Source organism: Suricata suricatta, chromosome 7 (genome assembly GCF_006229205.1).
Source record: "Suricata suricatta isolate VVHF042 chromosome 7, meerkat_22Aug2017_6uvM2_HiC, whole genome shotgun sequence".
Classification (NCBI taxonomy): Eukaryota; Metazoa; Chordata; class Mammalia; order Carnivora; family Herpestidae; genus Suricata; species Suricata suricatta.
The window spans coordinates 41,229,539-41,301,369 of NC_043706.1; the positions used below are offsets into that span (position 1 = coordinate 41,229,539).

The 71,831-nt window shown below is 46.8% G+C and overlaps 2 long non-coding RNA genes across 3 annotated transcripts; one reads left to right on the forward strand and one right to left on the reverse strand.

The window, feature by feature from the left end:
• Positions 1–4,049: 4,049 nt before the first annotated feature.
• Positions 4,050–32,708, reverse strand: LOC115296645. 2 transcript variants are annotated; one of them, XR_003910978.1, is made up of 5 exons: positions 32,611–32,708; positions 23,492–23,554; positions 23,055–23,226; positions 5,201–5,312; positions 4,050–4,417 (listed from the first exon to the last, which is right to left on the reverse strand). It is a non-coding gene; the product is annotated as an uncharacterized LOC115296645 (long non-coding RNA). The 2 variants fall into 2 exon arrangements; XR_003910977.1 differs by having other exon boundaries at positions 32,522–32,708.
• LOC115296646 lies at positions 5,312–5,750 on the forward strand. Its single transcript, XR_003910979.1, has 2 exons — positions 5,312–5,379; positions 5,509–5,750. It is a non-coding gene; the product is annotated as an uncharacterized LOC115296646 (long non-coding RNA).
• Positions 32,709–71,831: the final 39,123 nt, after the last annotated feature.

Genomic DNA, 71,831 nt, shown 5'->3' on the forward strand with positions numbered 1-71,831 from the left:
AGGCACTTTGAATTCTTGGATGTGAATTAAGTAGTTTCTCTTCCTCTCCCTACTTCCAGTTGCATGGTTTGCACCTGACCCGGGGTGGCCGCCTCTCCTCCTCCCTCCCTAACCTTCCTTTTCTGTCTCTCTCCCTTCCTCTTTCCTTATTTTTCTCTCTTAAAGTTTACTGGGAGTTTTTCATTTTTAAAGGACTAGACACTCATTACAGGAAATTTTAAAAAGGAAAAAGCAACAAAAAATTAGAGAAAAATGGGGACACCTGGGTGGCTCAAGTGGTTAAGAGCCCACTCTTGATTTCGGCTCAGGTCATGATCTCATGGCTTGTGAGTTTGAGCCTTGCATTGGGCTTCATGCCGACATTGTGGAGTCTTCTTGGGATTCTCTCTTCCTCTGTCTCTCTCTCTGCCTCTCTTTCTTGCTCTCTTTCTCTCTCAAAATAAATAAACTTTCTTTAAAAAAGAGAAAAATGTCTCCGGGCATCAGAGAAAACTGCATTTTGGTATCTCTCTATTTTATCTCTTTTTTTCCTCATAATTTTGAGCTCTGTTTGCTTGTTTTACATGGGGAAGTCATACTGTACACATAATTTAGCATCTTGCTTATTTTTAGTTATAAGCAGATCCCTATGTTAATTTTAAATTTATGACAAACATCATCTATATTGGGGGCTGTAATACGGCTGCGTTTTCATGCACCAGATTCTTTTTACCTCCTTGTAGGGCTGATATTCACTTCTTTCTAATTTGTTATTCCTAATACACTGTGGCTGGGTAACCACCCAGCAAGCCTGTCAGAACTGTGTATAAAGTAAGAGTGACTCCGTCTTGTGATCGTATGGGAAGGCCTGAGGGGCTTTCCTCAGGAGCCTTTGGATTTGAATTTTGTAACATATTCTTTAGTCTCTCAAAAACCTCCTTTACTTACCTTTTCAGTTCTTGATGGGGGCCTGAAAGGTTGAGATGATCAAATAATTGACCTTTAGATACATGAATGAGTATTGCAGTAGAAAAAATGAGAAAATCTACTCTTCCTCCATTAGAGAAATTTCATATTAAAGAGATCAAATAATGCATCTGTTAAGAGCTGTCTGTCCCCAAACCCCAGCCTCCTACACCCTGGTGGGGTGACGTCAGGCAGCCCCTCTGTGTTTCAATCCCCCACATAATAAGATGATGACAGTATTCACCTCCCAGTGTTGCTGTGGACAGTAAATTAACCCACGTAAGGTGCTTAGGATGGAACCTGGTATTTGGTAAGCTCTAGTGAGCGTTTGCTCTTATTATGTCTCTGTATGTACAGAGCATTTAAAAATGTCTCTTAAACACGTTGACTACTCTTTAGGCTTTTGTTCAACTGGAGTATAACATAATGTGTTATATTAGTTTCAGGTTTATAACATACTGATGGGACAGATCACTCAATGCTCATCATGATGTGGTCGCCACACAACGTATTACAATTATTATGGACTATATTCCCTATGCTGCACTTTCCATCTCTGTGACTTCTTTATTTTATAACTGGGAGTTTGTGTATCTTAATCTCCTTCACCTATTTCATCCATCCCCCTCCCCCCATCCACCCTCTGGCAACCACCAGTTTGTTCTCTGTATTTAGGAGTCTGTTTTGGTTGGTTTATTTGTTGTGATGAATGGATAAAGAAGCATGTGCAATGAAATATTAGGCAGCCACGAAAAAGAATGAGATCTTGCCGTTTGTGACAACATGGATGTACTGAGAAGGTATTTTGAGAAATGAAATAAGTTAGACAAAGACAAATACCATATGATTTCACTTATAGAAGGAGGCTTTTAAAAAATTCTTTAATTTATTTTTGAATTAGAAAGAGAGAAACAGAGTGCAAGCAGGGGAGGGTCAGAGAGAGGTAGACTGAGGATCCGAAGTAGGTTCCAGGCTCTGAGCTGTCAGGCACAGAGCCCAACTTGGGGCTCAAACCCATGAACTGCAAGATATGACCTGAGCCAAAGTTGGACGCCCAACCTACTGAGCCACCTAGGTGCCCTGAAGCTTTTAGTTTTTTAAAGAGGTTCGGGAGTGGAAGATGGAGACAGATCAGAGGGCAAGGCCTGGAGAGAGAAAGAGCAAGGAGAAGGGGACCCGGGATTCACGGAAAAGAGGCTCGGCACCTGGGTGGCTCTGCCCTTAAGGCTGGGGAGTGGGGTCTGATCTCAGGGCCCCCTGGGCATCACCCAAACTGGGCCAGGAAGTGAGAGTTAGGGCCCAGCAAGGGAGGGGGACAGGAGCTGAAAAGTAGAACCTGAAGGAGGAAGGGACGGGCCAGCCACCCCGCTGTCACAGCTTAGGAGGGACAGCAGTGCAGAGTCTCGGGTGGGGGAGCAGGGGGAGAGTCTAACTATAGAATTTGCAGGTTTCCATACAGGGGGAACACAACAGTTGCATTCTGGTAACGGAAGTGAAATTAAAAATGTAAGCAGGAAACAAAATTAGTTTAAAAAATATCTGAAAACATGCATTCTGTGGCTCGTCCAACCGGCTGAGCTCGGCTGGCTTGTTTTTCCTCAGACTGACTGACTAATAGGATAGAAATGAGGAGGTGTGAATTTATTTTGGACCCAGGTGGGGGGCCAGGGGGCTTGGCATCGACCCACTTCGGCTAAATCTGCATTTTCAAGTTCAGGAGAGATGCCCACACTTTGGATATCCTGGGGGGTGGGGGAGCTGGATAGAAGCATTTCAGACTGAGCTCCTTCTCACTAAGCTTCTAGAAGCCGTTTGCTTTCTTTCGTCTTTTGAAAATACAGTAACGCAGGCCCAGATGCAGCCCTGCGGCGGCCATGGGACTCGGGGGCCTGTCCCTGGCTGGGCTGAGGACACAGAGCTGGCCCAGGAAGGGACAGTGCAGTGCAGACATCCAGCCCCCAAATGCTCTCTGGGAGGAGGGGGGAGGACCAGTCAGCACTCGGGGACATAAAACAAAATCCCGCTGGGCTGTTTTCCTCACTGAGCATGGAGAATCATTTAACAGCATGAAAGGTGGTCGAGAAGCAATAAATAATCTTCAAATGAGGAAAAGACTGCCGCCTGGGAGGTAGACAGGAGGAGAAAAGCTGATTTTGCTGTAGCCCAAGACACACATAATTAAAAACAAAGACATCTTTAAGGTAGATCTAAGTCAGCCTCCCTAGCCTGCTCCTTCACCCTGCAAATCCCCCAAGTCCACCCACTCCGTCTCCTTTTCCCAGAAAAGCCTGGGAACACCCTCAGAGGAAAAACTTATCCTAAAGAGAGAGAGCATATTCTTAAAGAAATTTTGACTTCTAGTTCACGGCTTTGTAAGCATTTCAGTAGAAAGATGTCCCACACTCAGGCGCTAAGTCAAGGGCACACAGCTCCAAGGCTAGCCTGCGCTTTGGTGTGATTATTTTTCCAACCTTTGCAAATTACATGTAGATTTTCTGCTGCCTGAATCTGCCCAGACTAGGGGCTCTGGGGCTTCTGGATATCCCCGTGCACATGTGTAGACACACAGAGCTGCGTGAGGGCATGTGCAGCGTGGCCCTCTACCCATGGTAGTGCAAATGATAATCACCCAGAAACACACCTGCCCCTGGAAGAGCCGCCTTTCTCCAAAGTGTCTTCATCAGAAACAGATCTGCTCTGTTACTTGATGTTGATCCTTGAAATTTTCCCCAACCAGAAGTGTAGGGATAATGACTTCTATTTATTTTTTTATTAAAATAATTTTTTTTGTTTTTTAAAAATTAATTTTTGAGAGAGAGAGAGAGAGAGACAGCATGAGCAGGGGAGGGTGAGAGAGAGAGAGAGAGAGAGAGAGAGAGAGAGAGAGAGAGAGAGAGAAGGAGACACAGAATTTGAAGACAGGATCCAGGCTCTAAGCTAGCTGTCAGCACAGAGCCTGATGTGGGATTCGAACCCACCAACCGTGAGATCATGACCTGAGCTGAAGCCGGACGCTCAACCGACTGAGCCCCCAGGTGTCCCTGACCTCTATTTTTTTAAAAACATTCTAGAAATCCAGAAGATAATATGATTACATAAGCTCATGTATTTTGGTCTCAAGAGAAATTGTTTGTTGTGTGTATGTGCATGTGTGTGTGTGTGTCTCTGTGTATGTATGTGTGTGCATGCATGCGTCTCTGTGTGTGCGCATGTGTGTGTGTGTGTGTCTGTCTGTCTGTCTGTCTGTCTTGGGAGCGTGGGGTCCAGGGAAGAAGAGCGCAAGAAGGAGAAACATCGTAGGTATGGCAGAAGTCCTGGGTTCCACCACAGCCGTGACGGGAGAGGAAGGTGAAAATCTGGCATGTCCTAACCAGCAATCCCCTGTGAACTGACCACTTGTGGACTTCTGGAAAGTTCCATGTGGCCCTTTCTCCTAGGATGGCCAGTGCTGCCCAGCATGGATCCGGAACAACTTGCAGAAAGAGAAAAGATTGGTTTTTAGTCCCGCAGCTACTAGCCCCTGCCCAAGCCTGCACAGGATGGCCTCCAACTAAGGCAGTGGTTTTGTGCTTTCCCAGGTCAGATTAAGAGGCAGGAAGGCAGGTCAGAGCCCACCTCTCCAAAGCAGCCGAGCAGGGTAGGTAGGCCTTGAGGGTCTTGAAGGGCAAAAGACCTAGGTTTGAATCCCAGTGGCCACTTTATAACCAGTGTGATCCCAGGAAGGTTCCTCGACCTCTCTCAACCTCAGTTTTCTCATCTGTTAACTGGGGCCAGGGATGTCCGTGATGTGCAATTCTTGTGAGAGGCTCTGAGAAGATCACATGAGCACAGTGGCTGGTCCGAGGTGGGTGCCTAAGGGGTTAGAGGCCCCAGGCCACCTTCTCCCACAGAGTCCTCCTGTCTGCCTTTGTCATGGGCCTGGGGGAAGGACGGCTTTATTTCCTCTTGGGAGGCTGCCTCCCTGGCCGTCCCCTCAGCACTTGGTGCTGGAGCCTGTCACTTGGGTCCAGGAAGGAGCTGGAGAAGGTTTTCAGAAAGGAGAAGAGGGAAGAATTATAGCTCCACCCAGGCGGGGCACTGAGGCAGGAGTGGTGGGGCCTGGCACAGGAGACCTACTCCCACCTGCTCCCAGTCTCCAAAACAGCTGGCCCAGATTCTTCACTTTCTTCTAGAAAGCGTCCTCTGGTTTAGTCCGACACTATTTTGATGGCCTCGAGCAGCCCCCCACGGGAATAGTTGTGATGCTACTCCTTACCGGTTGAATTTTTTAGATGCAGTCATTCTATATTGCTGGGGTCTCTTCGCATCTTGCCTGATTTCTCCTGAAGCCCCGGGGTTATCCACACCCATACATGGTGGTGCCAGCCCTGGGAGAAAGCAGCCAGGAGTAAGAGCCACCACCTAGTCACAAGGCGTGGAAAATCACACATTCAGGTATTCAGATATTCAGGTGGGGCCCGTGGGGCAGGCATCACTGACTCAAAAGTCGAAAACTGAACCTTTGAACATCGAAACTTAGTCTGTTGGCAATTTTTATAAATTCATCTTTTTTTCTCTCTACAGGAACATAATTGAATGTAAAACATGCCTCCCACCCTTCACCCAGACTTCTCTGAAGTTGGGCTTTTGACATCGATTTTCCCAGCTCAGGATCAAGTATAGCATCGCTGAAGATCGCCAAACTGCTGTTTAGACATTTTAAAGATGCAATTTGAGTTCCAGTCAGGGGAAAGGGGTGGATAAAAGAGATTATATGATAATGATATGGCTGTGGAAGTCTGTCGAATAAAGTGCATTTTCTCTGGTGGGCAGGCTATTTCTGGAGCTGTGCACGAGTTGCTACACGGAGGGATGTGTTTATCCTAATGGGAAGCAGGACTGAGCTAAGCCACAGCTCTCTGCACAGTTTTTAGAGTCGTCAGACACCACAGAGACATTTGTGGTGTCCAGAAGATGCATTTAGTCTGTTCTGGCCCTTTCAACGTGTGCTGACTTGGCTGTGACAGGGATCAGAGAAAGGCAAGGAATCTAACTGCTAAAGTGAAGGAATGCGTATCTGTCCAGACATGCCCATTTAGGATGCTTTTGGATATAAGAGAAAAGTCAATGCAAGCTGATTTAAACAATAAGGAGTTTACTATACAAGCTAATAAGTAGCCCAGTGTCTGGGGCTTCAGGTAGGGTATGATCAAGGTGTTAACTCTGTTTTCCTGTAATCCCACCTGCTCTGCCTTCTACTAAGTCTCTTCCTTAGACTTCCCCATGGGTAAAAGATGGCTACCAGCATCAGCTTTCGCACTTGCTTCTTTGGTCACATCCAGGGAGAAAGAGAGATCTTTCCCTTTCAGTCTGAACTGGTCAATTTAAGCCACCACCTGGATTAATAGCCATCAATAGTCCGACATCCTGGGCTGATTGGCCTAATGCAGAGTTCTGGGTTCAACACAAGCAAGGAGATTTGAGTCACCTTAACTGGAGGAATCAGGTCCCCCCTGAGACACCGATATTACAGAGTGGGGGGCACATTTTGTAAGGAAGGCAGGGGCAGAATGAGTTAGAAATGAAAGCAGGTCAGCAACCAACAGTGTTCCCAGCCAGGAATGCAAAAACCCTGTTTTAACAGAGCTCTATGGGCTGACCGACTGTCAGTCTGGCCTTTCTGCCTCACAGAGCTTTCCAGGATCAAGAAAGATATATGGAAAGTAAAAATGTGAAATGGACATAAATAGTGTATCGATGTATAAAATATATGTATATGAGTGCTAGTACTACTAGAGCCACAAACTTCGCAGATGAATAACTTTATACCTCAGGGTTCTCTCCTGTAAAATGGGCACAGTAATACTACCTGACCATCCTTGGCAATGGATGCAGAAGCTTCAAGTACAAATTCCAGTGCTCCTAGAGACCTGCTTGGTGGTCCAAATTGGGGCTTGATATCCCCCATGGTGGAATGGTAACCACCCAGCCCCTTGGTACTCTCTGTCACCTGGTCCCACCCCAACCTTGGCTGGTCTTGGCAACATTCCCTCCGAAATGATGACAAGCAAACTTCTCCAGAGCTGTCACTCCCTGCCCACTTAACACACTGGGGGCTGGGCCTTCTGGATAGAAAGCATGGCGGGATTGGATCACAAGTGAGAACCCATCTCTCTCCAACAGCCTGGGCATGGCTGATCAGGGCCAGTCCCAGGGAGAAGCTTGGCTGTGAGCCTGAGGGTGTGGGCGGGGACAGGTGTGGAGCCTGCTGACTGCATTCAGGGACACAGCCCCACTGGTGACAGGGCATGAAGGGTGTTCCAGGGAGGGAGGGAGGAGCAGGGTCTGCTGTGGGGCCCAGGGAGCGCAGGTGGTCTTCGCCCTGCAGTAGGACACTGTCATAGGTGGCACAGGTGGTTTAAGTCTCACCCAGAGCTGAAGTCACGGTCGAGAAGGCTGTGGCTTCCAGTCCAGGGGACCAGGAGCTCCTCTGTACTCCATCTTCCTCCAGGTCTTGTCCCTTCTCACATGGGGACAGACACTTGGACAGGCATACACAGGCATACAGAGACACGCAGGCGCACACACATACATATGCATTTGGCACGCAGACGTGCACGCATGCGCACAGTCCCTCTGTGCCCTGTCTCGGTCTTGTCTGCTCCGTCCCTCTGGCCACCACACTTGGAGAGGTTGTGTTCCATTTCTGGGCATGGAAGGCAAGCACTGGACAGACCTCTTCCTCTTCCTTCCTTACTGAGGGGCACTGCCTGTGGGAACTGCTCAGAGCTGCAGGGCTCTGACTTTGAGGGGAGGAGCCGCTCCTGTAGCTTTCTGGGTCTCCCACCATGCCTGGCATGAACAGTGACTGCGTTAAACAGTGTGACGGGGGCTTGTGATCCAGGACAATCTGAAGTTTTGCAGAGGGTTGTGCCAGCCCCAGTGATGGGGTGATGACCAGCACTCTCTGAGGACTGGACCTCACATCCTTAGCCCTGATGATCCGACTTTTCCTTCAATATCTTCAGGTTAGGCTGGAAGTTCATTTAATTTGGGCCTGTGTTTATCTCTCATTCCTGTGTTGCTGTCTTGATCTCCATTCTGACTGGCATCTATTGGTTTGATCTGGCCCTCTGTCACTTTGGGTTCTTCCATAAGCTCTGTGGGAGTGTGGGTGACAGGAGGACACAATTCTACTTACAAGACCCTAAGAAGTTAAATGGGAAGACTAATAAAAGATTGGAAACCCATTAGCCCATAGGCAAAAATGCATAGTTTAGTGCCATATGTGGTGTTGAATCCTTTTGACCAGAGAATGGCCCCCAAGTCTATCTTTTGGGCAGCACGCAGAGGATCTCTAACCATGCCCCTGATGGGCAGAGATGCTTTTCATATTAGAAGTAGGGTTTCAAGTGGCTCTTCTACCTAGAAAGTTTGAACCATGCACCCTCTTGCCAACAGCCTCCCAGGCTCCCTTTCTCCTCTGTGCTCTTTAACACTCCTTCCACTGGGCTGTGTCTGGTCACAGTGGGCCCACTGGGGCGGCAGCTGTGGGAGGAGGTTGGGAGGCTGGAGCGGGAGAGTGGGGAGCTCACAACACCCCCATCCAGGATTCTGTTCACACTCCCTTCACTGCCAGGGGACTCTCATGAGGAGGCTAATCATGATGACTGTGGAGGAGTCCATTCCTGGCATGTTGATCAAACAGTGTTATCACCCAACTTGGCCCTGGAAGGCTGGGATGCCAAGGGAGGAAAGAACAGAACAGGAACAAGAAGCTATGCTTTTCAGCTCCATAAAACTTTATGGAGTGAATGCTAGGAGAGCATGACTGTGTCGACTGCATGCTTGAATGGGGTGAGTAAATGAATGAGGTGAATAAATGAGTGGAAGGTGAAAGGAAGTCAAGGTGAGGAGAGGCAGACTCTTCATCACATGCCTCTTGTTGACTTGACTGTATGTTGCCAGTATCTGAGCATCAAAGATGGCCTTGCTGTCCCCACGGAGCTGTTCATGGATATCTAAGGAGTCAATCCTTCCACAATAGGAAACAGTTTTGAGGTCTTCACTTATTCTCTGCTTTGTGCTGCCTCTGCCCTGCTGGGGTCCTGGCGAAAGCTCCACTTACTTATGTAAAAATCAGCATCTCTACCCATCAAGGGCATGGTTAGAGACTCTCTGCATGCTGCCAAAAGATAGACTTGGGGGCCACTTTCTGGTCAAGAGCAAACACCAAACATTATTTCTCATTAAGCACAAAAGCAATGCATTTGAGTATATATATTTGATCGTCATTACTCACCGATTCCATATTTGTGCATTTGCCTACTCACTAACATTTATTTGAAATCCACAAATTGATACACCTGCTGCTCCTGCAGCCACTCGTGGACATGGGCAGAGGGGCAAAAATTTGGAATCAACCAGTGGGCACATTCCTTGTTTGAGGTCAAACGAGGTGATGCTCATTTCAGCTCTCGTACTCTAAAACAAGTATCCTTGTCCTGATCTAGTTAGTGCCATGACTTTGGCATTTTTTTGTTTTGTTGTTGGTGATTTTGTTGTTTAAGAATGGCCCCCAAGTGCAGTGCTGCAAAACTATGTAGTGTTCCCAATCTGAGGAAGGTCGTGTTGTGTCTTGCAGAAAAAATACATGTGTTAGATGAGCTTCATTCGTATACGAGTTACAGGGCTGTTGGCTGTGAGGTCAATGTTATGAATCAACGATACGTATTAAATGAGGTGTCTTTAAATAGAAACCCACATAAAACAAGGTTAGGTATTGATTGGTTGATGAAAATATGATTAAAGTCTCACAGAAACCTAACCTTTATTTCCCCTAGAAATAATGGTATGGTGCTCTTTTTTTCAGCATGCATGGTGACTTTATAGAACGTAACGGCTGCAAATAACAAGAATATACCTTATGTGGATATATACATATATATGGTATAAAAATTAAAGGAATATAAGATGAGTAATAAAACATGTAATCTGTCTTTATCCATTCTTCTTTTTCCAGTCTTGTTTCTCTTGCCTAGGGAAATATTATTGCTAGTTTAGGGCATACCTTCTATTAATTTACATACTTAAGTACATGTGTAATTTTGATATAATATAGATAATTTATAACTGTTTTTGTAAATATAAAATATCTTATGCATAAGAGTTTTAATAATTGTATATCATTTGTATGAAAGTATTCTATGAAAGGAGTAGTTGCATATACTATTATTTATATACTGTATGATATAGTATATATGATATATATATTATATTTTTGGATTGCCTTTTATCACTTAGGGTCTTTAACTTTGTCTGTTAAAAGTCAGATAATAGTTTTGGCTTTGTAAACCTTATGACCTCTGTGATGACTGAATCAAGACATATGCCATGACAATATGTAAATGAATGGGCATGGCTGTGTTCCAATAAAACTTTATTTATGAACATTGAAATTTGAATTTCACATAATTTTCATGCATCACAAAATATTACTCTTCTTTTGATTTTATTTCAACCATTTAAAAATGTAAAAACCATCCTTAGCTTGCATGGAGGGAGGCAGTACAAGCACAGGCAGGAAGTTGATTTTGGCTTATGGGACTTAGTTAGCCAAACTCTGATATAAATTATATGTGGGAAATCTCTTCCTGTTAATACATGTAGATCTACTTCATTGTTTTAATGGCTTCCCAGTATTCTATTGCATGAATTTACCTCACTTTATGTAGCTATTTCTTTACTGATGGACTTGTAGATTATTCCCAGCATAATAAAATTATATATAACAGAATATCCTTGTATATACATCTTGAGGCATATGCATGAGTATTTCTTTTTTAAACAATATTTAAAAATTTTTTAATTTATTTTGAGAGAGAGAGAGAGAGAGAGAGAGACAGAGCAAGCATGAGTAGGGGAGGGGCAGAGAGAGAGAGGCAGAGAGAAAGAGCATGGAACCTGATGCAGGACTCAAACTCACGAACTGTGAGATCATGACCTGAACCAAAATCAAGGGTCAGACGTTTAACCAACTGAGCCCCCGGGTGCCCCATATATGCAGTAGAATTCTAGAATTGCACTTGCTGGGTGAAAGGGCTCAAGGGTAAGCACACTTTGAATGTTGATGCACTCTGAGAAGGCAAATGAATAATGAGAGAGGATTTCTGGGGCGGGGTTGAGCCTTTATCCTAAGTTTAGTTTCTGTCCATAGAGATGGGCTGCCTTGTGAGAAGGAAGTGGGCCTTGCTCTGTCCCAGAGCATGACATCACCACCAAATAAAATAAATAAAACTCAAAGACGTCCCTTTTCACGGACAGCTGCACGGTTGCCCTTCTCACAGAGCCAGGCCAGGAGAGAGGCCCGCAGCATCTAGGCCTGTGGAGATGAGTCAGAAGCATCCTGGAAGTAGGATCTGGGGAGCCCTTGGCGAGAGAAGCCGTGAGGCCTGCTCTCAGGGTTGGGCTGCACCAAACATCAGCCTTGGGAGAGGTAGCTAAAGATTGAGGAAGACTGAGCTGTGGTCAGGGGTAAAGTGAAAGACCTGCATCAGGAATTCTCACCCAGGCTCAAGGGTAAGGTAGAGCCATAACTGGCAAGATGGCTCAGCCAGAGAGGCAGAAGCAGGTGGGAAGTAACCTAGGAGGTCAGGCCAGGAGCCAAGGGAGCACAGCGTAAGCCAGGCCCAGCTGGGCTGCAGATGAAGACAAGCCAAAGGGTAGAGTAGAGAAGGCACGCAAGCTAAAGGGGCATCCCTGTGAGAAGTTCACTTGTGTGAAGACCAGGAAACATGGCAATCACTACATAGGACTTCAGAGTTAGGGAAGATTTCTTTTAACTTCTATATAGGCTGGAGGCCACAAAGCACCAGAGATGGAGGACATAGACATTCAGGAGGGAGATAATCAATAACATGGACTCATCTGACAATTATATGAAATTACCAGGGGCCCAGAAGGGCTCTGGGCTCTGGGAACGTAGGAACGAATACGATGTGGTCCGGGCTGCTGGTGGAGTGGGAACAAACAGGTGTGGAAACTAGAGGTTTGATACATTGCTAGAGAGGCTCATCAGATGAGACTGGGGGGAGGGGGACGGGAAGCAGACAAGGCCAAGGCCAAGTCTGTGGGAGGGAGTGGGACAGATGTGTGAAGAAAGGTGCTGTTGTTCTTTTAAAAAAATAGACTTGCGGCACCTGGGTGGCTCAGTCGGTTAAGCATCCAACTTTGCCTCTGGTCAGGATCTCACAGTTCGTGGGTTTGAGCCCTGCATCTGCTCTGTGCTGACCGCTCAGAGCCCGGAGCCTGCTTCAGATTCTGTGTCTCCCTCTCTCTCTGCCCCTTCTTTGCTCATGGTCTGTCTCTCTCTGTCTCTCAAAAATGAATAAATGTTAAAAAATTTAAAAATGTATACTTTATTTTCTAGAGCACTTTTCTGTTCCCAACAAAATTGAGGGGAAGAGACAGATATTTTCCGTGTATCACTTGCCTGTATACATGCACAGCCTCTTCTATTACCAACTTCCGGTATCAGAGGGGCACATCGGTTACAATGGATGATTCTCCGGCGACACAGCAGTATCACCCACCCCAAGTCCATAGTTTACAGGACCTCGTTCTTGGTGTTGTATATTCTATGAATTTTGATGAATGTATCATGGCACATGACCACTACTATAGAGTACTATTCACGATAGTTTCACTGTCCTAAAAATCCTCTGTGCTCCATCAATTCATCCCTCTCCTCCCTCCAACCCCTGACAACCACTGATCTTTTTACTGTCTTCGTAGCTTTGCCTTTTCCAGAATGTTCTATGGTTGGAATCATACAGTCTATAGCCTTTTTCAGATTGGTTTCTTTCACTTAGTAACATGCATTTAAGTTTCCTCCACACCTTTTCACGGCTTGCTGGCTCATTTTTAAGTGCTCAGTGATATCCCACTGCCTGGATATATCCTTATTCACTTGCTCATTCACCTACTGAAAGACATCTTGGTTGCTTCCAAGTTTTGATGCGTATGAATAAAGCTGCTGTAAAAACCTGTGTGCAGACATAAGCTGTAAAATCCCTTGGGTAGAGAAAGGTTTTATCAGGGGCTGCACCCGAAGCAGGAGCACTGCGTGTGGACCAGGGGGATGTGGGGGATGAGAAAGCCCTCTCAGCTAAGAAGACAGTGTGAGCCAAGGCATAGGTGGGGAGGAAGCTGGGCTCCTGGGAGAGTGAGCCCAGCAGAATCTAGGGTGGTGGGTGGGGTGCAGGATCACAGTGAGTTCTGTGGTTAGAGGCACAGGTCGAGTGCAGGCCATGGAAAGCCTAGTTTAGCCAGCCTACCGGATTTGGACTTTGTCTTTACCTGATGAGGAACCATTAGAGGGTTTAAAGTGACCAACAGTCCTGGTTTGCCTGGAGTCTGTCTTGCAACAGTGAAATCCTGTATCTTAGAATTTGAACCCAGCCTGGGCAGACAGGGACAGCTGGTCACCCTAGTTCTAAGCAGGAGAGGGACACGGTCAGATTTGCTTTTAAAAATATCTTTTTATGGTAAGAAAAATCTTGAGATTCAGAGAAAAGCTGTCAAGATAGTAGAGTGAGTTCAGGATACCCTTCACCCAGTTTCCCCTACTGTTAACATCTTATATACATACAGTAGTATTTGTTGATGCTATGGGATTAACACTGATACCTTATTACTCACTAGATTTCAAACTCTTTGGATTTTTGCAGGTTTTTTTTTTTTTTTTTTTTTTTTTTTTACCAGAGTCCCTTTTCTGTTCCAGGGTCTTTCTGGGATCCCACATTTAGCAGGGTTGTTTTTAGAAAGCTAGACTGTGGCTATGTTATACATAAGTAGACTGGAGAGGCCGTATCTGGAGACCAGGGGATCGAGAGAGTCTGGTGGGAAATGCTGAAGTCAGGAATTCCAGCTGCGGCCGGCGGGGGCAGGGGGAGGGCTGGTCATGGTCCTGGAAGGCTAAGGGGGTAGACTTGGTGGTTCTCAGGACTGACACCTGCTGATAAAACCGTCTGGAAGAGTGAAGCAGAATGTTACCGCGTATTGCTTGCTCCTGAATTTTATCCAGTCGTCTCTGCAACAGAGACTCACTGAGCACCTACCAGGCGCTGGTCACTGATGTTCTCTGGACACACGGCTGTGGGGTTCCACCTGCCACCCTCACACATCTCCAGCTCCAGCCTGGTTTTCCCATTTCACAGTGCCCACCGACCTCCGCCGTCTGTGAGTATGCTAAACTCACAGTATGAACAACTTCTTAACAGAAGCCCAACTGAAAGAATTTTCACAGCCTGTCCTTAATGCTGCCAAGAATATATATTACCAATTTCCAGTGGAAGCTCAAGTGTCCCTTTGCAATAATCTGGCCCCCGTGTACTAAGTTTGAGGGGTTACCGCAAGTCGGGACTACACCTTAGGGACCCACTGCCAGTGAGAGGTGTGTGGTGGGTGGGGAGGGAGGCATGAGGTGGTGATGGGGCTTGAGCCCCAGAGGGTCTGGGTACATACTCCCTTGGGTCACAGCCCAGGGGTAGAAAAAAAATCCGGAGAAATCCTGGTTGGCATGTTTCTAGCCCAGATGGAAGAGAAATAGGACAAACTGCTCCAGGTGCCAAAACCAACACATGAGAAGAGCCTGCTGCCAGCAAATTCGAGGTATGTTGGCACATGCAGCCGAAAAGAAATGTATTCACCCTGTTGGAAAGGGGAAGACGAGAAGACGGACAGCCGTTGAGAGAAAGCAGGTGCTCCTTGCCAACTGCGCAACGCCAGCTCTGGGAAGAACGGCCGCTTCCAAAGGACCGAGCTGGACTGGAGCAAGCCAGGGGGGAAGGGGTGCAGACAGCCAGGCGACAGGCATCTGGAGACACAGGGCTCTCGGCTCCTGGGCCTGGCTCCCCTGACAGTGCCCTTGGCCACTCAGCCTGCCTTTCTGCACCAACAGGGAGGTGGCGGGAGCCCACATGCCTTCCTGCCTCGGCCCCTCCCTCGTGTGGCTCCCCCACTCCATCCTCTGATTATTCACACTCTTCCCATCTTCGGGGGGGGGGGCATTTGTCACCTCGGGGCACATCTCCGCATATCCTCCTGACATTCAGGATAACTCCCGAACCACAAATCCCGCATCATGAAGGGAGAAGCTAGGATACTTGCGTCTCTAGACGCCTGTGCCGTGTTCTACATGTAACGTGTCTACATGAAACTTGGTTTGAGGCAGCACCCCCATCAGGGAGGCAGTAGGGAAGAGCAGAGACTTAATTCCTGAGGGTAGAGGAGGGACTGGGCTTCTGCTTTCCGGTGCTGAGGGTCCTATATGCTGAGTGGCTGTTGGGTCCTCTCTACAAAACCCTTTCCTGTGGTTGGGCACTTTATGGTTAAAGGCTTCAGAGTCCAGCTCTCCTGGACTCTCTAATGGTCTTGACTAAACTCCCCGCTTTTTCCTTTTAAACAAGCAAGAATGGATTCTCTTGTTTGCGGCTAAGAATTGCCACTGTCACACTATCTGTCTTAGTCATCTAGGGCTGCCCTAACAAGGTACCACAGATGGGGTAAATAGGCACTTATTTCTCATAGTTCTGGAGACTGGGAAGTCCAAGATCAGGGTGCTGGCAGATCTAGTCTCTGGAGGGCCCTCTTCCCAGTTTGCAGATGGCCATGTTCTCCTTACATCCTCACATGGTGGAGAGAGAGATCATCTCTCTTCTTATAAGGGCACCAACCCCATTCATGATGGTGCCACCCTCATGATGTAATCATCTGCCAAAGGCCTCACCTCCTACCACCGTCACATTGGGGATTAGGCTTCAACATATGAATTTGGGGAGGAACACAAGCATTCAGTCCTCAGTGCCATCCTACATGAGCAGCTAAAGACATGACCTCTCTCCAATCTCTCTGGGCCCTTAGATTCTGTGGAGGTGCCCATCTTTAAATGCATCACCCCATTTTTTAATTACTTAAAAATTAAATTAAAAAAATTTAAATGTTTACTTTTGAGAGAGAGAGACAGAGAGACAGAGTGTGAGTGAGGGAGGGGCAGACAGAAAGGGAGACACAGAATCTGAAGGAGGCTCTAGGCCCTAAACTGTCAACACAGAGCCCAAAGCAGGGCTTGAACTTGTGAACTGTGAGATCATGACCTGAGCTCAACTGAGCTTAACCATTTGGACGCTTAGCTGACTGAGCCACCCAGGCGCCCCTAATGCACCACCCCGTTTAACATTAATAGCCTATTGTCCATTAGTGTTTGAACTAAGGGTCTGCTATCTCACTGAAGGCAGTGAACCTAACTTTTCTTCTTTTTGTCTTGCTTGTAGCATCCCACAGCTAGAAAGGATCAAGAACATGTTGGCCAATCCGCCCATTTTATACACAAGGTGATACTCAGAGCAGCGACTAGTCAGGTGACCCGCCAAGCACTGGAAGGGGCAGGAGCAGGATCGCCACAGCCAGGTCTTTCCTTCCATGTCACCTCCCACCACTCAGGCCATTTATGTGGAAAATGCATCATGACACCACGTGAATTGAAACAGGGTCTTCTGAGGGGTTCAAAATTCTTCACCAACCTCCAGGTTGTATAATTTGTACTCCTGAAAAATTCATAGATTGGAGAAATCCTCTTCTAACGACAGTAGGTAAAACCTAGGTCCAAAGGATCTGACATGATTTGCTTGCCCACAATTGGTCGCAACGTTACGAGTCTCCCGCTTTTTGGATTCTGAAGTTTCAGTAAAACCATAGCATGTGGGTTCCGGTCCCGGAAACACTTCCCCAAATGCACTGGGGGCTGCCATCTGACTGATGTTGCATCTTCAGGGGCTCCTTGGAGAGGAGAGGATGGAAAGTCCCCGTGTTAGGTATCTACTCCTCTTAACTTTTTGCCCCGAAGCTCTGTGGCTTGAAATGACACCAATCATTTGTTATCTCGCAGTTTCTGTGTGTCAGGAATTTGAGAGTGGCTCACCTGGGTGGTTGTAGCTCAGTGCCTCGTGTGAGGTTGCAGTCATGGGAGGGCTGTGGCCAGGATTTTCTTGAAGGTTCCTTCACTAGCGTGTCTGGTACCGGGCTGGGAAACTGCAGTCACTGGGGCTCTCAGGCATCTCTCTCTATCTCTGCTCCAGAGAGAGCTCCAGGCTGGGGGTGCCTGGGGGGCCAGTTGATTAAGCTTCCAACTCTTGATTTTGGCTCAGGTCATGATCTCACGGTTTGTGGGTTTAAGCCTGGGGTGTGGGGCTCTGCGTTGACAGCTGACAATACTCTCTCTCAAAATAAATAAATAAATTATAAAAGAAAATAGAGCGCCAGGCTTAGCCTCAAGGAATCCTGCAACATCACTCCCCAATGCTTTGTGATTCAGTGAGTTAGAAGGGAGTTGTTGAGCTGGCTGTATTCAAAGGGAGGGGAATTAGGCATCATTTCTTTATGGGAAGAGTGTAAAGAATGTGGACGTATTTTAAAACCACCGCAGACTTCAAGTTCCAGAGAGTGAAGTGATTTTCCCCAAGTTACATGGCCAGTGGGTTAGCGGGACCAATATTGGAACCAGAGATCTAGCAGCTCCTTGTCTTCCTAACAACCAGCACTAGAATATTGAGGAAGAGCCAGATTAGGGGGTCTGATTTGGGGGGTTTTCTTTAAGATGTTGCCTCAGTTTTAAACTGTTGTTAATCCTTTGGGGAACAAGATATCTGACCGTAGCTAAATAATCAAACCAGCAGCCAGACCAACACACCCTTAATGAATTACTGCTAGTAAGAACTCATGAAGCCCCTTTGTATTTGTAGAAGACTCTGTCCAGACCCACAGTGAATGACTTGTCAAAGTCACATAGCAAGTCAGATCACAAACAGAATTAGAACCAGAACCCAGGTGTCCTTATTCTTGTTTTCTCTTTGCCACATTGGCAAAACTTCCTGGATAACCTGTCTACTACCTTATGATTATATTTTCGTTCCGTCTTTCCTCAAAATAGTGGCGGTGGTACCCATCTCTGACTCCTGACTCCTGGACAGCTGTGTGCAAGGTAACAACTGGGCAGTGTGGCTCTGGCTGTTGCTGGCAACGGGCAAGGTTTTGCACGGTTAGGGGAACTGCAGAAGGTGCTGGAGACAGTCCCCCATCTCAGACTCAGAAACTGAGGCAGGTAGGCTGGTGGGATGTTGCTGAAGTCCTCTGATGAGTCATGAGAAGGTTGCCATGGAGAGCCAGGTCTCTTATTATAAATCCTATTTTGTTTTTTGCCCCCACTTTGGATTCCTGTGTGTTTCTTTCTTTCTTTTTTTTTTTTTTTAATGTTTATTTATTTTGAGAGAGAGAGAGAGAGAGAGTGTGTGAGAGCACTTGAGTAAACATGCACGAGCGGGGAAGGGGCAGAGAGCAAGGGAGACAGAGAGTCCCAAGCAGGCTCCATGCTGTCAACACCCCTCTGGTATGCCTCTGAAATGAGAAGCAAACTGGTTTGGAGAAAGTTGCTTGGAGGCCGCCTGGGTGCCTGGGCCAGTTAAACGTCTGACTCTTGGTTTTGGCTCAGGTCATGATCTCACGGTTCGTGAGTTCAAGCCCCACATTGGGCTCTGCGTTGGCTGTGAGGGCCCTGCTTGGGAGTCTCTCTTTCTCCCTCTCTCTGTGCCCTTTCCCTACCTGCACTGTCTCTGTCTCTCTCAAAATAAATAAATAAACTTACAAAAAAGAATAAAAAGTTGCTTGGGTTTAATTACCCGTTGGGTCGCTCCCTGCAGAAGCCCTGGAGGAGATGTTACTTTAGGCAGCTTGCCAAATCAGTCAAGGTGCAGTAATCGAGGACTCGGTTCACCCATCGTTGTGTTAGGCATCGATAATACTCGATGTAACATTTTGGTTTATACTGAGTTTATAGTGGTGGTTCTTGGCTTCAAATAACTCTATGAACCAAACCCCAGAGAACATACCATTTAACCAACTATGGATCACCTGGATGACACACAATGGTCTGATTTCACAGAAATCACACCTTAACCAGTACTTTCTAGGAAAAACAAATAATTAATAGCAGTGTGCTTTTATAAAACACACACACATACATATGACGGCAGAGAGCTTAAGCACTACTGGAAAATCTGAAATGTGTGCCTTCTAATTAAAAAGATTATTTCCTGCAAACTCGATGGAATATCCTTCGCCTGCTTCTATTTTTTTCCCCATAAAACAAACTCTCTGCAAGAAATGTGAAATTTATTATGAGAGGGAACATGCTAACTTTCCAAACATCCCCGTCAGTCTGAGGAAACGAGGCGATGATGACTTGGAAAACACCTCCCTTTGCACACACGTCCATCCACTGTGTCCGGCATGGCCAGCCCCTGGCAGACTTGGCCAGCAGGGGGCACGTCCGGTGAAACAGAGCAATCCGGCTGAAATCGCCTATTGGGTCTCCTGTGCCCACCGCCAGACTAATCCAAACTCCAGCCTCGTCTGTAGTACATCCTCCACGACTTTTCCCAGCCAAGGCTTAAATGACTCAAGTTCCACCATGTTCCCTGGAGGGGTTATCCGGCAGCCAAATAGAACGAAACTCACCATTTGGAATTTTCCCCCTTTTATTGAATTTAATTTTTCCTTGCCTTGTTTTCCTACTGTCATGTTCTTGCTGGATCCCTTTGGACCACCCACTGTGCCTGCTCTTCAAACGTGTGGACTGGAATTTCCCATCACTCTTTGGCCTATGACACATTTTTGAATTGTCAGCAGTCACGGCAGTGGCACTGGGGTCCCGTCTCTTAGATTCAGACACACTGTGGGTCTAGCCGTCTGGCTAACCACACTGTTGATTCTCTATTATGTACACATACAGGGATCGCCTCTTTGTGCCAGGGTCCCATCACCTTCACTCTCAACCTCCTGAGTCAAATTTAGCACAGCGCAGCAAGAAAATCCAGGATGTGGCAAAACGGGAAGAATATCTTTGAGACCTAGAAAAAGGCTAGCCAGCCCCAGCTGAGAATTCCTGTCCGATAGGAATCTAAAAAAAGTGAAACTCTCACCCCCTTACTTTATTCCCTTAGGCATTTTCACTCTTTCCTTTGACCTTCTTGCTACTTTTATTCAAAATTCTACAACAGTTTTCTAAGTCCTTTTTCAGAACCTTAAGCCAAAAGCAGCCATGTCTAACTAAAGGCAAATAGAATCCTTTGGCTATTTAATTCAATCATAATGTGGGACTACAAGAAATGGGTCTGATAATAATATTCATTGTGACTGTCTCACCGAAGTCCAAGGGCAACTTAAAACTGAGCATGGAGACTTGAAGTAACTTGTGTCAGTTGCAGGCATGGAATTGGCGCTCAGACGGGCTGAGCTTTTCCAACACTGCCTCCTGCACTCTGAACGAACTCATCTTAGAATGACCGAGAAGGCAGAGACGGAGCGGGCGGGCACTGGATACACCCATCCAGCTCGGCACCAAAGAGCTACCATCTCCTGTTCCTCATCCCACGGAGAACACTATGGGTCAGATCCATCTTCAGTCCCCAGTGACAGCTGTTATGCCCCGACCTGCTCATGTGCACATCACTCACACAGATGTCACGACACTGCATCAGCCGGGCCTACGTCATCAGGTAGAGATGGGTCATGGCTCATTAGGACTTTGCTCATGGGGAAGGCAGCAGGCCTGGGCCCAGGAGAGGCTGTTGCACAACAACGTCCTTTTGTGGTTTGCTTCGGCTTTTGAAAGTCTCCTCAGGGCTGAAAACGATGCCAGCGGCTCCTGCCATCGCTGAGGCTGGTTTGCCAGGCACTGGGGGATCCAGAATATCCGTGTTAGTTATCCAGAGGGGTCTGCCCCCAGGATCAACAGACAGAGCTCGGTTCCCAGCACGGCCACTTAACTTCTTTTAGGACTCCTGTTCTCTGGGGGTACCTAGGTGGCTCAGTCGGTTGAGTGTCTGGCTCTTGGTTTTGGTTCAGGTCATGATCTCATGGTTTGTGAGTTTGGTTTTGGTTCAGGTCATGATCTCATGGTTTGTGAGTCTGAGCCCTGCACTGGGCTCTGCACTGGCAATGTGGAACCTGCTTGGAATTCTCTCTCCCTCTCTCTCTCTAAAAATAAAATAAAATAAAATAAAATAAATAAAATAAAATAAAATAAAATAAAAAAATAAAACAAAATAAAAAACAAACAAACACTAAAAAATAAAAGAACTTCTGTTCTCTGGGCTTCAATTCCTTAATCCATACACTGGGCAATGCTATCTCTTCTCTCCCTTCCTCTGAAGGATATTACCCCCAGATGACGAAACAGAACTACTGTGCTGTTCTTGCTGTTTCAACCAGGAACAGGGCATGTTTTCCTGTTGACCCTTGACCTGGAGGGCTGGCACAGGCTCTAGCCATTCTGTCAGTCCCAGGAGGCTAGTTCCCAGGGCGCTGGCCCCATCGGCATTCTCCCAGGTCACACTGCTTCTCACATGCCTCACCTCTGAGCATGCAAATTCCATCCTTCCTGTGGTCACAACTCAGCTTGAATTCGGAATCTGTGGCTTGGTGTCAGTCAAAAGTTCTGGGACGTTCTAGGCTATGAGACCTTCAGGTTGCCCTTGCCCCGTTTTCTCTTTCCTCGGCTTCTGAAACTCTGTTAGACAGCTCTCGACCCTTTCATTCTATCCTCTATGGCTTTTCATCTCTCCTACATTTCCACTTCTTTATCTCTCTGGGCTGCATTCTGGGTAATTTCTCCAGTACGAACTCCTAGTTCTCAAAATCTCTCTTTGTGTGGTGTATGGCCTGCTGTTAAATGTATCCATTGAGTTTTAAATGTCTATTTTATTTCCTTATTTTCTAGAAGTTCTGTTTTATTCTCTTACAAATCTGCTTATCCTTTACTCATGTTTGAAAGGTCCTCTTCCATTCATTGATTCTGTTGTCATTTCTAATGGCTCTTGGTCTTGGTGCCTTGTTTCCTTATATTCGTGGTGATTTTTAGCTGTGAGCTTCTCATCTTCCTTTGAAATCGCTGGAAATTCTTCAAGGCCTTAGGAAAACGTGGATTCCTTCAGAGAAAATTTCTGTTTGCTTCTTGGGGTGCCTGTTAGTCCTCTAGTCTGCGATCACTTTGAAGTTTCTGCCTGGTTTTTTCAGATGATCCAGGTAGAGTGAATTTAAGCTACAGACACACAAGAAGTTTGGCTTGTAGTTCCCAGGAAAGCTAGTCCCCTCTTCACTCCACGGCCAAGATTCAAAATAAAGAATTTCCCTTGCAAGTGTTACTTGCTCTCCAAATCTGGGATGAGGTTGGCTTTATTTTCAGTCCTTCCCTACACTGTGGGTGTGGCTCTTGGAGGTCCTAAAGTTATGGGACATCTCCTGTGGGACTGTCCACCTTGGGCAGACCTGGGTTCAGTTTCCTGCCCACAAACCCTCATAAGGTCCCCAACATATCAATTTTCAAGTTCACAAGATCTGGAAAATTCCTTCAAATGCTGGCTTGAGTGCTCTTCTCACATGAGTTCTGCCTTCATTTATTTTTTTGGCCAGCACATTCCATACTTCTTTGCCAACTCGTGGAGGCTTTTAAAGATAGTAAGGGACAGGGCGCCTGGTTGGCTCAGTCAGTTAAGCATCTGGCTTCGGCTTAGGTCATGATCTCTCGGTTCATGGGTTTGAGCCCCGCATCGGGCTCTGTGCTGACAGCTAGCTCAGAGCCTGGAGCCTGCTTCAGATTCTGTGTCTTCCTCTCCCTCTCTGACCCTCCCCTGTTCCCACTGTCTCTCTTTCTCTCTAAAAAAGAAATAAAACATTTAAAAAATCATTAAAAAAATAAAGATAGCAGGGGCGCCTGGGTGGCTCAGTTGGCTGAACTTCCAACTCTTGGGTTAGCTCAGGTCATGATCTCACAGTCCATGGGATTGAACCCTGCATCAGGCTCCAGCACAGAGCCTGCTGGGGACTTTCTCTCTCCCTTTCTCTCTGCCCCTCCCCCACTCTCTCTCACAATAAATACACAAACATTAAAAAATAATAATGACAATAAAAACATTTTCCCCTGCATTCCTGCATTTTTAGTTGTTTTGATCAGGATGGCTAGTGTGGACACCTCGTCTACCATTTTTCTAGAAGCGGACATCTCAGCTTAACCCTACCTTTTCCAGAGCCTCTTCGCAGATATAGCTTCTTCCTCCTCAGAGCCTCAACACAATTCAACCAAGTTAGTCAGTTGGCCTTGGAGACAGGCGGCCCCTCATCAACAGCTTGGACCTCATCTGAGCCTGGAGTTTTTTTTCTCTTTCTATCCCATCCGAGACTGGGAGCTGCCTGTTGAACAGAATGGTAGGTTTGTTGTTCTCCTTTTTTTCCCATACACTATATTTTACATTTCCCCACCCCTTTGGTTCTTCTCTGTTTGCTGTCCTCCTAAGTAAGTGAACAACACTATGACTATCACCAGGCCAACATCAACCCCTCTCCTTTATTTGGGTCTCAATGAAATACTTTCTTTCTTGAGCCTGAGGAGAGCAAGAGCTCATTTTTCGGAACTGAAGGAAACAGTAGGCCTGGGGTAGTATGTTTAGATACTCACATGATTATAATATGTAGTTAGTGTGGAGACCTCTGTGGTGAAGTACAGCTGACGTTTCAAACTCTAAATGTGAAGAAAGAAAAGTTAATTCAACAGATGTTAGCCTATGTGAGTGAGTCACTGTCTGTGTAAAAGGTTGCCATTCAATTAGAAAAATTTAAGAGTCTTGCCTGAGATCTTTCCAAGATACTCAGCATTTATCCATTAAAAAAATCCATTGAGCACCTATGACATGCTGGACCCTATGCTAGGCACAGTGTCCAGTGGTGAGCAAGACACACACGGTCTTTGCATTTTTAAGGCACACAGTGGCTGGGACTTGGAGCATGAGGCTGGACAAGGGCGGGCTGTGGGGTGGAGTGTAATGTGGATGAGACATCAGTCAGAACGGTAGGCAGCTAATGCTTTCTCAAAAATACCTGCACCCAAGCCCCACTCCCAGACAGTATGGATGGCCTGTGCACAGGTATATACATCTTTTTAAAGCTCCCAGGTGATTCTAATGACTAGCCAATGTTGGAAACTACTGTTTGAATCAATTATTTAGGACAGCATTTCCAAAAAGGGGTGTGGGGATGGGTCACACACAGTGCAGAGGTCTTGGTCCACTTTTCTCCCATTGCTCAGGTGTGGGGCAGCCAGAGCCCCCAGGCATGCCCCCACCTTGACAGGCAGCCTCACCTGTTTGCTGCCCTGGACTGTACGAACATGACACTCCTTATCTGTGCCATCATGTGGAAAAGGTTGGGAGGTCCTGAGTCAGAATATCTGTACCATAGGATTTTGTTGAGATTGGCAGTGTGATTTAGTGAAAAAAAATCAAGGACTTGGGGTCAGATCACCTCAGGTTCAGTATCCCTGCTTACCCACTAACTTAGTGTGTGAGCTCCAACAAGTTACTTAACTTCTTTTGACTTCAGTTTTCAGTCTGTGGAGTGGAAATACCACCTACTTCTCATGGTTCTTATAAGGATTGGAAATGACTATAAAGCACTTAGACTAGGAGTCAGTTCCTATAGGCAGGTGTTTAGTAAGTAGTAGCCATTATCATTGACGTGGTTACTATTGTTAGACAATTCTACCCAAACTTCCAGCAAACCCAGAGCCAAAAAATTAAGACAGAAAGAGAACGGGATGAACTTGGGTAGAAATGTAGGTTATGGTCCCTTCAAGTCTCGGTCATAGATTGTCCATTGTGTCTCTCTTTAGGGTCATTGTGGGTTTCAAGCAACATCAAACCAAGCCCATGAGGAAGTGTTTGTGGAGGCATGTCTGCCAAGACCTGCTGCTCCTGGCTCCACCCTGAGCCTCCAGAGCTTCCTGTGCATTCCTGTGTGGAGGACACTATAGGAATCTCTGGGCCAAGTCTGGGGGCTGAGGGCCTGTACTGGAGCCAGCTGGGGTCTTCCAAGCCAGCCTTCTTGGTGTCAGGAGGAGATGCATGAGAGGCTGGGCAGGTGCTACAGATCCTGAACAGGGCCTGCTTCTCCTTCCTGGGACATGACAGAAGAAAAGAGACACAACAGAGCCCCCACTCCATGCCTGCTGCCAAAGCTATGGGTCCATGACAGATTGAGCCTCAGGGTAACTTCTCAAGGAACGACAGACAATATAGAGCCTGCAGGTTTCCCCGGCAAGCAGGTGTCCCACCCAGACACTGACTGCTTGTGTCGTTAGGGTGATGATAGGCTGAGAAGTAGAGGGGAGCATGAACATTGGACACCTGCCCTAAGCCTAGTGGGGTATGTCCTAAGGGAGCCATGTCTGCAGAAGGACTTTCCCATCACAGCCAGATTGGTGTCCATGTTGAGCTGGCCCTCTGAAGCCCATTTAGAATGTTACTCATGGGGTTTGTCTTTGTCCCCTTTCAGTCCCTCAGGTCCCTCTGATCTCCAAGACCCTCAGCTATCTTCTTGACACATCTGTTGTATCTCCCTTGGTCTTTTGCTTAATCTATAACAGGAGGAAGATAATGATGACCCCTAGGCAGATGCTAACACACACTCTGTTCGTGACCTAGCTGGGGCTCCAATCCACACTGATGGATCCCTAGACTGTGCTCTATCCAGACCAGACTCGTCTCTTCAAAGACATGGTCAGCTCCCTGTGGGCCGGGACTATGTCTCCTATGTTCCGTGCAGCCCTGGCACAACCTCTGTGCCTGTTGGAAACAGAATCAGTTTATTTCCTGGGAGCCTCCTCATGGTGGCCTGCTACAGAGGATGAACATGAGTCTCTCCCACCTTCACAGAAGCCCAAGGCTCTCCCTGTTCTTTCTTGCAATAAGGTTGCTAGGCAGAGGAAGCCCCTTCGGCTGGGAGTGGCCGGGTTGGGTTCCCTCCCATGGGGCACTGGTCTGGAGAGGGAGCCATGCTTGGCTGAGTCAAGCTAAGGTCCCCTCCTGCGCTCAAGATTGTCTTCCCATTGACATGTCATCACCTTGGTGGTTTCCAGGAGCTGATCTGTGGATAGTGCATTTTGCATCATGCCTCTTCTTGGCCTTTCTCATCCCTCCTCCTCTTCCTCTTTGATGGTCTGAGTTCCAGGATCCACATATGGTTCATTTTGGTATTAAAAAAAAAAATTCCTGGCCAGAGGGTTCTGGCTTCCAGGAAGGCTCTCCCATAGCGTGTGGGAGTCGGAAGCTGATCCAGGGGGCCTGACTGTGGTCAGGCCGTCTGCACTCCCTCCTCCTGGAGGCTGTTTCTCCTTGACTCACCTCTTCTTCCATTGTGAGTTATTCTTGCCTTGACCAGTCAGACCACATGGATAGAAGTCCTGGAGAAGCCCACAGCTTCCAGTTAGCTGGAATGGCTACTTCAGAGGACTTGGGTATGACTTTGACCAAGACTCTCTCCATACCAGGCCTGTCCCCTCACTTGCCCAAACCTAAGTGCTGGACTACGTCTGAGCTTCCACATTGGATTTGTAAATCATTTCGTCTTCTGATGGGTACTGAAATCCCATGACTTCTCCTGCCATCCAAAGATACTCTGAATGGCTTCACTTAAGAATGATACTTATTTTACATACATTGCTTCATTTAACTCCGTAGATAGACTCTATTTAGACATAGGCCCACTAGCCAAGAAGATTTTGGAGAGTTGGTCTTTTTGTCTCCTAATTTGTGAGTCTTTCATTCTTCCAATAGGATGTCTAGCATCCATTGGTGAATGGATAGGTGACCCTTCCTCTACCCATGCCCTGCGTCCTAGAAAAATATGCAGAAGGAGTCCAGGGGAATGGAAAGGGCACTGGGAGATGTGATTCCAGGCAGAGAAAGGCTGCTGAAGCTCATGCCCCCAGGAGCTATGCTGCGAGAGGCCAGCTTGGCTGTGAAAGGCCTGGCTTTACCAGGAAGGTTGCTCCTAAGATCCAAAGCCTGGATCTCCCCTCTCCTTTCTGGGACTCATGGGGCTGGAATGAGCAGAGAGGGCCTGAGATCCCAATATGAGAGGCCACGAAAAGAAAGAGGAGAGATCTTGGGTAAGGGAGCTAAAGGCTAAAGAAATCAGCAAACCACAGGGTGGGAGAAAAGAGAGTCTCCCATAACCCCATGGACTCAATCTAGGACAAAAGATAAGGCTCGACCTTGAAGTCAAGACTTGGGTACATTTTGGGACTCCCGGTTCAAGCTTGACTAATAGGAACAAGGCTGATACGCTCCCGTTTTATGTTAGAGCCTGTGATTATATCTCTTTTACACCACATTTTGTTCTCTGCCCCTTACACTGGGGATTTCAACATGCCTATGTTCCCCTCCCCACAAAATCACACAAAGTCTACATCCCTGATGGTCTTTGCTCTATAACCGTGGAGAAAGTCCCGAGTCTTTGCCACGTCACTTTCTCAGCTACATTGCGGCCTTGGTTTCCCTAAGATTTTACAGATGAGAAGTACCTTGGAACTGCACATTCAGGCCCTCTTGACTGCATGCCTCCTCCTTGAAGGAGTCCTCCCTCATCCACCAACTTCCACGTGGGCAGCAGCTTTTGACACAATCACACAGCCTCTGTTCTTTCTGCTTCCTATGGGCCATGGCCTTCTTCACAGAGACCAATCCAACCAAAGACCTCAAACTGGACCTGTAACTCATGATCCATCTCTCGTTGGAGCCCCCGATCCACAATCAGAACTGCCCCACCCCCACTCCATCCAGGGCTTCTCCATTGATGAAAATGAACGGAGTATGTGGGCAACATAATAAAAACACAATGTTGGCTTGTAAGTCAAACTCTGAAATAAATATCCATGAGTCCCTGTGTGTATAAATAAATGACTGAATAAACACATATATGAGGGAGAAGAGACAAATCTTCCTAGAGAAAAACTCCCAATTATATGTATGTACTCCCTTATCCTGGGGGAAGAGCTTACTCTCCCACCTCGTGCGGTCCAGACTGCACACAGTGACTTGCTTCCAGGGAGTGGAGTGTGGAATGGGTAGGGGACACCTTACCATGGAGAAACCTTGGCCAGGTAATCAGCTTCGGTCACCAGTGTTAGGTCGTGTTGGCAGCATGGGCACTTTGCCTCTGTGGTTTTCTTCCGAACCCATAGCCCTAATCTAGTCATGCGAGAAGATCAGACAGACCCAAGTGAAGGAGCCTTCTACAAAACCCCTGGCCAGTACCCTTCATCATACCACGGAGATGTATGATGTTAGCATTCGGGGAAACACACTGGGTGTCAGGCTTAAGGGAATATTCTCTACTGTTTTGTAACTTTTTTGTGGAAACCTAAAATTACTTCAAAATAAAAAGTTTCTTTAAAAAGATGAGATGGGCTGGGGCCCCTGGGTGGCTCAATCGGTTAAGCGTCTGACTGTGGCTCAGGTCACGATCTCAAAGTTTGTGAGTTCGAGCCCCACGTCGGGCTCTGCACTGACAGCTCGGAGCCTGGAACCTGTGTCAGATTCTGTGTCTCTCTCTCTCTGCCTCCCCCACTCATACTCTGTCTCTCTGTCTCTGTCTCAGTCTCTCTCTCTCAAAAATAAATGAACATTAAGGAAAAAGATGAGCTGGGCTAACTGAGAGGTCTCTTTCTTTGTGCATGTGTGCCTTGTTTCACAATGAATATGTAAATGCAGTCTTGTTACATGGAATTCAAACAGGCAGAAACTTACACAGCAAAACCCAAAAGTCTCCCTTCTGATCTATGTCCCTGCCTTCACGTGCCTCTTCAGAGACAATAGTGGCAGTTATGGCTCAGGCCTGGAAATGCTCACCCTGTGCTGGGCCCTGCCGGAAATGCTCTACCTCCACTGAGCAGCTGAACTTAAGCTTCATAACCGTCCATTGAGGTAGACACTGTTAGTCCCACTTTAAAGACAGAGAAACTGGGACACACGGAAGTTAAAGACGTAGGCTAGGGTGGGTAGTAAGGACTGGAGCCAGGTAATCAAGTGCCAGCATCGGCGCTGTGGCCACTTAGAGAGGAGATATGACTTCTACTATTGGCATACAACCCTTGTATGTATGTACACACCCCCCCCCCACATCTTTTTATTGGGGTTAGCACCCACATTGTTGGCAGTTTACTTTTTATTATTTAAAAACAATTTTTTAATGTTTATTTTTGAACAAGAGACACACACAATGTGAGCTGTGGAGGGACAGAGAAGGGGAGGAGACACAGAATCTGAAATAGGCTCCAGGCTCTGAGCTGTCAGCACAGGGCCTGACACTAGGCTCAAATTCAAGAACCAGGAGATCATGACCTAAGCCGAAGTCAGACACTTAACTGACTGAGCCACTCAGGCGCCCCAGCTTACTTGTTATTCTTAAAGACCTCAGTGTACCTTCCATGTCAGTGCCAGGCCCGTAACCATCTTCCCTAATTGCTCTGTTCCAGTGGTTTTCAGTCAGGAGCAATATTGCCCCCAGGGGACATCTGGGAAAGTCTGGAGAAGTTTTTAGTTGTCACAAACGGTCATGAGCGCTCCTAGCATACGGTAGACAGAGGCCAGCGATGCTGCTTAACATCCTGTAATACAAAAGACAGCCTCCACATTATTATTATTTGGGGCTAGAATTATGTGGCCCAAAATACCAAAGGTGCTGAGGCTAAATGCGCATTGTATGGTATTCTGGGGCAAACCCAGAAGATCCTGAGATCCTTCCAGCTCCAGCATGGCTCATGGATGCGTTTCCTCTCAGATCCAGCACTTTCGAGCTCTCTCTGCTCAGTCCCGTACTGTCTCTTTGTTCGCTGGCTCCCTTATTGCTCACCCCCAGCTTTCCTCACAGAATGTGAGCACTTCTCAAAACCACACTGTGTGGCACCTCCTTCAAAACCCAAAAGTCACTTTCCCCCCAGCTGGATTGTCAGCTCTGGGAGAGCAGGAACGATGTCCATTTCTGTATCATCCACAGGGCCCAGCACACAATGCATGGTGGGAGAATCAGACAATGGTATCTCTCCCAGTCCTAAAGAAGTCCAACTATTCAAGGCAGTGTTTTACCCCAGGACCTCCCAGGCCTGATCACATGGTAGAATCAATCATTTCGGAGCTCTAAGTAAATACAAATGTCAGAGCCCCTTCCCAGAAACCAGCTGTAGCACGGTTTCTCGGGAAGGTCCCCCACATCTACATTAAAAAATTTTTTCTCAGTGATTCTAATGCACAGCCTGGGAAGAGAGGCATGGGGTTGGGAATTACCCCCGGTAGAGCTATCGCAAACATCTGAGCCGGATTCTTGCAGTTCTTGAGATAACGCCTGGTGATAAATTTGTGTCAAAGAAGGGGTCACGTCAAGTTTCTGTTCTCTAATCCAGGGCTTTTCAAACTGTTTTGTGCACATGAATCACCTGGGATTGTGTTAAATGAGAGTGGGATTCGGTAGGTCCTGGGTAGGGCTCGAGACCCTGCATTTTGAACAAGTTCCCAGGTGATGCTGATGGTGCTAATCCAGGGACCACAGCTCCAGTAGCAAGGCCTTCCATGTAGTTTCAGGATCGGGGGACCTTCTGGCCCCACCCCAAACTTAGGTTCTGAAATCTTTGCTTGTTCCTTGGCCAATCACCCCGTCACCCTCTTGGAAAACTCACCTCAAGCACAGTTGAACTGAAACAAAAACTCTGAGGAGAAATGGTAAACTGTGAGTTAGAAAATAAAATGGAGGAATAGGGACACATGGGTGGTCAGTCGGTTTGAGTGTTCTTTGGCTCAGGTCATGATCTTGCGGTTCGTGGGTTTGAGCCCCGTGTCGAACTCTGTGCTGACAGCTCAGAGCCTGGAGCCTGCTTCAGATTCTGTGTCCCCTTCTCTCTCTGACCCTGCTTCACTCCTGCTCTGTCTCTCTCTCCTTCTCTCTCTCAAAAATAAAAAAGAGTAAAAAATTAAAGAAAAGAAAAAATTAAAAAGAAAAGAAAACTGAGGAATAAAGCAGGAATGTGACAACCCCTAAAGCTTACAAAAAAAAAAAAACCCCAAAGCAACTCCACCAGGAACTTCAGGGCCCCTTCCAGTTTTAATAGTCCGGACTCGACGTCCATTAGAATGTCAGCTAGGATCTATCAAGAGTGCAATTTCCTCCCGCAGACCAGGGCCCTTGGTTTTTGCTGTTCTAGCCGCACTCTGTTCTCCATCAGTGGGATTTACGCATATGGAACCGAGTGTGGAATTGGGCCCATTACATTTAACTTCCTATATCTGACATATTTAATACCTACTTTTCAAATAAATGAAATCCCTGTTTAGTGCTGGCCAGGAAAGGTGCACTTGGTTAAGGGATTTTTCACAGGCAGTTCTGTCTGGGCAATGTGGTTCCATCAGACCCGGCAGCCCCTTGAAGAGTGTGTGGTGCCCAGAGTCTCCCGGAAATTGGGGGACAAAGTTATAGAATAATGAAATAACATTTATAAGACATGGGCAAATGTTTTTTTTAAGTCTCACTAAAGAACTGCTTTATGTCAGAATTATAATTACTTGCACTTAGAAATGTACGTCTCAGCGATGCCTGGGTGGCTCAGTTGGTCAAGCATCTGACTCTTGGTTTGAGCTCAGGTCGTGATCTCATGGTTCTTGAGATCGAGCCCAGAGTCAGGCTCTGTGCTGACAACATGGAACCTGTTTGGGATTCTCTCTTTCTCTCACTCTCTGCCCCTCTTACACTCACATGCTTGCACTTGCTCTTTCACTCTATCTCAAAATAAATTAATTTAAAAAAGAAAGAAAAGAAACATATATCTCAGAGTGAGGGTGAGAGAAGCTTCCAGAAGTCACCAGATTTACACATCTACCTTTACTATGTGCCATTCCAGAGGGGCTCATGGGCCCTGTGCTTGTAAAGTGCAAGAGTGAAGTCACAAGTTGGCCCAGTTTTGACTCATCCTCCAGGTGCTTGTGAATGTTCTGAACTGACCGTCATTGACTTAGCTCAGGGGACTGGGACTTGGAAGTGGGTAGCCGAGGCTAGAGGTCAACACCCATCTACACTCCACTTTTACCAACTGGCTGCCTGGCCAATAGGTCTCCAGAAACTAGAGCTTCTGGGGAGAAGATGGAGACAAACCCATCCCCTGTCCCCCACCCGAGGACTCATTTGCATCTCATTTGGTCACTTGGTTGGGGGCTAGTGGGGAAAGTGACATGTGCACAAGTTAAGGGGTATCTAAAAGGACAGAAGAATACACCTAATGGAGGACATGTTGTGCGTTTCCTAGTCTTGATGGAGAGAGGCTGAGAAGTTCTGTTCGAGACCTGCTCTGTGAGCTTCCTGGGTACGAGACTGGATGATGGGGGCAGGCTCACTCTCCCCTTTCATTTACAAACCCCTCCCCACCAGCCAGAGTCACCATCCTGCAGGTGTAGAGGGTACTTCACGGCAAAGCCTGTCTTTACCCCAGCCTCTGGGTTGGGGGTCCTGGGAATGGCCAGATGGGGGTGTGGAAGGAGTGGTGTGCCAGTAGCGTGTGCGGGGGGCACTGTGCTTGAAGAATTTGGTTCTCGGCTTTCTATTATTCCCTTTGGGGGGAAAACAGAAGAGTGCCCAAGAAGAGAATACTTAGAGAAGCAAAAAAGAGAACCTGGAGCAAAATCCATCCTTGTGATGTTGCTCAAACCTCAGTTCAAGTTCAGAGCTCAGCTCACTTGTCACCCGGGCTGGTTCTCCTACCCTCTCGCAAGGTCCTGGCGTGCCATGCCACCTGCATGTCAGTATTTAGGCAGGCCGGGTCCCTTCCTTGTTCCTTGTGCCGCTGCCGCTGCTGCAGCCTTCCCAGCGGCTCCCTGCAGAAGACAGATGGATGCAGGGAGGAGCTCCCCCCCAGCCCCGCCCCCACCTCAGCCGTCACAATAACAAACAGCCCTGTAAAAAGCACTTACATTTATGAACTGTTTATAAATTTACCGACATTGATTTATGACCCTTGGCTGGACCTGACTTTAGACTCTTTAGGGGTATTTCTTTCTTTCTTCCTTTCTTTTTGGGATTTTTAAAAAAGTGTTAATGTTATGGTTTACATTCTTAATATAGCCACACGCCAGGAACTACGCGCGGAAGACAGCTGGGAGCCCAACCAATGACCCATGGGCAGGAACCGAGACTTGATTTATGCCGGGGACCGGGGCTGGGGAGAAAAACCGCTTCTGATTGGTTCGGGGACAGGTTGTCACTCTAGAAGAGCCGAGAGAGGCCAGTTGGGCAGAGGGACGGTTGGGAGAAGCAGGAAGAGGACAAAGCGGATCTAGAACTGTGTGGACCTTGTCACTTCCTTGATACATGACCTTAGGCAAGTGACTTGATCCCCCTGAGCCCCGATTTCCTCATCTACACAAGGGGGACAGTAACACTGACCTGACATGGTTGTTTCAAGAGTACACAAAGCAACATTTGCAACATACGGACTTTATCTTGTCTACATAGGTGCTTGGCAAATGGGAATCATGGGGGGTATAAACACATCCATTTGGGGCCATGAAGAAAATTCCAAACAAAGTTTAATCAACAGTAATTTGCTTTATTACTTATTAACCAGTTTCACATATAGTTTGAATGGAAGTATATTACTAGTCCCTTTAGTGGCAGTGTGGTCAGGGTCATGGAAGAGTGGCCGTCAACCCAGATGCCTCCTAGCCATGCAAAGACTCTGGGGGGGTTTGAAGGAAAGTGAGATTGAAGAAGTTCCCTCTACCCCCAACTTCTCTGCTCACTCCTACACACGCCAGCGAAAACAAATTTTATTTTCACCGTGTCATTAAATTTTAATTATTACCTGTATCATTATCTACATCTCCTTACGTCTGCTAAGAAAAGAAGAAAAGAAGGCACGATCATTAACGGAACACCTTGAGCTGTCAAGAAGGTGGCACTCTTAACAACCCTTTGAAGTGGGTGTCTTTGTCCCATTTTTACAGATAAAGAAACTGAGGTTCAGAGAGATTAAAGTAACTCGCCCATGATCACATACTTAGTAAGTAGCTGAAATTAAGACGCCTAACCAATCCATTACCCCCCAATCTTTGATCTTTCTCTACACGTATATTAAAGACAAAACAAAATACTGAGGGTCTCTGGGAGCTCCCTGTGATGTGTGAAAACCAGCCCAGAACACAACATATCCTTTAGATCAGGAAATGTCCTGAGTTAGCTTGTGCCCGCTCAGCTGCTATAACGGAGACAGACGCCACTTCTCACCACAAGTCTTTCTGGCCCCAAAAAAGAGCAGGATAAACAAAGGCAAAAGTGAAAACCTGCACTCTTTCCATTAGGCCAGAACCCACCGGCAGTGACCCTCTTGGACACCAGGTGGCGCCCGAGTAAGGCCAAATGGGGAGTTTCAGGCAGGGCAGTTTCTGAGGGGGAACAGAGTCCACACACTGTCAGAGTGGGTGAAGCCAACTGCCAGAGGAAAAGAGATGTCCCAGCTCCAGCTCTGGCAGGGTGGCATTCTGGTGACAGACTACGTGATGATGGCCTATCTCAACACTAGGCCATCGTGGCCGAGCTCCTGCTGTGTACCATGGTTGAGTGACTGGCAGAGGCTGTGGGCACAGGAAGGCAGGGTCCCACCAGGCAGGCTGGAGGGACAGAGCTTGGAAGGTGTGGGTGGGAGCAACTCTTTCTATCTGAGAGGCCCTCTTCCCAGCGTTCCCTCAAAGAGGTGCCCCCAGCCCCTCCCCAGCTCTGGGTGGCCCTCCATAGGTGCCTTGGGAGAACAGCCACAGATGTATGTGGTTATGTCCAAGGAGTCGTCCTTGGACCCCAATCTTCTTTTTTTTTTTTTTTAAGTTTGATTATTTATTTTTGAGAGAGAGAGAGGGAGAGCAGGGTAGGGGCAGAGAGAGGGAGAGGGAGAGAATCCCAAGCAGGCTTCACACTGTCAACGTGGAGCCTGATGTGGGGCTGGAACTCGCAAACCATAAGATCATGACCTGAGCCGAAATCAAGAGTTGAACGCTTAGCCAGCTGTGCCCCCCAAATGCCTCCCAAGCTTCTAATCACAGTTGAGAGAGGGAAGAAGACTTTCTGAGCAACAGCTGTCCTTCTATCCATGGTCTCATCCCATCTCCCATTGCCCCTGGAGCCTTGATTTTTTACTTTGGTGTGGTACAATGTTTGAGTGAAAACATGGACATTTGGGGTTCAGGAGACACAAACAAGCCAGAAACCTTAGTAACATGGCCAAGTGGAGAAACGGATAACTTGATGTGTCTATGTCTCCAAGCCTCACATCCTTATTACTTGATAATGAGGAGATAATTACTCATTATCTCAGTCCTTCCAGAACATTTCCATTTCAGACATGCCAGTTTTCTCATAAATCACTGGAAATAGTCTTAAAAACCCAATATTCAACATGGTATTTCCCAAATAGCTTGTCTAAGCCAACAGTGGGACGGAACTCAGTCAGGCTGACGGTTTTGGGGGTTGGTTTAGATGATTAGGCCACCCATGGCACATCTTATCTCCCCAAGGGCTAGGGGCTCTTGGGAAGGGGGAGATGGTTCTCCTCTGCCCAGGCAGCACCCGCAAGGACAGGCCCTCTACCTCCTAGGCTTCCAGCCTGGAGACCCTTGATATCTCTCTATCTGTGTGCTGCAGACCCAGAGCCGAAATCTGCTGGTTTCAAAGACAGAGACTGAGCTCACTCAGCGACTCATTAATTACACGCCAAGGGAAGGAAGGGCAGAAGAAACTCACAAAAATGTTCATTCAAAGTTAATTGCTGCCCGTCGTCTTACTAACTGAAGTAGCTCAGTTGGTTTGCGCTCTTGTACCTGCGTTGTGTTTAAAATGGGATATTGCACAGTGTAAACTAAGCCACATCACAACCTAACGATCTGGAAACTCCTGGTGTAATAAACAAAGCTGGCTTTGAGTTACTCAGGAGAAATGTACATTTGCCTGTGCCCACTGACACACACACACACACACACACACACCACCACCACCACCACCACCACCACCACCACCACCACCACCACCACCAGGATCTCAGACCTTCTGTTCACATCGTTTCCTCCATAGCTCAAATTAAACAGTCTCAGTCTCTTGCTCGCTCTCTCTTCCTCTCTCTTTCTCTTATTAAATTTATTTTTAACAGCACCTCAAAAAAAATAAACATACCCCTCTGTGCCACTCTTATGCCAGGTGCAGCCAGGGGCAAATTTTTACAGCTGAATTACATGACCTGAAAAATACGGAGTACATAATGAGGACATTGAGAGACACCCATCCATCGTGCCGGGCCAGCGGCTGGTGTAATAACATTCCTGGAGAGAGCAGTAGCGCGAGCAGCAGCCGAGTCAGGGCTGGGGCCCTTACTCAGCAAGAGGAATTATATATATCTTGGAACTCTTTCCCGAACCTAAACATTATTGCTAAGAAAGGGGTAACAGTGCGAGCAGCCCATGGGTCTCCAGCCAGGGCTTGCGCACTGCTGCGCGGGAGTCGCCATGCGAGGCCGAAGGGACACCTTCCTAGGACGGCATGTGGCTGGAGGCCTGGAGAGCGTCCAGCTTCAGAATGGCTTGGACACGGCCGTGGGGCAAAGCTTGGCACTCTGCGAGGATCCCCGGAACATGTTGCAGGCCTTTTAAGTCTTGGGGGCCCCTCCATTGGGACAGCTGACTGGCGCCATCCTGAAACCCCCAGTTACGTGGGGCTCAGATTACAGCCCTTGGGCTCAGCCATCCGTGACCCTGCGAGGGCCAGGAAAGGTGGCAGAGCTGTCGATCTGCGGGAATCGTGGCAAAGAAGATGGCTTTTAGAGGGTGGCTCTCTCCATATATAAATATACATATATTTTAAGATAAAATTCACATAGAATAAAATGAACCATTAATTATTTTTTAAATGTTTATTTATTTTTGAGAGAGGGAGAAAGACAAAGCATAAGCAGGGGAGGGGCAGAGAGAGAGGGAGACACAGAATCTGAAGCAGGCTCCAGGCTCCGAGCTGTCAGCACAGAGCCCGACATGGGGCTTGAACTCATAAACCGTAAGATCATGACCTGAATTGAAGTCGGATGCTTAGCGACTGAGCATCCAGGCGCCCTGAACCATTTTTAAGTGTACAATTCAGAGGCATTTAGCACATTCACAGTGTTATGCAACCGCCCCTCTGTCTAGTTCCAAGACCTTTTCGTCACCGCAAAAGGAAACTTCTTACTCATTAAGTGTTGCTCCTTGCCCTCCCTCACCGACTGCCCCCCAGCTCCTGGCCATTTCCAGTCCACTTCCTGTCTCTTTGGATTTACCTTTCTTGGATGTTTCATCCAAATGGAATCATATGCTATGCAGCATTTTATTAAGATCTAGATTGTAAAACCTTTTAGTGCTGTCAGTATGCATACAGCATACAGATTTGAACTGCAGGGTTTGACAAATCTTCCTCAACAGACTGCACCCAAGTAACCACCACCCAAACCAAGAAACAGAACATTACCAGCCCCCAGAAGCTGCTCATATTATCTCCCCGGTGCTGCTACTCGGAGTGAGCCATGCTCCTGACTCTGTGGCATGAGTTACTTTTACTTGTCTTTGTCCTGTGGCATGGAGTTGTATTTGTTCTTCTTCATTGCCATGCACCATTCCCTTGTGACTACACCACAATTTATATGTCCATTCAACTGTTGATGGACATTTGGGTCGTTGTCTTTTTTTGAAAGATTGTTTTCTTTTTTAATGTTTTAAAATGTTTATTTATTTTTGAGAGAGAGAGGGAGAGACAGAGCATGAGCAGGGGAGGTGCAGAGAGAGAAGGAGACACAGAATCCGAAGCAGGCTCCAGGCTCTGAGCTGTCAGCACAGAGCCTGACACGAAGCTCAAGCCCATGAACCTTAAGATCATGACTTGAGCTGAAGTTGGATGCTTAACCAACTGAGCCACCCAGGTGCCCCCCAAGCTATGTATTTTTATTTGACATTCAAGTCCTACAAATGTATTGAGTGGATCTCTCCTATAATAGCAGATTAAAAGCATTGAAATAGAAGGAGTGGATCATAGTGGTTGAGGGGGTTGGACTACATGGCCCCTGAGGTTTTCATGGTTTGGACATACTATGGTTTGAGGCACCCTGAGGAAAAGCAGAGTGGAAGGTGAGCCTCTCGGGAGTGTACTCTTCCTACATAAACTGGGGGCCTTTGTGGGTTAAGGGTCATGGAGTTAGAAAAGCCCAGGCCAGTTTCTAAGGTTCAGAGTCACCTGTCCATTTTGGACCCCAGATGGCCAGCTGCGTGCTCTGCCCACAACGATAGTTTGTTGCGAGTCTGGGCTTGCCCAGGGCTCATAGTCTTGGAAACTGGTAACCTCCAACTTGCACCAAAACCTGGCCACTATGGACAGAGGGCATGCCTTGAGTCTGGTGTCCAGCTGATCTTGGCCAGACCTGCGAGAAAGACACAGGAAACCTCCAATACACAGCTTCACAGTTCGGCCAAGGCAATTCTCAGATTACCCCTCTTCAGAAATCGGTAACTCATCAAAATATATTTACCTTTCCATAGGTTGAATTGCACCTTTTGCTGTCACACTATCTGTCCCACTCTCCACATAGCTGAAGCAGACGTTTTCATCTGTAGATTCTGCCTTGGCTGGCCGCCCACATTTCTGTGGGGCAACCACTTTGAAAACAAACAAAAGACCCAGATTAAAAAATAAAATGCAAGCATGCAGACATCCAGACTTCTTACCTCCTGGTTGTATGCAGTTAAGATCAGGGCATTCTCGATGCTTTCATTTCCATTCTCTGTATTCAGCACAATCTGTGTGGGGAAGGGGATGAAATGCTCACCCACCGGGAAACTTTCAGATAGTCCCTTTGTGGGGGAAAAGATGCCTTTGAATGTAGATTTCAGAAGCTTCATTTCCTCTCCCATTGTGGATGCTGTTAGAATCCTCCCCACCTAACATCCCTGTGGACGTTATGTCGGTTGGGGGCTGGCTTAGGAATGGAGCTCTTTGCAAAGAAAACGGTGGAGAAGGTGAAAGGGCTTGCTTATCGCCTCTGAGAGCAGGCGGAGAGCCCAGAGCAGAGGCCTGATTTCTGGGTGACCTCGGCTCTTCTTGCTGTTTTGTCTACGCTTCTCATCTTTCAAAGTTCAGTTCAAGTCTCCACTTGCTGAGAGACCTGTGCCAACTTACCCCTCCCTCCGTGTCACCCCCACCTCCAAGTTCTACAGTCTGGCTATCTGCCGTCACTGACCTGGCCCTCGGTGTTACACTGTGTGGTTTGTCTTTCCTCTGTAATTTCCCCTCCCTACCAAGCCACAAGCCCCTTCAACTGTGGGAGGAGAGGAGAGTGTGGCCCACACATTCTGCTTGTACCCCAGATGCCATCAGCACTCAGCCAGTTTCAGCATCTCCATAATGTTTGGTTGTTAATAACAATGGTACGAAGTAATTGTGTACCTGGGATTTTCTCTGTTGATGTATTAAGAAATCAGGGCTTTTTTTTTTAACTCGGAATTCTGGGAAATTGATGATGAGAGTTGGTGAGTAGGTTTGAGTCTAGGAGCTGTTCTCCCTGATGGATTGTGGGTACCTGGGATCCCACAAGAGTGGTTGGACTTGGTGGGGAAGGGTGCTTAGATCAATTAGCAATGTCTGCCGTGGGCACAGAGCGGCAAGAAACAGCAAGTGGGCCACGGATTTTCCATGCTTGAACTCCTCCAACTGCTTCATCTTACAGTGGAGGAGACTGAGGTGCAGAGAGGGGAAGTGACTTTATCCAAGGAAAATCAATTTCCTAAAAGGACTTTGCGCTCGGGGCGATGAGCTAACACGTTGGCACCATTCACATGCGGCTGTCTTGAACACGGTCTCCATAAGACCATCTTCCGATTCCTTTGAGGCGGTGGATTTTGACACGGGAAGACATATTAAAGGAAAGGCATGAGTCAGATCTCCTGAAGCCGCTAAAGAGCACATTAAGCCATCAACAGCTTTTTCTGATTTTCAGTTTCTTACAGTAGTTGAACTGATTTTTTTTCTTTTTAATGTAAACAGACTTTCCCTTCTGTAGCCAGCCAAGTCCCCCCTGGTGAATCTGTTAGACTATGGTGGCTTTTATGACTTCACAACTGAAAGAGTTGAAAAAAGCAACTGGATGTCATAAGAATTTGTGCTGCTTTTTCTGAGATCAATCCCCAAGGTTTTAGCTGGGATTTTGTTCTCTTCATTCCTTGAAATTGGCCATGCCCTGTCATGATACTTAGAGTCTACTTAGCATTGCCTTCATTCTGAATTGTTTTCATGCCAGTTGTTTAACATTCCGTAGCCCCAGTAGATAGTGAACTTCCCAAGGGCAGGGACCATGATTTCATATCGCCGTGCATCCTGCCCCCTCCGACCCATAGCAGACTACCTTGAACTCTGCCCACTCACTAGTTCATTCATTCATGTATGCCTGCATGCAAAAGCCATTGGTGGAGCGCCTACCTTGTCCTGCCAAAACTCATTATGTAAGGAACTGCTGAGGCAAGATGGGTCACGCAGTCTTGGTGATTAAAATTCCCGCAGAGCACGGACTCATCCCAATGAGACTTTTCTTTGCACAGCTTAATGCCTTCTAGGGTGGTGGACACACCGACACAAGGTTCCAGAGGGATCTATGAAATGATGGGGGTGGGAATGCTGGGGAGAAGGTGACGGTGCCTTCAGACTCTTATCTACTAAGTCTCTTCTATTCTTTTTCTTTCCTTTTACGTATTTTTATGTGAAAAGTTTCAAACATAGGCAGAAGGGTATAATGAACCCCGTGCCCTCGTCATGCATCGATTACCTTTTACTCATGCCCAGTCTTGCTCCATCTTTGTTTGCTCTCTGTCCCTGACTCTGGACTACTTTGAAGTGAAGCCCAGAATCATATTGTTTCCTTCATCTGTTTCACCAGGTACGGCCAAAAAATAAGATACGGAAATTTTAAAAAGATACTCATCATACCATTTCACATCTAAAAGTTAAGTCTTTCATAACATCAGATATACAGCTCTGTGACTGTCTCACGAATGTTCCATTTTAATTTGTAAACAGTTACAAATTTACTTGTTTGATTTAGTATCCAAATAAAGTCCATGCACTGTGATAGGTCAACATGCTTCCCAAAACCTCTTTTAACCCATAGTGAGAGTACTTATCTAAGGGCAATTTTGCTCCCAAAAGGTGCTTGACAATGTCTGGAGACACTTTTCTTGTTGTGATCGGGTGGTGGGTGCTGCCAGCATCAAGTGGGTGGAGGCCAGGGACACTGCCAAACAACTACAGTGCTCAGGACTGTCCCCACAACAGAGAACAGTCCAGCCCCAACATCAAGAAGACGGAAGTTGAGAAATCAAGGCCTAGAGATTCCACCTCTCTTTGTTTTTCTTGCAGTTTCTTTGTTGAAAAAAATTTTTTTTAAATGTTTATTTATTTTTGAGAGAGAGAGGCAGAGAGAGAGGGGGACTGAGGATCTGAAGTGGGCTCTGCACTGACAGCAGCTTGCTCGATGTGGGGCTCAAACTCACGAACTGCAAAATCATGACCTGTGCCAAAGTCAGATGGGTTACTGACTGAGCCACCCAGGCGCCCCACGATTTCTCTGTTGGGGACACAAGGGTTGTGAAGCCCTGACTGTGCTCTGAACACCTTTCTAGTGCGGTTTAGCATTTCCCTCTGACTGCTGAACTCCCTATAACTTGGTAGTTCCATCTCCCACATTTCCTCAAGGCTTCTCCTGTGCCTGGGTGTCCCCCACACACAGGCATCTGCCTTAGTGGCACACCTTCTGCCCTGAGCTAGGTCCTTGTGTCACTGGCCCACCTGCCTCACAGACAGTGTTTGCCTGTGGGAAATACAGCACGAGCACCACAAGAAGAGGCATGTCTGGAAGGCTTGGATGCTCCTGGTGGCCCCATTCGGCCTCCCTGGGCAACTTTCTCCCAAGTGGGCTAGTCATCCGCCAGCTTCAGCAAAATATCAATCCTTTTGTGGTTGTGAATTTGACACTAAGAAATGTGACATTTACACGGATGCAAAGCTTCCAAAGCAGGTTCCAGGAATCAGTCATTCTTAATCAAATTAACCCTTGAAACAATCCAGAAGCTCTGTTTCTGCAGTTGGCATGTGGTCCATCCGCATTCCCAGATCTGCACAAGGTATTTCACACATACCCATGCAATGTCCCCCATTGCTTGTCCAAATGTCAGATTCCTCCCTCCCCACTGGTTTAGGACAAGGCCATAGACAAGGGCAGAAAATAAGGCTCCTGCATAGTGAGGAAAACAGCACAAGGCTCTGCAATTTAATTTGTAAGACAGGTGAGCCCTTGCCCAATAATTGTACGTAACGTAAGACACACAGTTAACAGCAAGGGATGAGAATTGACAATAGAAGGACTATTGTAAAAAACCCAGTGGTCTGCACCTATTTAGGGTGGAGATAAATAGCCTTACTCATGTAGCCTCAGTCTTGAGGACATGGTCTAAGGCAGAATATCAAGAAAGGAAGGAAGACAGAGCCTATGTGGTTGCTGACTGCTCATTGCCAGTGGCTTTGGGTGCTGGGGGCCCAGACGGAAAAGGCACTCGGTGCTCGGAAGGTTCACCTGGGCACTCAGGCAAGATTTGGGTGGGGTGACATGGATTCTGTGAATGAGGGAGCCCAGTGTAGCTCCCTCAGGCAGCCTGGGAAAACTTCCAGAAGGATCTCTGAAGACGGGCAGCTGAGTAGAAGAGGGACAAAAGGACCCAGCTGCTCTGACTCACAGGAAACATGTTCTGGAGCAAGAGAAGAGACTGGGGCAAGGGGTGCGCAGGGGTGGGGGTGACTGGGCCAGCCTGGATGTCTGGGCCGCAAACCAAGCGTCCGCAACTTGTTCGTAGAGCAAGCGAGCAAAGACATCGTGTGATTGGCATTTTTGGAAAGGTTATTCTAGCTGCAAGTGTCAGGGAGAGAGAAAGAGAGGGGCAAAACCAGATTTCCTTCGTGGTTGGCAGGAACCCAGGCGAGTGAGGGAGCGTGTGCATGAAGGCAGTGGAGACAGAAGGGGATGACAGGATTATCTCATTTAATCCTCCCCACACCCCTAGAGGTTAAAAATCATCTCTCTTCGTGAGGAGACCAATTCTTGGTGCTGTCAAGGTCACAGATAGTAAATGATGCCGTCTGGATGTGAACCCAGCTCTGACTTCCAGCTCAAAGCTCGTTCCAACCAGCAGAGCCATCCTTCCATGTGGGTCTTCAAGTTAAATGATGCTCAACACAACATGCAGGAAATAAGGCAAGAAAGTACAATACATTTTGGAAAGATTTCCATAAAACCATTAAGACATCAAAGAGGGCACTGTCTGGGGAGAACCTGGTAATTCTAGAAGCTGGTGTTCCGATGTGAAGTGGGGATTGCACAAGCGAAATTCCAGCCACTGGGAACGTGGGCTCCCCACAGGCCCCATCCTTCATGGGGGGACTGCAGGGCAGTGCAGTGGTCCCCTGCCAGACCCATGGCTGACTTAGAGACTCAGAGAAAGGCAAAGAGCCTTTGGGAGAGGACAGTGTGGGTGGCCCTTTACGGAAAGCACAGACCCAGGACCTGTTTCCTTGGGCAAAGGGCGCCTGCCCACATCAGACACACCTACCTTCCCAGGGGGAAGAGCAGAATGGAATGTTTCAGACTCTCTCTCGCGCGCTCGCGCTCTCTCTCTCTCTCTCTCTCTCTCTCTCGCTCGCTCTCTCACTTGCTCGATCTCACTCACACTTTTAAAATGTAAAAAGCAAGGGGAAAATGTCTATTTGCACCATCTGGCTTGTTCTTTAAATAGCTCATTCCAAGAAAGAAATATGTTCTCCTTGCCTTAATTTATGTTTCTACCTTTTTCTTCCAATAAGCCTGCAGAAGGAAATGGGGGAGGGTGTGGGGTGGGGGTGCCGTTCTGAGGCCTTGCAAAGATTCAGTCATGGCTTTGGTATACTGCTGCCTACGCAGCAGTATTTAACCCAATTACAGGATAATAAGGGCTCAGACAAATTATCTGCAAATAGATATGTCTATATGTAAACCCTCATATTTGGAACATGCATCTGCAGCCAAAGAAAAGTTAAGTGCTTAGCCAGAGAGGGACTGAGCTCACAGGTTTTTTGTTGTTTTTTTTCCCCCTAGCCCTGTGTGTGGAGATACTTGAGGTAGATAAATAAGAAATCCCAGGTAGAGGTGAGATGGTCCTGCTTTGAAGGTGTCCAGAGGAACATTTGGTTCTGAGGCCATGGCCATCTCGGGTCTGTCTGCCCAGCGACCCCGGGGACTCTGAGGGACTCTGCCAGGTTGGCCCAGGGCCCCTGGGCAGGGGGTGCACAGCCACCCTCCTCCTGTTCCCTCCCAAAGCAGTAAGGACATAGGCTGGCCCAAATATGACTGCTTCGAGCCTAATAAGCAAAGGCAGGGGGCTGGGCTGGGAGGGCAAGGCCACCAAAAGGTAAATGACAGAGGCACCAGAAGTTTGCATTTCATGGGTCTAAACCACCACCCAATGTTGAAAAGGCTTTACATTTTCACTGTAAGCAGAGCAGGAAACTGAGGCCCTGGGAGAAGGGACTTGCTAAGGCCACCCTGCTGGCTCGTGGGGAAGCTGGGACATATCCCAGGCGCCCTGGCCCCAGCACAGGGCCCTCCGAGGGGCCAGCACTACCCTCATAAAAGGCCAGAGGAAGGAAAGGATTCTCGGCAACATGACTCTTCTCTGTGGATACAATTTAAAGGAGAAACTGGAATGCATTTTCTTTTTTCCCCTAATAATTTACACCTAGAGGGGGGAAAAACTTTTAAAATACGATGTGCCATTAAAGTACAAAAATGATGCAAAATTTCTGTTGACAGTGTGGGGGTGCCTGGACATGGGTGTGCTTGTGTGTGCGACCAGCTCTGGTGGGGGGTCCCTCTCCTGCCCAGCACAACCACGTGTTGGTTCACCAGTTCCCACTCAGAGCACATTTCTTCATCTGCCCCCTCCCCCGCTCCCTTGGCTCGTCTGTCCACGGTTTTCTCCATCACGATGATCGGCCTCACCGAACCGCTGTTTCTCTAGACAGGGTGTTTGCTGTTTTATTTGGGGCAATGGACACCAGCCTACAACGAGGCCTCAGAAAATAATTTTGGTTCCCAGGGAGAGGAAGGTGGTCCAATGGCAACAGCTCTCCCAGCGTCTGGGGCTGGGGGGAGGGTCGGGGGCTCTCAGTGAGGCCTGCTAAAGACACCTTTAAAGACAGTTTCCCCTGTCATTTCCAGGAATGTCTTAAATCAGTTTGAACATCTGCAAGGCTTTGAGGATGGTCGTGGCAGGGTCCGGGGGAGCCTGTCAGAGGCAAGGGAGGTGAGGAGGAGGGGGAGTTATTGAGAACAAGCCCAGAGGCCCAGCCTCAAAAGTCCCCTGTTGCAAGATGTCTCCAGTGCGCCCATGTCTCCCCCCCACCCCCGGCCCGCCTGTTTCTATCACCTGTTTTCAGTACCAGAGTTTTCAATTCGTTTCAGTTCCCAAAGGACGGGGCAGCCGAGCAGGGAGCAAGGCAGGGAACGGTGGAAAGACGAGGGTGTTGTTTTTGCAGACAGGAGGCCTGGTTTTCGTCGGGCCTGAGGAGATACCCAGGTGTTTTTATGCAGCCCCTAGCGCGGGCCTGGCCTGCTGGAGTGGATTTCAATTCTCCTTTGCCAAACTACACTTTCAGGAGGTGTAAGATATCGAAAACCTCTCCCCCACGCCAAAGCAAGCATTTGGGGGAGGAGAGGTCCAGAAGGGGCGAGGGACAGCAGGAGAAGATGCTGGGCTAAAAAAAAAAAAAAAAAAAAAAAAGCAAAAAAGCAAAAGCAATAAGAAAAGTTCCTTCACATAGTGTTCCAAGTTGGCTGTTTCTTTTTAAAATAATTGGTTGAAAACGGTGCACACAGCCAGGTACGTCTGTTCTGCATTGCAAAGAAGCCTGGGCAGAGACTGCACTTCCTGGCCCAGGTGGGACTCTTGGGGAATCAGGGCTTTGTAGGACAAGGGAAGGAGCTGTGTCCTGTGACCCAAAGTGACCTGTCCCTTTAGAGACATCAGAGGGAGGGAAGAAGTGATGTGCGGGAGTGCGGGAAGGAGGGAAGAGAAGGGATGGGGAATTGAGTGTGGGGTGGGGCCCCTAACTCCCTCCCCCCACCCCATGACGGGGCCAGGCTGGCAGAGCCCGGGACCCTCTGGCGCCCTCCCCTGCAGGCCTCCTGTCTCGGCCCTGAAGTCCCAATAACTGTGTGGAGCGCTGCCGCTTCTATAGTGTTCAGAATTCTCCTCTCTAATGACTCATGAAAGCATTAAATTAAGACATTCTGGGAAGCCAAAGGAATCTGGTTTAAAATGTGTGTTTGGGGAATGGAAGGCATTAGAAAAATGCTCATGTCTGGACGATTCTGTTGTTTTCTTCCCCTGTTTTCTCTTCAAATTAATGAATGAGTCACGGTCGTCTTTAGGCCTGTAAAATGCTCCAGAAGGGGAATCAGGGAGGGCCGGGGAAGCTGACAATCTCATTTTCTCCGGCTTTTTGGACTGTTCAGACTCGTTGCTGGTTTTCTCTTCCTCTTTCTGTCTCTGGAGAAAGGCTCTTTCCCATCAAAAAGGAACACAACTGGAGTCCCTTTCTCCTCCCACCCCCAGGCCCAGACCGCCCACCTTGAATAAAATCCAGCCAAATTAGTGGGACATGCAGGCCCCGGGTTCTGGGACCTTCGAGCAGGACTGGAGCTGGGAGGCCGGTCCCATCCCACGCACGCGCTTGGAGCAGGTCTAATTGGGGGTCTGCCTTCTCACTTCTCACCTCAGATGCAGACGCCAGTGTCAGCCTTCGGTCAGCTCCCAAGCCAAGGGCACACCCTCCGGGCATGACCTCAACCACCAGAGGGTTAAAGAATAACCCATTAACTTCTAGAAAGCACAGACGACCTCCATTTTGCTTCTGCTGCCTTCCCTCTAGTCTCCCTCCAGTACTTGAAGACCCACCCCATCTGGACGCACTGTCCAGTCCTCTCTCCAAGCCTGACCCCTTGCCCACAGGCATCACCTAGCCACCAGGAACTTCAGAATCGGCCCATGTTCCACAATTATTTCTTGAGGGCACTCCTTCTTTCCTCTACCCCAATAAAAACACCTCTTCCCTCAATGTTGTTATCAGGTCTTAGTGTGGTAACAGAAGGAGGGGAAGGAGGAGTAGAGGAGGGTCTGACATTTGAACAACTCTACAGAAGAATGGAACTTTCTAAAGCCCTGAGCCATTACTGCTGACGGATGGAGAAATGATAGCCACCCCGGACCTGCCACCCTGTCTGGTGCCCCTGACTTTGCTTCTGGGCTCCTGTGACTTCCAGCTTCCCTGGGAAGAGAAGAGAGAGGGGACCACAGACTTGTTTTACTGAGCACCTACAATGTACCCAGAGTAGTATATCTCTGCCCCACAGAACCTTCGACTGCATCATGGAGGCTGCTGAGATTTGTGGACGTTAATAAGCAGCCCAAGGTCACAAGCCCGGTCCACACCCGGACTCGTCAGCCTACAGGGCAGGACCACCTGCCTCCGGGGGCCTCAGAAGCATCTTCCCAAGCTCTGACTCATTTTTCTTCTGCCAGAAGACAGAACTGGCAGCATCCACGGCCCACTGTCCTCAGATCCCTGGCTTGGCATTGGGAGTACATTTTAGCTTAAGGCTGGGAAGCCTCTTGTGCCCAGATCAGACCAGTTGGGAAGGGGTGTCAGGGGAGAGGATCAGGGCCCCAAACCCCCGGCTGCTCCTCCCTCTCTCCTTATCCTAGCTGATGTCCAAAATGCTTGAAGTTGGGCCTGCATTAGGTGAGGAGCACATGGGCCTTATTTCCCAGCCACATCGGAACAACTGTGTAAATGATTAAATATGTAGCAGACTGACTTCACTGTAAGTTTGATTTAATTACAACACTAAAGCTCTACCTACGTATTTTCTGTTTTTATAGGGTTTTGCTTGTTGAGTATGGTCATTTGCTCAAAATAAATTGAGGGAACACTGTTTATATATGCCAGTCTCTGAGCCAGGAGAGAAAAGCTGATGTTTATGCAAGACGCGATTATAAAATAATGCCTGTGTTTTTTCAGCAAGCAGACTACGATTCCAAAGACATTCCACTGGAAAGCTCCATCCTATTCCAGGGAGGCTGCCATAGCTCAAGTACCTTGTGGCATCTCTTTTGGAATGGCCTTCAGAGTCCATTTGTGTGGGCCACATGGAAAAAAAATAAACCACTCCACCCCACCTCATTATTGACCGAAAAATCCTATTACCCAGTTTGATTACTCACCTAATTCCCTGGGATTGGCCTCAAATGGCTTTCAAATACTTCTAAATATCAGATCAACCCTCAAATGATGAGAACTAGCAACCCTTGAAGAACATTTCCAAGAATGCTGAGCAAGCTCTGGGAGCATTTCCAAAAGAATCGAGATCCAGGCGGGGTTGGTGGGTGAGGTCAGTGCTGAGCAGAGCCTTGAAGGATAGGATGTGAGTGGTGATACAGTCTACACTTCACCAAGTGCTTTTCCCACCTATTCTGTCTTGGGAGGCTCCCAGTGGGGCAGGCATAATGATGATCACCAGATTGTAGGTGAGGAATTTAACGCCCAGGAGAAATCATGGTGTCCTTGTCACACAGCTAGCAAATGTGCAACAGAGTCGGGACTTGAAATCAAGACTATGTGCCCTTGAGTGCACAGTGCCCACCATCGTCCTGTGTCCCACACAATTTCGGGAGGTAGAACCAGTAGGCTGGGCCGCCTGGAGGAGAGCATTCCTACACAGGAGAGGTGGAAGGCCAGACTTGGGAGTAGGCTGGGCTGGCCTCTGGGAGGCCTTTGGAGAAGATGGAGTATGGCAGAGACCTGATGCTGTAGCTAATGGCAATACTCTTTCACATGGACCTGACTGCCAACCCTGCAGGCTGGCACACTGAACACACCCCTAAGCATCCTGGACTGGCCCCCAAGCTCACAGATGTGGAGTTTCTGTTGAAACTGTCTTGCAGCTTGGGTGGGCATTTCTCCGGGCTGCATTGTTTCCAGCTTGGTTCCTTTGCCTTCCAAGAAATTTTACGAACTCCCCAGTCTCTAAGAAATCCTTAGCTCAAGTGGATTCTGTCGTCTGCAATCAAGACCAACTATACACTCTGGTCTCTCTAGCCCAGCCATTCATTGCACAGACATCTTCTTCAAGAGATATCTTCTGCTGTGTGTCAGAATGTGTGGTTTGCTGTGAGTTTTTCTTGTTTAATATGACAACTTCCTCGTGACATAATCATACCCACTTAGAGAGGTTAGAGAGCAACTCAGGCCACACGGCTAGATTTGGAAACAATTTTTAATGTTTCCACTGCTCCTGGACCTAAAACTTTAAGGGTATTTCTGAAAGAAGCATGAACTGGTGAAGAGAAAAAAGGCATGAGCATCTTTTAGATCGGCATGCCAATCTGAAGGCTGTTTTGAGCAGTCCTGGCTTCACAGCTTTTGGAAAGATTAGATGCAAAGGAGCTGAGCAAGGGGCTAATTTGGGTCGTCACCCTGGGGAAGTCATTAGGTGTGTCCTACCCTTGACTGTGCCTTGCTTTCCAATGATGATGGATTCTGTAAAATGGGGACCAGAGTCCTGTAAATTGACACTTATTTTATAATTAAAATTTTTTAAAATTTTATTTACTTTGAGAGAGAGAGATAGAGCAAACAGGGAAGGGGCAGAGAGAGAGGGAGAGAGAGAATCCCAAGCAGACACCAAGCAGTCAATGCAGAGCCTGATGTAGGGCTCGAACTCATGAACTGTGAGATCATGACCTGAGCCAAAACCAAGAGTCAATTGCTTAACCAACTGAGCTACCCAAGTGTCCCAATACCTATTTTAAAGACACTTGGATAGCTCACTGTTCACAGGACTGGTTTAGCACTTCTTTTTGTCCCAGGAAAAGTCTTTGGCAATTGAGCCATTCCCTCACTTTGGTAATCCCTGATTTTTACAGAGTTGAGTTTAGGGAAAGTGGGGCCACCTCTCTCCTCTAGGAGTCTCATCCATGCTCTTCCCTGCACTCTTTGGATAAACAGGCCAGAGGAGTGGGAGCATTTTGATTCCAACATTTGCCCTCTCCTTGAAGCAGGTGAATTCTTAGGTTTAGTTCTCTGGAACAAGGATCTAGAAAACCCAGGGCTTGCTTCCTCTAATTAAGTGACAAGGAAGTGAAAACGTGGAAGGCAGAGATTTACGTCAACAGGAGCAGTGTTCTCACGCTGGGACCCCCACCCCCCCAGCAGACGTGGGGTTGGCCAGCAGCCAGAGGGGCGCTTCTGGCCGCCAGCTGGCCTGGGACAGACTTTGGGAGGCCGCCTCCCTCATTCCTCAGCTCCCTCACTTCCTTACCTGCTTCAATCCTTCAGCCCGTTCACCTCCTTCACGCCCCTAACCCTTCACCCTCTAACCCCTCCCCTTCCTCATTGCTTTACCCTTCTCTCATCCTTGCCTTCCCACCCTCTCTCCTGTAGACCTCTACTCTTTTTTTAATTTTTAATAGTTTATTTTCAAATTGGATTCCATATAACACCCAGTGCTTCTCCCTACAAGTGCCCCCCTCCATGACCATCACTCCCTCCCCCTCTCTCCCCCTCCCCCTTCAGTCTATGTTCGTTTTCAGTATTCAATAGTGTCTCATGATTTGTGTCCCTCTCTCTCCCCACCTCTCTTTCCCCCTTCCTCTCCCATGGTCCTCTGTTAAGTTTCTCCTGTTCTCCTGTTAGACCTATGAGTGCAAATATATGGTATCTGTCTTTCTCCGCATGACTTATTTTGCTTAGCATGACATCCTCGAGGTCCATCCACTTTGCTACAAATGGCCATATTTCATTCTTCCTCATTGCCATATAGTACTCCATTGTATATATATATACCACATCTTCTTGACCCCTACTCTTCTCATGTCTCCTTCCCCTTTACTCTTTGGACCCTTCACCCACTCACCCTCACCCCCCTCACCCCTCACCTCTTCCCCTTCTCAAGCCTGCTCCCTATGCCTCCCTGCACCTTGGGCCCTCCCTACAACTACTTCTCTACTCCTGCTGCAGTATTCTATTAGAAACAGCTGGGTTTGGAGAAAACAAGCCCAGGCCAACTTCTTGGAGATTCTGGGTGTGATTGTTGGCACTGAAATTAATAGAAAATGCAGCTCAAAGATGACCTGGACAGTAAGGAAATAATGCATTAGGAAATGCAACTGAAATTCTAGGACTGCTTCAGTTTTCAGGAGTGGGTTGATCAGGGTTATGTCTTCATTTCTCTGTGATGTTCTCAGCTCTATCCGTTTGGGTTGGTGGCTTGGTTTCAGGGTAGCTTGAATTCCCATATAAGAATCTGTGGCAGAACAGCTGCAACAGTTTCAGGTCTCACATCCACATATCACACCATGGTAAGGAAGAAAGAGGTAGCTCCCCTGCCTCACTACCCACCACCACCGTCACTGTAGTCTCCGGAAGTTCTACACTTCACTCTGATTGGACCAGCCTGGTCCAATCACCATGGCCAGGAGAAGGTTGAGCACTGATTGGCTGGCGTCCCCCATCCCTGAACAAATCCCTGTGGGAGGAGGATGAGACTGTGCTGATTGGTTCATGGATCCGGAAGAGGGATTAACATCCCTAAACTAGCATTGGTGCCCCACTGTGGGACAGGGCTGGTAGCAACGCTGGAAGGCTAGCACACTGTCTGCCTCCCTAGGGAGCAGATCTCTGGTCTTGGATACATTCTGAGCCATGGGTCATCCTAGTAAAAGGATGGGCCTCAGGTCCTGACAGACTCAATTGGACCCTTGGTCTGCCACTGTCAGGTTATGGAAGCTTGATCAAGTTGCTTAATCTCAATGGGCCTTAGTTTTCTCAGCTGTAAAATGACCATAATTCTACCTGTCTTCCAGCAGAGTAATAGATGCAGGAGAGTCTGCCTGATGCCTAGACACCACAGGCAACTGACGATGACAGCTATAACTGTGATGTGAGGGTTTTAAGCCCCCAGGGCAGGAGCAGGGTCTCCATCACCTACCCACTCTCTACTGCTCCTTGCTAAAAGGAAGCAGCCCTTTGCACTGCATCTGAGCCAGAGGCCAATACAAAGTCCTCGGGGGACCTGATGACCCTCATCTCTTCGGCAGCAGCTGAGTCAAGGCCCACAGAGATGCACTCATCACCTCATCCACTGCCCCAGGGCATCCTGGGAGAGATTGTTCCAGATGGCATATTCAGGACTGGCAGGTACCAGGCTTTGAAAACATTCTTGTTTGCTTCTGCAGGACCAAGCAAGATTCTGGGAAGAAATACCACAGTCTTGACCTTGGACCTTGGTGTTGAGCTTCAGGGGATGGATGAGCTTTGGATTCAGACAGCCTTGGTTCCAATTCCAGTGTTGTCCCTTAGGAACTGTGTGGTTTGCCCCTCTGAGGAATGATTTCCTCATTTATAATAAGGAAATATAATGGGGCTAACTTCAAGAGTTTGTTGTGTGAGGATCGAGCACGCAGTCAGTGCAAGACTGTCAAAGAGTAGAAGACTGTAGATAAATGTTATTGGTATTATGACCAAATGCCAATGGAATATTTATATGTGAGGAATCTCTTTTTATTAAGTTTCTTTTTTAAAATGTTTATTTATTTTTTAGAGCATGTGCAAGAGTGGGGGAGGGGCAGAGAATGAGGAGGACAGAGGATCCGAAGCCAGCTCTGTGCTGACACCAGCGAGTTCCATGTGGGGCTTGAACTCGTGAACCATTGAGATCATGACCTGAGCCAAAGTCAGATGCTTAACTGACTGAGCCACCCAGGTGCCCCTTTTTATTACATTTCTAATATTCTAGGCTCGTTTGGTTGTATCAGGGGTTCACTAAGATAAATAGGATGCTCTGATCCTCTCAGTTAAAGCTGCATCAACACAATTCAACCAGTATTTACTTAGCACCTACCAAGTGCCAGATACACTGCCAGGAGCTGCAAACATGATGGGCTGTGGTGTATAGGTTGTGCACTGCACAATTCCAGGTGTCCAGTGACATCCTCATCTATGTAAATGACTCCCCATGCCCTGGATGTAAGCAGTGCATAACTTGCATGTTTGTTGTCACACAAAGTGGTGTGCCTGCTCTGTGCTCAAACCATCTCACCATTACAGAGTTGCAAACTTAGATTTGTGTAATGTAGTATGGTGAGATTTTTATCCAAAGAGAGCTGGGGCCAGAGTCAAACCATGCAGGACCTTACTGGCTATGTTAAGGATTTGGATTTTTACTCTTGAAGCAATGAGGAGTCCTTGGAAGACTTTTAAAGGAGAGCAACATGACCAGGTTTGCATTTTAAAAATGTCTTCTGGCATGTCCATCAACTGATGAATGGATCAAGAAGATGTGGCTTATATATACACTGGAATACTACATGGCAATGAGAAAGAATGAAATCTGGCCATTTGTAGCAATGTGGATGGAATTTGAGGGTGTCATGATAAGTGAAATAAGCCAGGCAGAGACAGACAGATACCATATGTTTTCACTCATAACTGTAACAGGAGAAACTTAGCAGAGGACTATGGAGGAAGGGAAAGGAGGGAAAATAGTTGGGGAGAGGGAGGCAAATAATGAGAGACTCTTGAATACTAAGAGCAAACTGAGGACTGATGGGAAGGGGGAGAAGTGAAGGAGGTTGATGGGCATAGAGGAGGGCACTTGGGATGAGCACTGGGTGTTACCTGGAAACCAACTTGACAATAAATTATAAAAGAAAAAAAAGAAGGGTAAATTTTAAAAAATAATAAAAATGTCCTCTGGCCCCTCTGTGGAGAATAGATAATAGGTGAATGTGTGGAAGTAGGGCATCATCCATGCAGATTTATGGGGAAGGAATGGGCATTGGACTACGGTGACAGGAAAAGCCAAAAGAGGGACAAATTCAAGAGTTAACATGTGCTGGGGTGGGGAGAGGTAGGACTGAATGGCTGCTGGTGAGTTTTCTGAGTGGAGGAAGCTCATGTTTGCTCCAGAACTTGTAACCAAATCTGTGAAAGCCTTTTTGATGATCCTTATATTTCCATGCATGACTGTTCCTCAGCAGCTCTGAAAGCTGAGCTCTGAAGAGCAAGAGGGCAAGGTGAAGTGGAGAGAGAGGTTTAGGGGCAGAACCTCAGCTCAACTGTCCTGCTCAGAAAGACGCTCTGATCGTGGTGAGATCAGGGCCATGCCATTGTTGTGAGCTGTGCTGCGGAGCCTCAGAACAGGACAGCGAGCCTCTCCCACAGGGGATGGCAAGCCCAGCCCTTTGAATTCCCCCAAAGAAAGGAGCCTTTATGGAAAGCTGCCAGAGACACTGGAATGATGAGTCAATCCCAGGCACCAGAAGTCTGGACGGACAGAACCAGCCTCAGAAGTTTACCTGTTAGAACATTTATTATTAGACTTCTAAAGCGCTTTAATCCAACCCACAGAGGCGCACCCTGCCTGCATGCAAATCTCCTTTCCACCCTTCCCATTGCAGCCGTTAGTCACCCGTGTCTCCTGGCTCCCAGTTGTAGTTCTGCTCAGACATTACCAGGGTGGACTTGGCACCTCCAAGGGCAAACATCCCACACAGATCAACTGCTCTGCTTCTCTACCACAAGGTTTGACAATGACCGTGGTCCTGGACCCAGGCAGATGGGCCACCTTTTCCTGGAGGATGGCAGGACCTCTGAGCACCTTTCTTCCCACAGCTTAACTGTGGAGACCACAGACCCGAGCCTAAGTGTTAGGCTCAGTGGTGGGTGGGCACCTGCTGGGTGCTAAATAACCCAATGGATGATATTTCCAAAAAGGCCTGCCCTTTCACACCTCTGGGGAAAAAAAAAAGTTCCCACAGGTCAAAACCAAGTTTTACCAACAAGTTTGATATTTTGAAAAGAATGACAAGAAGATATAGGCTTTCCATTGAAAAAGTCCAAGGGACCTGTCTTTTATCATGTGTTTTCTCAGTTCATTCATACAGGAAGTGTGAACGGGGCACCAAGTCTGTGCCAGGCAGTGCGCTGGACAGTGGGGAGGACTAGGAGGGCAGAATTGCCACCCCATGGCATTGACATTCTAACACTCTGGAACCAAGCAGCCCCTTTCTGCCTGAAGTCCGAGAACTCATGCCTGCTGTCCAGATATGTCCCTGTCACTGTTCCCAGCCATGAGAAAAGGTGCATTTTTATGTTTTAAATAGCCATTACAGCCCCTGAGTACAATGCCAGCCACCCATTGGGAACATGGTATATTTTTATAATACAGGGGAAAGAAGATAACAACCGTGAATTCAAGCTCCTGTGGCCAGGATTCTAGAAGGATTTAAAAAAAATTTTTTTAAGTTGATTTATTTATTTTGAGAGAGAGAGTAGGCAAGGAAGGGGCAGAGACAGAGGGAGAGAGAATCCCAAGCAGGCTCCAAGCTGTGAGGCTAGATGTGGGGCTCAAACTCACGAACCATGAGATCATGACCTGAGCTGAAACCAAGAGTCAGACACTTAACCAACTGAGCCACCTGAGTGCCCCTCTAGGAGGATTCTTAAGGTAAGGGCTTTGCCAGTACTTGGAGAAGCAAGTAGTTATAAAAATAGCCAACACTTGAGCTTTATGTGTTTTTTCCATCCTCATAACTATCATATGAAATGGGAACCATGATTGTTTCTACTCTACAGATGAGGGTGTTGAGTTAGAAAGCAGTCAACCAGCTTGCCCAGTGTGCATCACACAGCCAGCAATTCCCAAGGGGCTGAGCTCCTGTGCCCTGACCAATGCACCACACATCCTCTCCAGGGAGGCCTCCTGGAGAGAAGGCTGATTCACTAGGAGCGAGTATGTCAATCCATCCTGGTTGCCTTCACTGATGGGGTTCCAGGACAAGTACATGAGTGAAAGACAGTAGGAATGGAAGTGGACAGGATTGAGGACTCTGCCCGCATGCCGATGCAATCGGGTATCAGAGTAAATGGTTGAACAACTGTATTCAAGGAGTGCAGTTATGGGTGGATGATACCTTGAAAGACACTTCCTAGACCAGAACCATGTTCTTAGAATGTTGGAACCAAACATTCTGGCAAAGCTTCCCTTGGCCTTATCCTGGTGACTCGGATAGATGGTGAGCAGCTGTGCCTCCAAGCCTGCAGAGGTGGGCTGGCAGGCCAACGGGGGTCACACGGAGCTCTGTCTTTCAAGGTGGTGGTCTCCCTGGAGGAGGAGGAGCAGGAGAGGAGAGGGTTAGAGGCTTTGGGTGGGTGGGTGGGGGGCAGATGGCCTCCAGGAAATAAAAGCAACCACCGCTTAGCAGAAAAAAGCACTTACTGGCAGGGAGGCCCTGGCTGGATCCAGTGAGGAGGCTGGTTTGTGGTCTCTTATCCTAGTCCTACACACCCTGGAGCCTTGGGTTCAAGTCCCATAAGACCCTGGCTGAGTCAGCCCAATGGGGCTCCTTGCTCAGGCTGCTGGCAGCTTCCTATGACTGGATCCCTCAGAAGTGACATCAGGTGTGAGGTTTACAAGCAGAGGCAGAGTAGGAATGGGAGTCAGTCTCCTGGCCCAGCCTATACTGTCATCCCAGACTCCTGTGAATATCTGGACTCTCCTGTTCAATCTTCTCCAAAACCTCAGTTAGGGGTGCCTGGGGGGCTCTGTTGGTTAAGCACCCAACTCTTGATTTTGGTTGTGATCTTACAGTTTGTGATATCACTGCGCTGACAGTGTGGAGCCTGCTTGGGATTCTCTCTCTCCCTCTCTATCTGCCCCTCCCCCACTCACACTCTCTCTTACTCTCTCAAAATAAACAAATAAACTTAAAAACATAAAAAACCTCAGATAGAAGACATCCCTGTCACTGCCACTCACAGATTAGTGGGAATTTGTTTCTTGGTTTCCAGGCTAAGGACCAAGAAGAGAATGGAGATCATGGAGTATTTTATTTTTCTAAGGAGGAGAGGCCAGCACACAGTCTGCCTTCTGGGCCCTGCAAAGCCAGGTGGGAGCATATGTCAGTTCCCACTGTTGCTGTAACAAATCTCTACCCAACTCTGTGTTGAAGCAACTCTATGCATCATCTCCAGTCCTACAGCTCAGAAGTCTGGCTCAGCTTGGATCTCACAAGGCCCAAGTCAAGATGTCCAATGGTCTAGGCTCTTATCTGGATGCTCTGAGGAAGACTCTCCTCCAAAATCATTCAGGTTGTTGGTGGAATCCAGTTTCTTATTGGACATCAGTCTGGAGTCTCTCTCAGCTTCTTAAAGCCACTCATCCCTCACCACTGTGCCCCTCCACCTTCCAGTGGCAAAAGTGGGTCAAGTTCTTTTCATGCCTCAGATCTCTCTGCCTTCCATCTAAATAGAGCACCACCTGCTTCACAGCTGGCCCCAGGGTCTACCCCACTGCGTGTCACAATCCAGACTGGTGATATCATGTGCCGTAAACATGTGGTTCCCTTTTGTCAGCTGATGTTGCTCAAATGCATTGGTATTTCCACCACAGTTAGTATATGTGGCAGAGTCAATAAATTGGTTTGCCCATACATAGGTTAACCCAGATGACTCTGCCACTGGAAAATAGAAAATATCATTGTGTTTTCGTGTGACTAGTGGCAAGGGTTTCGATTTTTTTTTAGTTTTTTTAAATAGCATTTGTTGACCTATAGTTGGAATTCCATGTAGTGACTAAAAAAAAAAATCTCTAAAGATAAAAGATAGAGAAGAGGCGATAACAGATCACAGCATCATTCCCTACCCTACACACACACACACGCACATACAAACATGAAAATACACATATACTTTGTGCACATATGCGCACAGGTGCAAATATGTACACACATGCACTTACACACATGTACACACTGAGTGTCTGTGTGGCACAATTCCCAGAATATAACATGAGCCGCATAGTTTCCATGGTTACCATCCCACGTGACACCAGTCTAGTGGTGTAATGTCACCCCAAATGGTGACATAGTATTCCTTCATTCATGCAGGGACTGAGGATATGTCTTTGCTCCCAAAGGGCCGACTCACCATGTGGCAGTGGAGACGGAACACTGAGAAAGGGCATAGCAGGAGTCAGAAGAAGGAATTCGGGCCCCCACCCCAGAGAACTGAGGGAACGTCCTCAATTCCCTCCAGAAGGCCGCAGGGCCTCCAGGGGCGTCTGTCAGGAGCACCATCCACCCTGTGTACAGGCACCTTTCCCTGGCTGGCGTCTCACTAGAGCTGCATTGTCCCCTCCACCTTGTGTGTCCAAAGTGGGGACCAAATGCCATCTCCTCCCTGCAAAAGATAGGGGCTCACACATCAGGGCCTGATGCTAAGATCCCTGTTCAGCTCTCTTCTTTCCTGTCCATTTCCTCACTCAGTCAAGCACCCCTCGTCTGCACCACACATGACTCACTCTTTCAGGGAGAAGGGGTAAGACCGATGCCTGCAGTCACCTGTGGGCTCCTGGAACTGCCTTGTGCCCAACCTCCCCCCAACCTTCTCCTCTTTCCTCCATTCCCCTGTGCAGAGATGAAGGCTACATCCAATTTCAGCCCCCGCCCACCAGAGTGGCCTGTGATACAAACCAGGCATCAAGAGAAAGCCTCTCCTAAGCAACGGAGGCATTTGGTTCTACTTAATGGGATGTGTCCATTTGGAATGATCTTGGCTATACACTGTAGTTCTTCTGAATTTTCAAGAGCTTAACCCACAAAGACACTTAACTATCTGACAGAACAAGAAGCTCAGATAGGCAGTCCCAGGGTGTAGTGGCTCAGTGATGTCACTGAGACCCAGGTTTTTCCCGGCATTGCACTCTACAATCCTTAACCTGACAGCACTGGGCTTCCACGTTGTCGCAAGATGGCAGCCATTGCTCCAGACATCACATCTTCATACAATAGCATTCAAACCAGATAGAAAGAAGCATGTGAAATGGGGACTTTTTTTTTTTTTTTACATAGCTTCTGTTTCACAGTTGAGGCAGTCTCAGATCTCCTATCAAGCCTAAACAACCAAGACTGATTGCTTTAGTACACCACTTAACATTTCCTTGGGTTCTTTGTTCCTATGTAAAGAAGTTGAGAGCCAAACTTTGGATAAACCCAACTTATTTGCCAAGGAGCACCAGTGACCTTTCCTATCTGCTCTCACCAGCCACTCTTATCCCTTCCCTCCCACATTGCTATTTCCATGATCCCTCTCTGCCCACATCTCTATTTGGCACCCCTGAAAGTCTAATAATGTCATGTAATGGATCAGCAGCCCCAGACGTGGGAGTCAAAGGGACCCTATTAAATATAAAAAGAACGTTTGTGGTTCCTCCATTTCTTCATTCATTTGTGCCTTCATTTAACGATTACAGAGGGGCACTACCCTTGGAACAGACACCGCCCTGTCTTCAGGAAGTGTATAATCCAGTGCAAAACCAGACAGTAACAAAATCCCACCAATAAATGTATCAGCACACTTCGTGATAGACGTCCGTAGGACAATTACAGAGTTGCTGTGGGCTCTGAGAGCCTCCAGCCTGGTATGGGGTGGTGCGGGTTGGGGGGGGGGGTGGAAATAGGCCAGCGTTGAAACAGAGGTAGGGGGAGCCAGCCAATGGGAAGGACCTGTTGGATCCATGTGCATGTCTTGTTCTAGCTCTGCTTTCAGTGGTTCCGTGTCAGTGGCTGGAAACAAACCAAAGTGGGTATATTTACACTGTAGAAATTGACAACCACTACAGAGTAGGGCTTCTTTCCCTGGAGAGCCAGGGACATTTGCCAGTATGCGGAGAAGGCAAAGATCAGGGGCCCACGGTCATTATCTAAAGTCGTTTCTTCACCAGGGTCCGTATGCTTGTGCAGACGAGGTACAAATTCTCACCTCTCAGAGGCATCATTGGACAGTTTTGAACCGCTCCACGTTTAGGGCTGTGGGGCTGAGTGCACTGCAGTCTGATGAGGAAGAGTGGGCCAGCATTTAAGGCTGATCGGTGTGGCGATGGCGACAAGCATTACGGGAGGGTCTTTAACCCACAGGGCACCCTCCAGGTCTCCCCAGAACACACAGGTCTCCTCCACTGACCATCTGTGTGACCGGGAGCATATTATTCTGACCTCTCTCTGAGCCTTGCTTTCTTCCATCACCAGACTGAGAATATCTCCCTTGCTCCTCTCTTCTCTCTGGCTTCAAACCCACCTCTGGGGTGGGGTGTGACAATTGAATCAGAAAGCACGTGTGAGCCACACCTGACAGGACACACAGTGTGCCGGGCTGGCTGTGACTTTGGCGCCGACAGATAGGTCAGAGAGATGGGTTTCCTTGAACCCATAGGGTCCTACATTGTTTATTCTTGGACTTCATCTGTTCTGCTCATTGCTGTTTCCCTCACATCTAGACCAGGCTCTGCACATATTTGGTTGTAATATTTGTTGAATAGAGAGACCGATTGTGGTATATCCCAATAGCTGTCAGGGGTCACTTGTGTATTTTCACACGCATGGTGAGGTTTTCTGGTAGCTTCCCCCACTCTCCCCGCCTTTGCCTGCGGTAGCATATCCAGCTGGGGCCCATTATCCGTCCTGGGGGTTTGGGCTCGCTTTGCCTCCCTCTCCCCGCCTGCCCTGCCTCACTCTTTGAGCAGCTCCCCGCTCTCTCACTGTGACAAACTACTCTTTTAGCTCTGCAAGTTCTCTGACCCAGCTTGCCCTGCTCTCTCATCCCGGCCCTGTGGTTGCAGGGTCAACCTGTGGTTTGCTCAAGGTCAAACCTGGACAACTCGGAATTTACTCAAGTGGAATCCAAATGCCAACAGCTGAGGGGGCTCATGAACACATTGGGTGGTGGGTCCCCCTTGCAGCTCTGGCTCCTTCCTTCAGCTGGGGCTCACTGCCCCCCCCCCACCCCATAGACATAGTCAGAGGCATATAGTGTCGAAGGGACCCCCCTCCCTTTTATTTTTTGCTTCACCTCAGGTGTGTGTCAGCCAATATCTAGACTGGGGAGGGCCTCTTTGGGGTCCCCAACACCTGTTAGTTTCCCCAGAAGGGGAAGGGGAGCCTTCAGCAGAAGTAGACCCTTTCCTCACAAACTCCATGGCAACATCCTTGGTGGTGAGCACAGCTCTGTCCACCCTGAGAGGATGGCTGCCAGGAGCTCCTTAGCTGGGAGCCAGCGACCGCCACCCCCAGCCTTAGGATTCACTGTGGATGTTGGCTTCCCTCCCCACGGGACAGCTGTCACCCCTCTATGCCCCTAAACAGCGGGCTCCAGGGATGGACGCCAGGGCACGAGTCCCAGGCTCTGCCCAGGCTCCCATGTGTCACTCCCTACACCTCCTTTGCTTTCTTGTTCTTCCTTCCCCCACCTCTGTGCAGCCCTCCCTTGCTCCTTCCTTCTCTCCAGCTTCGAGGCTGTACGCCAGCCATACCTCAGAATTGTGACCCAATGACCGTCTTAACTGAGGCGAACTCCAGTCAGTTGTGACATCACCCTTGTTCTAAAAACCTCCACTTGGCTCCTCTGACAAGTTCATGTCCACTTTAGGGTTTGGCTCCACTGGTCTTACTTACTCCATATTACCTAAAAAGAGCTACTTACGCTCTGCAAAACCTCCCCAGCCACTGAGGTCGACTGTAGTTCGTGTAGCGACCATTCCAATGTTCTGAGGGCAAGGACAGAGGCCCGTGATGCTTTTGGCTCCCTGGAGCCCTTCCGCGGAAATCCCTGCAACCACCAACCAAGTGTGTCTCAAATCCCCTGAAACATGTTCATATTTTCAAAACATAGAGAGCATCGGTGAAGTCCAGCTGCTCTCGGGCCACACCAGGAAGAAAGAGGCAGAGCTCACTCCTTGCCACTTCCAACCCTTCTGTCCACAGGACCTGGTTTTCTGCCAGGGACGGCTCATCACTCGTCAAGTAATAAGTTTTATGTTGTCGGGGTTCTTGGATGCTGAGGTTTGATCCTTGTCCTGGGGGAGGGAGCCAGTAAGGCCACAGTAATAGTAACAAAACAGTGTTCCTCTAGCTCAGAACTGTGACGACCCAGCTCCTCAGTCACAGTCAATCCTGGACACTCTGGAACCTCTTCTTGTGTCTTGGGTCGTGTTGGTACCTGGCTCCAGATGGAGACTGTGGTGACTCAGTGGCTCTTTCACTAAGGCTTCTCCCTTTGACATTTGCTTCAGTTTCCAGCACCCTCCCAGCCGTGTCTCTGAGTGCTGATGGTCCAGAGCGAGCAAAACATCCTTCACCCCTTTGACAGCCCCGAGGCGATTAGCCTTGACCCCAGGACACAATTACCTTTCTCTCTGAATCCCCCTTCTTTGGTACTCTAGCACAGGCCCACGTAACCTGTGTCCAAGTGCTTTGGGTAAAGGAGCGTGCAAAAGGAGAGCATGATCTGTGTTGCACACATTCAAGTTAAGGATTACCCTGTCCTGGAGATAACCCACTGTCTTCCCATCGAGTAGACGCATTTGTACCTCTCTTCCCTTAGAGCAGTGACTCTCAAAGGTGATCAGGTAGTAGGAGCACCTGGGGGAATTTCCAACCCTTCCACACACTTGTGGATTCGGATGCCTCCACTCTGCATGGGTGTACTCAACACTGCTGGTTGCCTATTGTGCCACACTGGTGGGAGGCACTCACCGCATTCAGGGCCCCATCTCTTCTGTAATGCCAGGGGAAAGTCCAGGAACTACATTTCCCAGGATCTATTGCCATCAGGCTTGTGGTTTCGACTCCCCCAAGGCGAGGTACTCGTCTGAGAACTGAGGGGCAGAAGGGAAACATAGGCCATGTTCTTCCTCCACAGTGGTGGTCAGACACAGTAGTTTGGGCAGATGTTGGATTTTGCAGCCACCTCTGGTTTTCCCTCTGTGAATAACCCGCCTCAGTGCTACAGGTAGTTTTAGTAGCTCTAGAATTAGTGGTGGTTTCCTGTGATAGTAAGTTCCCCATGTTCTGAGGACTAGCAGTGAATCTTAGAGCTCGCATCAGCCTTCCCTTCCTTTCCTTGCTTAACTTCTTCATCTTGTAAGACTCAATTCCCTCTTCCAATTCCTTTTCTACTTGAGCTACTTAAATTGGGGTCTGTTTTTCTGACAGATGCACACATTGAATATCCTTCTTTCTTTCTTCTTTATGAATAGAATCCTAGTTTTAGTAGGGCAGCCATTTATTTGCCCAACTAAAATGTCCAGATGTTGTCACTGTGACTGATAAACCACAGGAAAAGTTTACTGGGACTTGGGGGAAAACATTTTTGCTTTTCCTGATACCAGGATTGCCCCTTCTTCCTTTCTCTTTATTCCTATTTTCTTTCTGGCTAGAATTTGGACTTAGTGGCTGGAAATCCAGCAGCCATATTGTGACCATGAGGAAAAGGCCAGGGAAATTGCAGAGACCTTGGGCTTGGAATTCTTTTTATTTTTTTCAAATTTTTATTTAAATTCCAGTTAGTTAACATATAGTGTATTATTGGTTTCAGTTGTAGAATTTAGTAATTCATCACTTACATATAACACCCAGTGCTCATCCCAACAAGTACCCTCCTTAATACCCATGACCCATTCAGCCCATCCTCCACCCATTTCCCCCATCAACCTTCAGATTGTTCTCTATTATTAAGAGTCTCATGTGGTTTGCTTTCCTCTCTTTCTCTTTTTTTATTTCCCTTCCCATATGTTCATCTATTTCATCTCTTAAATTCCACATATGAGTGAAATCATATGGTATTTATCTTTCTCTGACTGACTTACTTCATTTAGCATAATACCCTCTAGTTCCATCCATGTTGTTGCAAATGGCAAGATTTCATTCTCTATGATGGCTGAGTAATATTCCATTGTATATATATACTATATCTTTATCCATTCATCCGTCGGTGGACATTTGGGCTCTCTCCTTAGTTTGGCTATTGTAGGTAATGCTGATATGAACATCAGGATGCACGTACCCTTTCGAATCTGTCTTTTTGTATCTGTTGGGTAGAAACCTAGTAGTATAATTATTGGGTCATAAGATAGTTCTATTTTTAACTTTTTGAGGAAACTCCAAACTTTTTTCCAGAGTAGCTGCACCAGTTTGCATTCCCACCAGCAGAGCCAAAGTGTTCCTCTTTCTCTGAATCCTCATCAACACCTGTTGTTTCTTGTGTTGTTAATTTTGGCCTTTCTGACTAGTGTGAGGTGGTGTCTCATTGTGGTTTTGATTTGTATTTCTCTGATGATGGGTGATGTTGAGCATCTTTTCTGTCTGTTAGCCATCTGGATGTCTTCTTTGGAAAATGTCTATTCATGTCTTCTGCCCATTTCCTCACTGGGTTGTTTGTTTTTTTTGGGGTGTTGAGTTTGCTAAGTTTTTAATGGATTTTAAATACTAACCCTTCATCAGATATGTAACTGCAAATATCTTCTCCCATTCCATAGGCTGCCTTTTAGTTTTGTTGATTGCTTCCTTTGCTGTACAGAAGCTTTTTATCTTGATGAAGTTCCAATAGTTAATGTTTGCTTTTGTTTCCCTTGCCTTTGGCAATGTGTTTAGTAAGAATTTGCTCCACCTTAAGTCAAAGAAGTTGCTGCCTATGCTCTCCTCTAGGATTTTGATGGTTTTCTGTCTCACTTTTAGGTCTTTCATCCATTTTGAATTTACTTTTGTGTATGATGTAAGAAAGTGGTCCAGTTTCATTCTTCCAGCCTGTTGCTGTCCAGTTTTCCCAACATTGTTTGTTGAAGAGATTGTCTTTTTTTTTCTTGGTTTGTTGAAGATTAGTTGACCATATAGTTGTGGGTCCATTTCTGGTTTTTTTGTTCAGTTCCATTGTTCTGTGTGTCTGTTTTTTTTGTGCCAGTGCCATACTGTCTTGATGACTACGCTTTGTAATATATTTGAAGTCCAAAATTACAATGCCTCCAGCTTTGCTTTTCTTTTCCAGGATTGCTTTGGCTGTTTGAGGTCTTTTGTGGTTCCAAACAAATTTTGTTTATTCTAGTTCTATGAAAAATGCTGGTGGTATTTTGATAGGGATTCCTTTAAGTCTGTAGATTGCTTTGAGTAGTATAGACATTTTAACAATGTTTGTTCTTCCAATCCATGAACATGAAATGTTTTCCCATTTCTTTGTGTCCTCTTTAATTTCTTTCATAAGTGTTTTATAGTTTTCACAGTACAGATCTTTTAAGTCTTTGGTTAGATTTGTTCCTAAATATCTTATGGGTTTTGGTGCAATTGTAAATGGGATCTATTCCTTGATTTTTTTCTGCTGCTCCATTACTGGTGTACAGAAATGCAACAGATTTCTGTACATTGATTTTTATATCCTGTGACTTGGCTGAATTCATGTATTAGTTCTAGCCTTTTTTTTTTTTTTTTGGTGGAATCTTTTGGATTTTCTACATAGAGTATCATGTCATCTGCAAATAGTGAAAATTTGGCTTCTTTCTTGCCAATTTGGATGGTTTTTATTTCTTTCTGTTGTCTGATTACTGAGGCTAAGACTTCCAGTACTATGTTAAATAGTACTGGTGAGCGTGGACATCCCTGTCTTGTTCCTGATTATAGAGGAAAAGCTCTCTCTCAGTTTTCCCCCATTGATGATGATATTAGCTGTGGGGCTTTCCTATATGGCCTTTATGATATTGAGGCATGTTCCATCTCCACCTACTTCCTTGAGGGTTTTTATCAAGAAAGGATGCTGTATTTTGTCAGTGCTTTTTCGGCATCTCTTGAGAGGATCATATGATTCTGATCTTTTCTTTTATTAATATGGTATATCATGTTGACTGATTTGTGAATATTGAACCACCCCTGCAGCCCAGGAATAAGTCCCACTTGGTCGTGGAGAATAATTTGTTTAATGCACTCTTAGATTTGACTTGCTAGACTCTTGTTGAGAATTTTTTGCATACATGTTCATCATTGGCCTGTAATCTCTTTCATGGTGGGGTCTTCCTCTGGTCTTGAAATTAAAGTAATGTTGTTGGCCTTGGAGTTCTTAAACCCTTGAACTAATTGAGGACCTCTTGCTTTATAAGGGGAAAAATTCTTAATTTATGCTAAGTACTGGTTAGTCGTGATTTATGTTACTTTTAGCCAAGAGCACCCCTAACTAATTCAGTATAGGTGCCCATCTACCTCTCCTCTTTGGGGATTGCTGTCATACTGAGCCACATTACTTTAGGTGTGTTAAGATAGAAAACTGGCTGCAGACATCTTCTGTGTGGAGGATTCCTTTCAGAGGCTCCTTGGCCTCTCATGAGAATATAGCCTTCTCCAGCTGCTTCAATAGCTCCCAAACATGTCCAGGCATGCCTATCTCCATGAGATTTCAATAAGATTTAAGCATCTTAGACAAACCTTCCAGCATGAAAGCATGTATGGAATTTATCTAGAATGTCTTAATCAAAGAAACTCAGTTCTAAAATATAAATTGTCTCTTTCATCTCTATAAAGCCTCCCTAGTCCTCACAGTGTTGGGTCACAAAGTCACACAAATAGGCCCCTTCCCTTTCAAATCTTACAGCTGGCCTACTCTGGAAAAAGTTGCAAGTGACTGAGAGCAGGCCAGGAGGAACAGTGACAGAGAAGGACAGCTACTTGTGCAAAGTTAGTGGGTGATGTTTTTGCTTATTAAGGGAAAAAAAAGTAATTCTGTCCTAAAATTAAAAGCTGGATTGCTTCAGGTTTTGAAAGAAGATGGTGAAAAAAAAAAAAAAAGAAAGAAAGAAGGTGGTGAGGGCCCAGACCTTTAGGAATAGAGGAAGTAGTTGTGAACAGAGAATTTTATTTGCCTTGAATTATAATGCTTACAAATAATGAGTCTCAAAAAAGGCAGTGAAATGTAAAATGCAAAATTTTGCCAAAGCTGGGTAAGGTTTTTTGCATTTATGAATAAGATTTTTTAAAAAAGAAACTTATTAAGCATTGACTGACAAATATTATATTAATGCAAAAGTCAGAATTTTGTTGCTCTCTACTGAAGTGACAGATTACTCGGTGTGCTCTGAACAGGCATAGCAAGATTTTTCTTTACCGAGATAGCAGGGATTACTTGTTTTAAAGTGTTTTACTGTGCTTTGTCCTATTTTTTCATGCTTTTGATGACTTTTTAACATAGAAAACTACAAAACTTTCTTACTTTTAAAAAGCGGAGGGTCTTTAAAAGAGTTGTTTCTTGGGTCGAGACCATCTTCAGGTTTGCAGATTTGTTAGAAGAACCAGCACAACCTAATAGCAGGTTACAATCACAGTCAAGGTTTAGTTCAGAAAAATAAATTTATTTATTTAAAATCTGTAATTTTATTACAGAGCAAGACAGCAGGAAAAAGATTATTTGCTATTAATTTAAGACATTGTATAGAACCATAAAGATAGGTGTTAACTTGAAGAAATCAGAGTAATGACCTTCGTCCAATAATAATGTAGATTAATGTTGTTCAGTGGAGATAGAGATACAACTATAGTTAACCCTTGAACAACAAGGGGATTTGGGGTGCCTCCCACCCCAACCCTGTGCTGCGTAGTTGAAAATCCACATGTAACTTTTGACTCCCTCAAAACTTAACTACTAATAGCCTACAGTTGATCAGAAGCCTTAGTGATAATATAAACAGTTGATTAACACATATTTGTGTGCTATATTATATACTCAAGTCCTACAATAAAGTCAGCTAGAGAAAAAATTATTATTAAGAAAATCATAAAGAAAATGCTTTTATAGTACTGTCCTGTATTTATTGAAAAGAAGTCCACATATCAGTGGATCTGTGCAGTTCAAACCCATGTTGTTCAATAGTCAACTGTATTTGTCTAGTAGAAAGGATAACTCCAAATGTTACAGTGTTACTGCTCTTTAGGATATTAACCAGTTAGATATCTAACGTAGCAGTCATGTAAGTAGTTCACTATTTATTTAATCAATATCGTTTGCTCATTCTAGGTTTCTTTGAATCAGTTTTACCATTTCACTTGTTCCACAAATGATCCGTGTTCACTTAAAAACAAAACCCTGAACACTCAGAATGAAAAAACATCAAAGTTGAGATAAGTTTCTTAATGTTCCTTTTAAAATATCATAAATGCTAATCTTCTGACTCTGCAGGAAAAAGAATATATGATATTAATCATCAACTGTAGCCTGGAACGTCTTCCAAACCCAAACAGAATGTGTTACGATACTGTAGAAATATCAGTACAAAATAAACCAAAACTTTGTATTTCTGGAATGAAATTATCAATTTACAAATTGATAGTTTCAACAAAAACATGATGAGTGTACTTCGTTAGTCATGGAAATGTGGGATGCTAAAGTGCTCAAAAACTGTAATTAAAAGTTGAGGTGCTAAATACTTAAATATGTTATCAGAATGGCAATCCTGTTTTGGTGAAGCTCATGGTGCAAATAAAGTAAGTTCGTGATCGTCACTGAATAAAAGATTATGATGAGTTAACTTTACATAAAGACTGGCATTTGAAATCATCAAAACTTTGAAATATAGTTTATTAATGTCAATAAAGAAATAGAAAACATCTAGAACCACTATTCAATTTTGTAACAATATCAAGTGGTTAAAAATAACAGTATTTTCAGATAGGAAATATTTCATAAACTTCAACTAGCAACAATTTCAATATGGGCATATTATTATAGTCTAGATTTATGAGCCTCCTTGTTATAAGACATATATCTAGCACAATGTGAAAAGTGCTTTTTGGTAAACTTATACATCAAGACAATAAAATGTGAACCATTAATAACAGAGCTTCAACTGTTTCACACTGAAGTGTTGTGCATAATTTACTTATATGTAAAATTTAAGACTTTGAAGACAATTTAATAAAATTTATTTATTTAGTGGAACCAGAAGTAGTAATATTTGATGTAATATATTTTAGATTCTCGTCAATACTTAAGAAAAATAAGTTTTGGAGCATGTGGTTAGCTTAGTCAGTTATGCATCCAACTTCAGCTCAGGTCATGATCTTGTGGTTCATTGGGTTCTGTGCTGACAGTTCAGAGCCTGGAGCCTGCTTCAGATTCTGTGTCTCCTCTCTCTCTGCCCCTCCGCTGTTGGTGCTCAGTCTCTCTCTCTTTCTCTCTCTCTCTAAAATAAATAAACATTAAAAAAAAAGAAAAAATAAGTTTTACATGAAAATCTCATTGGATTCTGTACAGAGTACCAGGGTAATGCTATGGACAAAAGCAGAGATTTCAACCAAATTTTTAGAAAATCTTCCAAATGTTTTGATTTGATATAATCTAAGTCACTGTGTTCAATTGTCTTTGAAAGATGCAATGGAGAATGTAAACAAAGTAAGTAATTTTACCTCTTTCTTCTATAGATTTTTGGTTTACTGCTGTCCTTCAAATAAAAAATTCTTAAAGATTAAATAATACGTTTGATAAGATTAGAATTTAAACTTAAAAAATTTTAAATGTTTCATTTATTTTTGAGACAGTGAGAGACAGAGCATGAGGCGGGAAGGGGGGGAGAGAGAGAGAGAGAGGGAGACACGGAATCTGAAGCAGGCTCCAGGCTCTGAGCTGTCGGCACAGAGCCTGTTGAGGGACTCAAACCCACCAGCTGTGAGGTCATAACCTAAGCCGAAGTCGAATGCTCAACTGACTGAGCCACCCAAGCGCCCCAAGATTAAACTTTAAATAATAAAAATTGGAAGCATATTGGGACCTCAAGTGGCAGCCTGCAGTGTAAGAGCTACAAAAGTAGGTTGGAAACTGTATAAAGGTTCAGATGATGAATATTAATAATTGAACATTTTGAAAAGAACTTTATTTATTTATTTTTAAATATTTTTTTATGTTTATTGTTTTTGAGAGAGAGACAGACGGAGATTGTGAGCAGGGAATGGGGAGAAAGAAAGGGAGACACGGAATCCTAGGCAGGCTCCAGGCTCTGAGCTGTCAGCACAGAGCCCAATGCAGGGCTTGAACCCACGAACCGTGAGATCATGACCTGAGCTGAAGCCGGACGCTTGACCGACTGGGCCACCCAGTTGCCCCTGAAAATAATATTTTTTAGATATTTGGCTTTTAAAAATAATATGTTAACAAAAATATTAATTTTTTCTTGTATGATGAAAAAGATCCCATGAGAGTTAATTTGGGGGGATGGCACATAAAACTAAATATGGGAGATTTACAGAGATAAATACTATGCTCCTGTTTGCCCTTGTGGACCCCCTCTCTTCTCCTCTGCTCTACTTTCTGTCTTGTCCAGGCTGGCCTGTGTGGGCTCGTCAAAGGGCTCCCATGTACGCAGCTTGCCAAGTGGTTTTGGCAAATGGGAGGATCAGCAAGAGGTCCCAGAATGGAAGGACTCTGAGGTCAAAGTGATTATGGCTAGGCTATAACTCCCCGCTGTGAGTTACTGCCCAGCTGCATCCTGATGCAGGGCCGGTGGGCTGCCTTCCCAAGGTTCTCTCCCCAAACCTACTAACAGTTTGCTGCTTCTCAGCCTGGGCTGAGGAGGACTTCCCACTCCTCCCCGCAGTGAGTGCTGCACTGTCCCTGGCCCTCCTTCCTCTCCCCAAATTACCCACATTGAATGTGCCATCTGTTTCCTGCTGAGACCTTGACAGATCCATCTACCACTGGAAAGAGCAAAAGACTACAATCAACTCCAAGAGAGAAAAACCAACTTATTAGCTAAAACAAACAAACAAACAAACAAACAAAAAACAACTCCCCCCCCCCCAAAAAAGAAAAATGTTTATTGTTCAACAACACTAAAATGAAAAAAATACCAGAAGTGTTTATGTTCTTTCGATTTCTTGAGTCTTTTAGTATTGATTGAATGACACTTGGGTTAAAGGCAAACAAAAAGTCCTGAAGTTAGGCCAATTAATGAAATACGACATTCCAATAAATGATTTTGTGGGACTCCTTCAACAATGGAGATGTGGAGTCTATAAATGTCTCTTAATTTGTAACAGATAGTGAATTTTTAGTGGCAGCCATGCCATCTAGCATCACAGAGGGTGCTCCTAATGTGAATCATGACTTGGATTAAAATGACACGATCCCGACTCCATTATTATTATTATTTTTTTTTACCCAAGCACTGCTCCGATTTCTTTTGGTCATTGTTTGAGGTTGAATCGTAACCACAGTTGTTCATGAAACTTGGAAAATAGTCAAAGGAAGAGGCCCCGTGATGTTTTCACCAGCCTCCCTGGGCACAGGCTAGAGGAGATAGGAATGGGTCCGTGCCTCAGCTGGGGCAGCCTTGACTGAGGGCCCACAGTGTTATGCACAGCGGCACTGAGAGAGGGTGTCTCCGGGTGGCAGAGAGAGGATCTGGGGAGGGGAGCGCACTTACAACCTGCTCTCCCGGCACTACTCCATGGTGTGAACCCGCTCCACCCCACTTCTCCCCAGAGACCCAGGCTGCCAGTCTGGGAGGACTTCTGTCCCCAGTGAGGCGAGGGTGCGCAGCTAGAGGGAGGGCAGCGTCCGGCTGCGGAGATGGGGCCTGCTCTCTAGAGACAGCGGTTCTCCTCCAGCCCCCGAGCTCTTGTTGGCAGCTCCACCAGGCTCATCGGGGGACCCCACAATCCTGGAGGGAGACCAACACCGACACGCATCTATCCAAGACTCCCTGAAGACCGTGAGCGCTCGAGGCTGGTCTGCAGCCGTCTCACAAGGCTCAGCGAGAGCTGCGGGGTCTCACGAAGCTCCTGAGCAGGGGAGGGCTTCTGACACGTGCCCAGCGTGGGAGGGCTGGGCTGCGGGGAGGGCACGAGCGCAGGAAGGCTGGGTTCCGGGGCCTGCGGGACAGGATGGGAGGGGAGGTGGGCGCACCCTTGCCAGCTTGTCCCAGCTGTGCGAGCCTTCGG